Raw genomic sequence first — 72089 nt, 5'->3', positions numbered from 1 at the left:
TTGCCTTGAATTGTGAAACAACCCCCATTTCTATATATTCAAAAAATCCCAAATAATTCTCATAAATCTATTGGGTCATATCTCCCTCAGATATGACAAAACCTTTATTTGCCATGTTCAAAAATATTTCCCAAAAATTCCTTTTCTGATTCTGCCCTATTTGTCAAGTTATGAAGCAAGTACCCTTTTTATTTGCTTGATTGCTCTAAAAATTTGTGGGCACTCTTTCCTAGCCATATCATTGCCTCATGCCAAAATTCAACTCAATTTAGCTAGTAAATATTTCTTGGCAAATTTCCAAAGTTTCTGATCCAGAAGAAGATTTGTGAAGAAAGTGCTAGCTAGGAGTGTTCAAATGAGTTGAAACTTGCCATCATCTTAATATGCTCAAATTATGCCTCTCCACCAAATTTGAGCATCACTCCTTTAACCAAGTGACCATAGCATCAAATCTTTGTCTCTCGTTATTATATTGGATTGTGAAGCAACTATATTTTATGTTGCTCCATAAATTTTGAAATTTTATGAGGGCATTCTCCTAACTAGAAAACCTTGCTAAACCAATTTTGAGCTCATTTTATCCAGCCAAGTATTCCCACTAATTCTCCTAAGTTTCAGTCCAGTGGGATACTGTGTGAAGGAAGTGCCACTTTGGCTTATCAAGATAGCATGGAATTTATGCAGCATCTTCATAACCCTAAAATATTCATATCCTCCAAGTTTCAGCTCCATCCAAGCCAGTATGTCAGTGCCACATCAAGATCTCTATTCTCGACCAGATTAGCTAGTTCCAAAGCAATCCTATTAAATATTGGTCATGTGCTTCTCAAATTGCACAGGATCATAGTACTTCCTACCCTAAGCCTCCCAGACATGAGCTTTTTCTCTTATCCCTTCTCTGTTGACCACACTGATCAGCTCAAGTCTGCTGCAGGAAACTTCCATTGAAGTTTCCCATCTTTTGGTGATCTATCAGCTCAGTTGGACCCCTCTTTGGAAGGAATATCTCCTAGACATAGTGTTCCAGCCTCTATTGTCCTCTCAGTGCAAGTGCACGTGGTGACCAAGCCTGTGGCATGCAATAACCGTGCTCTATGCAATGGAGCCCTTGGTTTTGTCGATTCCTCCTCTCCCTCGAGCTCTAGTCATGTCTAGCAGCTCTGCCTCCTCGTCCCCTTCGTCCTGGAGCTCTCTTCCCCTCCGGATTCAGCCTTGCCGCGCCGCGACAAGTCCTGCCCTGTTCTGCCAGTGCCCGTCGTTGTCGTTTTCTTCCTCGAGCTCGCCTGAGCTGTCCCCTCCCCTCCTCGAAGCTGCTCGAGGCCGCTAAAGGCCAGCCACGTCGCCCTGGAACTCCAGTGCATGGCTAAGGACGCCTCGGTGGCCATCCTCATTGCCTCCCCATGGCCGGATATTTATAGCCCTCCCTGGAGCCCTTTGAGCTCAACAGGAGCCTCCTCTCTCTCTCTCTCTTCTACCCCTTCCCAGCCTCCTGCCCGAGCTCGAGGAAATCTCGTGTTCCTCAATGGTCTCCCTGGCCGCCGCTCCCCCTCGCCAAAATTCGCTCTCCTCCCGCCCCATTTCTTTGCCAGTCGCCACGGCCGACCTCCACCACCCCCAGCAAGCTCCGCCTGCCTCCACTTCCTCTCGGGATAGCCCAAAGCTTTCACTCGAACTCTCCACCGCCGCCCTTTCCGTTCACCTCGACCGGCCGCCTCAGGGCACCCCCGTCTCCGCCTCGACCACCCACGGGCACGGGGTGGATCGGTGCATCCATCCCCGTCGGCGCCCAGGACCGACGCTGCCTCCTATCGCCGGCACCGACGAGGCTGTCGCCTCTGCTTCTGTCGATCGGGACAAATGGGGGATGAGGAAGAAGGAGACGATAGGAGAGAGAAAGGGACCCGACAGGTGGGCCCCGACCCCACCTGTCGGTCAGAGGAGGCGCCGCCAGCTGGCTTAAGTGGAAACGCCTCGGGAGTAATTACGTTTTCGTCAAGGGAAAGCGTATTCTCTCTGAGTGCGCGAACAACTCAACTTTCAGGGACCCGGATGCAATTATTTATATTGCAGAATAGTACCTTGCACCAAAACCTCATATCTTTTTACCTGTAACTCCGATTCGAGTGATTCCAAATCCCACGTCTTTGTCTCGTCGAGTTTGACAAGATGGTAGCATTTCCACCATGTGATCACATAGTGGAAATGACCATGTTCCCCTTGCCGTAAACAGCCCCTCCTCCGAGAGAGAACTGCTTTCGGCAATTCCTTCCGCGAGCTTCTCGCCCTTCTTCCCGGTGGTTCCCTCATTCCAGGCAAGCCACAACTTTCATTTGCTTCATTGCATTACAATATCCTAGTCAAATTAACTATTTTAATAATAAATATATATATATGTTTATAGTCTGGAATGTGAGTATGCACTGTTGAATAAATTATTACTGAGATGAGTACGGGATCGTTAGTGTCTTACACACTAGTCGAAAACATGAGGTTGAGATTACTTTCTATGATTACTTTGTGAATATGGATTAACATTAGTGGCTTGAGCTTATTATTTACCAGATTACTATGACGTCGGAGCGTCAGCTATAACAGACATATTATTCGGGGTAAGATACCTAGTTGGTTGATCAGAGTCACCTGTCCACGCTCATGATTGCAAACACATCTTGCGGAAAAGGGACGTCCATGACTTGAGCTGATCGCCTGATCTTTCACCCGTACCTACAAAGAGGGACGGTTATGCACGCGTGCTACCTTGGCCCAGTAGGCGGTGATAACCCTGTGAGCCAATTGAGTTGTTTGGGGTACCCGTCCCCGTTTGGGACAGTTTTGTTTGGCCACAACGGTGGCAGGTGTCATGAGGACACAGAACCACCCAGGGCAGGACTCCGGGGGAGGATGATTGCCGGTGGTACGATGAAAGAGTCACGGGTCAGGCAAGTTTTGTTGGAGCAACACTAGTCCACCCGAATGGGATCACGAGGTCAGTGCTCCATAGTGTGGGTAAAGTGTGAAACCTCTACAGAGTGTCAAACCTATTCGAATAGCCGGTTCCACGGTATTGGACACACTAGTAGAAAACAGGGCTACCGTTCGGCCCTGGCCACCCCATTAGTCCCGGTTCTTCAAGAACCGGGACCAATGCGGGGTATTAAACCCGGTTCATGAGCCCAGGGGTCCGGCCGGGGCCTCGTGGACATTGGTCCCGGTTCGTGTGGAACCATTTGTCCCGATTCGAGCCACGAACCGGGACCAATGGTCCTCGCTGCTGGCCCACAACCTTTAGTCCCGGTTAATGCCACGAACCGAGACAAATAACTTGCCTACATATATACCCACCGCCGCGGCAGAGCACTCCACAGTGCTTTGTTTTTGTCGAGTCGACGAGGGGAGGGCATTTAGGTGCTCTAGTTCACCTCCTATGCACATGAGGTGTTCGATGAAATGCCCGAGACACACTAGTTAAGCTTTCTCCTCTCGAAGCTCGACCTCTGAGCTCCAGTTTCAACGAGACATGTCTAGATTTAGCGGTCCGTCATGCCCCGTCCCCGCCCCGTCTTCACCGTCGTCCATCGCCCACGCCGATCTCGTCGCCGACACCATCATGGTGAGCCTCTTGTTCTTATCTTCTTTCTGAAAGAAAAAAATTCTGACTTCAGATAGATGCTTGTCTAATTTTCTTACTTTTATTATTCCTTGTTATTATATAGTGCGATGGTTTTGGTATCGTCCCCCTTCGTCCCTCGTCCTGTCTATGATTCAGATGTGGTATATATTATCTTTAAATAACTATTTGGTTCATTTATTGTTTATGATAATTATGATGACCAACGTGACATATATTTTTAATCTAGGAGGTATGTGAACCGGAAATTCCAACCCACCAAGAAATACTTCTCGAGAAGTGAACTTTGGTTGAAAAAGAAAAAAAATACTTGAAGGAAAAAATTGAAAATAATTCAGGATAAGAATATGGAAATGGAGTTCCATGTTGCCGAGGTCATTGACGATCGCAAGACGAAGATCGATGCGATGCGGTTGAAGATGGATGCAATGCGCTTGAAGATGGATGAAATGCTCTTGAAGATTAGGAATATTAGAAAATATGCCATTGATAAAGAGGCTTGGTATCATTATGCTGTTGGGTCAATTGTTACCTTACTTGCGATTTTGATCGCGTTTGTTGTTGCATTTAAATGTTTTACATAGTTGTATATTGTTTTATGACAGAACTTTATGTACTTATTTTTCAATAATAACATTTGATCACTATTGTGCTTTGGTTTTAATGTGATGATGAACTTGTATTAATTTGGTCATTTCTCTATTCATTTTGTTCTGCAATGGTTTTCTGATATATACTTAATTACATAATAGAGATGAACCGCCAATGGATGTACGGTGACCGACGCACTTTGGAGTACATTACTAACCGGGACTAATGCCCGAGTCGAAAAGGGTTGTAAATTTATGATGTGGCTTTGAATGGTGCATTTTGAACACAGAAAAACTATGGAGTTCAAATAAGTTCAAAAAAATGAAATCCCTTTGTAACAAACGAGTTTCCGTATGAAACCCTGGTACTTCGAAAGAGATTGTCCGTTTTGTACACGAAGTGCATCCAGTTTTTGCCGTAACCCTCTCAACTTTCTCGCACATGCTATGTGGGTGAAATGATGATACCATGCCAACTTGGAACCTTTTCAGAGTTCATTTCAAATGCTTTTCAATTTCATGGTCTTATAGCTCATAATAATAAGTAAATGCATGAAAAATAACAAATGAAGTCAGAAAGGGTTGTAAATTGATGATGTGACTTTGAATGGTGCATTTTGAACACAGAAAAACTATGGAGTTCAAATAAGTTCAAAAAATGAAATCCCTTTGTAACAGACGAGTTTCTGTATGAAACCATGATACTTCGAAACAGATTGTCCGTTTTTTACACGAAGTGCACCCAGTTTCTGCCGTAACCCTCTCAACTTTATCGCACATGCTATGTGGATGAAATGATGATACCATGCCAACTTGGAACCTTTTCAGAGTTCATTTCAAATGCTTTTCAATTTCATGGTCTTATAGCTCATAATAATCACTAAATGCCTAAAAAATAACAAATAAAGTTAGAAAGCGTTGTAAATTGATGATGTAGCTTTGAATGGTGCATTTTAAACACACAAAAACTATGGAGTTCGAATATGTTAAAAAAATGAAATCCCTTTGTAACAGATTTGTTTCCGTATGAAATCCTGATACTTCGAAAGAGATTGTCCGTTTTGTACACGAAGTGCATCCAGTTTTTTGCCGTAACCCTCTAAGCTTTCTCGACCATGCTATGTGGGTGAAATGATGATACCATGCCAACTTGGAACCTTTTCAGAGTTCATTTCAAATCCTTTTCAATTTCATGGCCTTATAGCTCAAAATAATCAGTAAATGCATGAAAAATAACAGATGAAGTCATAAAGGGTTGTAAATTGATAATGTGGCTTTGAATGGTGCATTTTCAACACAGAAAAACTATGGAGTTCAAATAAGTTCAAAAAAATGAAATCCCTTTGTAACAGACGAGTTCCCGTATGAAACCCTAATACTTCGAAAGAGATTGTCCGTTTTGTACACGACGTGCATCCAGTTTTTGCCGTAACCCTCTCAACTTTCTCGCACATGCTATGTGGGTCAAATGATGATACCATGCCAACTTGGAACCTTTTCAGAGTTCATTTCAAATGCTTTTCAATTTCATGGTCTTATAGCTTAAAATAATAAGTAAATGCATGAAAAATAACAAATGAAGTTAGAAAGGGTTGTAAATTGATGATGTGGCTTTGAATGGTGCATTTTGAACACAGAAAAACTATGGAGTTCAAGTAAGTTCAAAAAATGAAATCCCTTTGTAACAGACGAGTTTCCGTATGAAACCCTAATACTTCGAAAGAGATTGTCCGTTTTGTACACGACGTGCATCCAGTTTTTGCCGTAACCCTCTCAACTTTCTCGCACATGCTATGTGGGTCAAATGATGATACCATGCCAACTTGGAACCTTTTCAGAGTTCATTTCAAATGCTTTTCAATTTCATGGTCTTATAGCTCAAAATAATAAGTAAATACATGAAAAATAACAAATGAAGTCAGAAAGGGTTGTCAATTGATGATGTGGCTTTGAATGGTGCATTTTGAACACAGAAAAACTATCGAGTTCAAATAAGTTCAAAAAAATGAAATTCCTTTGTAACAGACGAGTTTCCGTATGAAATCCTGATACTTCGAAAAAGATTGCCCGTTTTGTACACGAAGTGCATCCAGTTTTCGCCGTAACCCTCTCAACTTTCTCGACCATGCTATGTGGGTCAAATGATGATACCATCCCAACTAGGAACCTTTTCAGAGTTTGTTTCAAATGCTTTTCAATTTCATGGTCTTATAGCTCAAAATAATCAGTCAATACATGAAAAATAACAAATAAAGTCATAAAGGGTTGTAAATTGATGATGTGGCTTTGAATGGTGCATTTTGAACACAGAAAAACTATGGAGTTCAAATAAGTTCAAAAAAATGAAATCCCTTTGTAAGAGAAGAGTTTCCGTATGAAACCCTAATACTTCGAAAGAGATTGTCCGTTTTGTACACGAAGTGCATCTAGTTTTTGCCTTAACCCTCTCAACTTTGTCGCACATGCTATGTGGGTCAAATGATGATAACATGCCAACTAGGAACCTTTTCAGAGTTCATTTCAAATGCTTTTCAATTTCATGGTCTTATAGCTCAAAATAATAAGTAAATGCATGAAAAATAACAAATGAAGTCAGAAAGGGTTGTAAATTGATGATGTGGCTTTGAATGGTGCATTTTGAACACAGAAAAACTATGGAGTTCGAATAAGTTCAAAAAAATGAAATCCCTTTGTAACAAACGAGTTTCCGTATGAAACCGTGATACTTCGAAAGAGATTGTCCGTTTTGTACACGAAGTGCATCCAGTTTTTTTCCGTAACCCTCTCAACTTTGTCGCACATGCTATGTGGGTGAAATGATGATACCATGCCAACTTGGACCCTTTTCAGAGTTCATTTGAAATGCTTTTCAATTTCATGGTCTTATAGCTCATAATAATCAGTAAATGCATGAAAAATAACAAATGAAGTCAGAAAGGGTTGTAAATTGATGATGTGGCTTTGAATGGTGCATTTTGAACACATAAAAACTATGGAGTTCAAATAAGTTCAAAAAAATGAAATCCCTTTGTAACAGACGAGTTTCCGTATGAAACCCTCATACTTCGAAAGAGATTGTCCGTTTTGTACACGGAGTGCATCCAGTTTTTGCCATAACCCTCTCAACTTTCTTGCACATGCTATGTGGGTGAAATGATGATACCATGCCAACTTGGAACCTTTTCAGAGTTCATTTCAAATGCTTTTCAATTTCATGGTCTTATAGCTCATAATAATCAGTAAATGCGTGAAAAATAACAAATGAAGTCAGAAAGGGTTGTAAATTGATGTTGTAGCTTTGAATGGTGCATTTTGAACACAGAAAAACTATGGAGTTCAAATAAGTTAAAAAAATGAAATCCCTTTGTAACAGGCGTGTTTCCGTATGAAATCCTGATACTTCGAAACAGATTGTCCGTTTTGTACATGAAGTGCATCCAGTTTTTGCCGTAACCCTCTCAGCTTTCTCGACCATGCTATGTGGGTGAAATGATGATACCATGCCAACTTGGAACCTTTTCATAGTTCATTTCAAATGCTTTTCAATTTCATGGTCTTATAGCTCAAAATAATCAGTAAATACATGAAAAATAACAAATGAAGTCATAAAGGGTTGTAAATTGATGATGTGGCTTTGAATGGTGCATTTTGAACACAGAAAAACTATGGAGTTCAAATAAGTTCAAAAAAATGTAATCCCTTTGTAACAGACGAGTTTCCGTATGAAACCATCATACTTCGAAAGAGATTGTCTGTTTTGTACACGACGTGTATCCAGTTGTTGCCGTAACCCTCTCAACTTTCTCGCACATGCTATGTGGGTCAAATGATTATACCATGCCAACTTGGAACCTTTTCAGAGTTCATTTCAAATGCTTTTCAATTTCATGGTCTTATGGCTCAAAATAATAAGTAAATGCATGAAAAATAACAAATGAAGTTAGAAAGGGTTGTAAATTGATGATGTGGCTTTGAATGGTGCATTTTGAACACAGGAAAACTATGGAGTTCAAATAATTTCAAAAAATGAAATCCCTTTGTAACAGACGAGTTTCCGTATGAAACCCTGATACTTCGAAAGAGATTGTCCGTTTTGTACACGAAGTGCATCCAGTTTTTGCCGTAAGCCTCTCAACTTTCTCACACATGCTATCTGGGTGAAATGATGATACCATGCCAACTTGGAACCTTTTCAGAGTACATTTCAAATGCTTTTCAATTTAATGGTCTTATAGCTCATAATAATCAGTAAATGCATGAAAAATAAAAAATGAAGTCAGAAAGGGTTGTAAATTGATGATGTGGCTTTGAATGCTGCATTTTGAACACAGAAAAACTATGGAGTTCAAATAAGTTCAAAAAAATCTAATCCCTTTCCAACACACGAGTTTCCGTTTGAAACCCTCATACTTCGAAAGAGATTGTCCGTTTTGTACACGAAGTGCATCCAGTTTTTGCCGTAACCCTCTTAACTTTCTCGCACATGCTATGTGGGTGAAATGATGATACCATGCCAACTTGGAACCTTTTCAAAGTTCATTTGAAATGCTTTTCAATTTCATGGTCTTATAGCTCATAATAATCAGTAAATGCCTGAAAAATAACAAACGAAGTCAGAAAGGGTTGTAAATTGATGATGTGGCTTTGAATGGTGCATTTTGAACACAGAAAAACTATGGAGTTCAAATAAGTTCAAAAAAATGAAATCCCTTTGTAACAGACGAGTTTCCGTATGAAACGCTGATACTTCGAAAGAGATTGTCCGTTTTGTACACGAAGTGCATCCAGTTTTTGCCGTAACCCTCTCAACTTTCTCGACCATGCTATGTGGGTGAAATGATGATACCATGCCAACTTGGAACCTTTTCAGAGTTCATTTCAAATGCTTTTCAATTTCATGGTCTTATAGCTCCAAATAATAAGTAAATGCATGAAAAATAACAAATGAAGTTAGAAAGGGTTGTAAATTGATGATGTGGCTTTGAATGGTGCATTTTTAACACAGGAAAACTATGGAGTTCAAATAATTTCAAAAAATGAAATCCCTTTGTAACACACGAGTTTCCGTATGAAACCCTGATACTTCGAAAGAGATTGTCCGTTTTGTACACGAAGTGCATCCAGTTTTTGCCGTAAACCTCTCAACTTTCTCACACATGCTATCTGGGTGAAATGATGATACCATGCCAACTTGGAACCTTTTCAGAGTACATTTCAAATGCTTTTCAATTTAATGGTCTTATAGCTCATAATAATCAGTAAATGCATGAAAAATAACAAATGAAGTCAGAAAGGGTTGTAAATTGATGATGTGGCTTTGAATGCTGCATTTTGAACACAGAAAAACTATGGAGTTCAAATAAGTTCAAAAAAATGTAATCCCTTTGCAACACACGAGTTTCCGTTTGAAACCCTCATACTTCGAAAGAGATTGTCCGTTTTGTACACGAAGTGCTTCCAGTTTTTGCCGTAACCCTCTTAACTTTCTCGCACATGCTATGTGGGTGAAATGATGATACCATGCCAACTTGGAACCTTTTCAGAGTTCATTTGAAATGCTTTTCAATTTCATGGTCTTATAGCTCATAATAATCAGTAAATGCATGAAAAATAACAAACGAAGTCAGAAAGGGTTGTAAATTGATGATGTGGCTTTGAATGGTGCATTTTGAACACAGAAAAACTTTGGAGTTCAAATAAGTTCAAAAAAATGAAATCCCTTTGTAACAGACGAGTTTCCGTATGAAACCCTGATACTTCGAAAGAGATTGTCCGTTTTGTACACGAAGTGCATCCAGTTTTTGCCGTAACCCTCTCAACTTTCTCGACCATGCTATGTGGATGAAATGATGATACCATGCCAACTTGGAACCTTTTCAGAGTTCATTTCAAATGCTTTTCAATTTCATGGTCTTATAGCTCAAAATAATCAGTCAATGCATGAAAAATAACAAATGAAGTCATAAAGGGTTGTAAATTGATTATGTGGCTTTGAATTGTGCATTTTGAACACATAAAAACTATGGACTTCAAATAAGTTCAAAAATAATGAAATCCCTTTGTAACAGACGAGTTTCCGTATGAAACCCTAATACTTCGAAAGTCCGTTTTGTACACGAAGTGCATCCAGTTTTTGCCGTAACCCTCTCAACTTTCTCGCACATGCTATGTGGGTCAAATGATTATACCATGCCAACTTGGAACCTTTTCAGAGTTCATTTCAAATGCTTTTCAATTTCATGGTCTTATAGCTGAAAATAATAAGAAAATGCAAGAAAAATAACAAATGAAGTTAGAAAGGGTTGTAATTGATGATTTGGCTTTGAATGGTGCATTTTGAACACAAAAAAACTATGGAGTTCAAATAAGTTCAAATAAATGAAATCCCTTTGTAACAGACGAGTTTCCGTATGAAACCCTGATACTTCGAAAGAGATTGTCCGTTTTGTACACGAAGTGCATCTAGTTTTTGCCGTAACCCTCTCAACTTTCTCGCACATGCTATGTGGGTGAAATGATGATACCATGCCAACTTGGAACCTTTTCAGAGTTCATTTCAAATGCTTTTCAATTTCATGGTCTTATAGCTCAAAATAATCAGTCAATGCATTAAAAATAACAAATAAAGTTAGAAAGGGTTGTAAAAGGATGATGTGGCTTTGAATGGTGCATTTTGAACACAGAAAAACAATGGAGTTCAAATAAGTTCAATATAATGAAAACCCTTTGTAACAAACGAGTTTCCGTATGAAACCCTAATACTTCGAAAGAGATTGTCCGTTTTGTACACGAAGTGCATCCAGTTTTTGCCGTAACCCTCTCAACTTTCTCGACCATGCTATGTGGGTGAAATGATGATACCATGCCAACTTGGAACCTTTTCAGAGTTCATTTCAAATGCTTTTCATTTTCATGGTCTTATAGCTCAAAATAATCAATCAATGCATGAAAAATAACAAATGAAGTCATAAAGGGTTGTAAATTGATTATGTGGCTTTGAATGGTGCATTTTGAACATAGAAAAACTATGGACTTCAAATAAGTTCAAAAGAATGAAATCCCTTTGTAACAGACGAATTTCCGTATGAAACCCTAATACTTCGAAAGAGATTGTCCGTTTTGTACACGAAGTGCATCCAGTTTTTGCCGTGACCCTCTCAACTTTCTCGCACATGCTATGTGCGTCAAATGATTATACCATGCCAACTTGGAACCTTTTCAGAGTTCATTTCAAATGCTTTTCAATTTCATGGTCTTATAGCTGAAAATAATAAGTAAATGCATGAAAAATAACAAATGAAGTTAGAAAGGGTTGTAATTGATGATTTGGCTTTGAATGGTGCATTTTGAACACAAAAAAACTATGGAGTTCAAATAAGTTCAAATAAATGAAATCCCTTTGTAACAGACGAGTTTCCGTATGAAACCGTGATACTTCGAAAGAGATTGTCTGTTTTGTACACGAAGTGCATCTAGTTTTTGCCGTAACCCTCTCAACTTTCTCGCACATGCTATGTGGGTGAAATGATGATACCATGCCAACATGGAACCTTTTCAGAGTTCATTTCAAATGCTTTTCAATTTCATGGTCTTATAGCTCAAAATAATCAATCAATGCATTAAAAATAACAAATAAAGTTAGAAAGGGTTGTAAAAGGATGATGTGGCTTTTAATGGTGCATTTTGAACACAGAAAAACAATGGAGTTCAAATAAGTTCAAAATAATGAAAACCCTTTGTAACAAACGAGTTTCCGTATGAAACCTTGATACTTCGAAAGAGATTCTCCGTTTTGTACACGAAGTGCATCCAGTTTTTGCCATAACCCTCTCAACTTTCTCGCACATGCTATGTGGGTGAAATGATGATACCATGCCAACTTGGAACCTTTTCAGAGTTCATTTCAAATGATTTTCAATTTCATGGTCTTATAGCTCATAATAATCAGTAAATGCATGAAAAATAACAAATGAGGTGAGAAAGGGTTGTAAATTGATGATGTGGCTTTGAATGGTGCATTTTGAACACAGAAAAACTATGGAGTTCAAATAAGTTCAAAAAAATGAAATCCCTTTGTAAGAGACGAGTTTCCGTATGAAACCCTCATACTTCGAAAGAGATTGTCTATTTTGTAGACGAAGTGCATCCAGTTTTTTCCGTAACCCTCTCAACTTTCTCGCACATGCTATGTGGGTGCAATGATGATACCATGCCAACTTGGAACCTTTTCAGAGTTCATTTCAAATGCTTTTCAATATCATGGTCTTATAGCTCAAAATAATCAATAAATACATGAAAAATAACAAATGAAGTCATAAACGGTTGTAAATTGATGATGTGGCTTCGAATGGTGCATTTTGAACACAAAAAAACTATGGAGTTCAAATAGGTTCAAAAAAATGCAACCCCTTTGTAACAGACGAGTTTCCGTATGAAACCCTAATACTTCGAAAGAGATTGTCCGTTTTGTACACGAAGTGCATCCAGTTTTTGCCGTAACCCTCTCAACTTTCTCGCAAATGCTATGTGGGTCAAATGATGATACCATGCCAACTTGGAACCTTTTCAGAGTTCATTTCAAATGCTTTTCAATTTCATGGTCCTATAGCTCAAAATAATCAGTAAATGCATGAAAAATAACAAATGAAGTTAGAAAGGGTTATAAATTGATGATGTGGCTTTGAATGGTGCATTTTGAACACAAAAAAACTATGGAGTTCAAATAAGATCAAATAAATGAAATCCCTTTGTAACAGACGAATTTCCGTATGAAACACTGATACTTCGAAAGAGTGTCCGTTTTGTACACGAAGTGCATCCAGTTTTTGCCGTAACCCTCTCAACTTTCTCGCACATGCTATGTGGGTCAAATGATGATACCATGCCAACTTGGAACCTTTTCAGAGTTCATTTCGAATGCATTTCAATTTCATGGTCTTATAGCTCATAATAATCAGTAAATGCATGAAAAATAACAAATGAAGTCAGAAAGGGTTGTAAATTGATGATGTGGCTTTGAATGGTGCATTATAAACACAGAAAAACTATGGAGTTCAAATAAGTTCAAAAAAATGAAATCCCTTTGTAACAGAGGAGTTTCCGTATGAAACCCTAGTACTTCGAAAGAGATTGTCCGTTTTGTACACGAAGTGCATCCAGTTTTTGCCGTAACCCTCTCAACTTTCTCGCACATGCTATGTGGGTCAAATGATTATACCATGCCAACTTGGAACCTTTTCAGAGTTCATTTCAAATGCTTTTCAATTTCATGGTCTTATAGCTGAAAATAATAAGTAAATGCATGAAAAATAACAAATGAAGTTAGAAAGGGTTGTAATTGATGATTTGGCTTTGAATGGTGCATTTTGAACACAAAAAAACTATGGAGTTCAAATAAGTTCAAATAAATGAAATCCCTTTGTAACAGACGAGTTTCCTTATGAAACCCTGATACTTCGAAAGAGATTGTCCGTTTTGTACACGAAGTGCATCTAGTTTTTGCCGTAACCCTCTCAACTTTCTCGCACATGCTATGTGGGTGAAATGATGATACCATGCCAACTTGGAACCTTTTCAGAGTTCATTTGAAATGCTTTTCAATTTCATGGTCTTATAGCTCAAAATAATGAGTAAATGCATTAAAAATAACAAATAAAGTTAGAAAGGGTTGTAAATTGATGATGCGGCTTTGAATGGTGCATTTTGAACACAGAAAAACAATGGAGTGCAAATAAGTTCAAAATAATGAAATCCCTTTGTAACAGACAAGTTTCCGTATGAAACCGTGATACTCCGAAAGAGATTGTCCGTTTTGGACACGAAGTGCATCATATTTTTGCCGTAACCCTCTCAACTTTCTCGCACATGCTATGTGGGTGAAATGATGATACAATGCCAACTTGGAACCTTTTCAGAGTTCATTTGAAATGCTTTTCTATTTCATGGTCTTATAGCTCAAAATAATCAGTAAATGCATGAAAAATAACAAATGAAGTCAGAAAGGGTTGTAAATTGATGATGTGGCTTTGAATGGTGCATTTTGAACATAGAATAACTATGGAGTTCAAATAAGTTCAAAAAAATGAAATCCCTTTGTAACAGACGAGTTTTCGTATCAAACCCTGATACTTCGAAAGAGATTGTCCATTTTGTACACGAACTGCATCCAGTTTTTGCCATAACTCTCTCAACTTTCTCGCACATGCTATGTGGGTGAAATGATGATACCATGCCAACTTGGAACCTTTTCAGAGTTCATTTCAAATGCTTTTCAATTTCATGGTCTTATAGCTCAAAATAATCAGTAAATTCATGAAAAATAACAAATGAAGTCAGAAAGGGATGTAAATTGATGATGTGGCTTTGAATGGTGCATTTTGAACACAGAAAAACTTTGGAGTTCAAATAACTTCAAAAAATGAAATCCCTTTGTAACAGACGAGTTTCCGTATGAAACCCTGATACTTCGAAAGAGATTGTCCGTTTTGTACACGAAGTGCATCCAGTTGTTTCCGTAACCCTCTCAACTTTCTCGCACATGCTATGTGGGTGAAATGATGATACCATGCCAACTTGGAACCTTTTCAGAGTTCATTTCAAATGCTTTTCAATTTCATGGTCTTATAGCTGAAAATAATCATTAAATGTATGAAAAATAAAAAATGAAGTTGGAAAGGGTTGTAAATTGATGATGTAGCTTTGAATGGTGCATTTTGAACATAGAAAAACTATGGATTTCAAATAAGTTCAAAAAATGAAATCCCTTTGTAACCGACGAGTTTCCGGGACTAACTTGCACTTTGAATTTAAGTAGAAACAAAACAAAATAAACAACAGAAAAATAATCAGTAAATGCAACTAAAATTATCAAAGTATTTTCTGTTAAAAATCATTAAAAGCAAAAAGAATTTTCATAAAGAACTTTTTTTGTTAGAAACTTTAATGGCAAAAGGAATTATCATAAAATAAAATAAATAAGTAATTAGAAAAAAAAAGTTTTTTTTGTAAGGAGAAACAGAACAAAATAAGCTAACTAAAAAATAAACAAAACAAAAATAAAGCAAAAAACAAAACAAAATAATGGGAAAAAATTAATAAATAGATGTTCCTCTCCACGTTGCAGCCGCGACGAAGCTTATAAACATGCTCGGAAGCCCTTCGCTTGGCGAGGTGGGACTAAACATTCAGCAGCACCACGGTTGTGGCAGGCAACCGGTATCAATGCAAAAAAGAAATAAAATAAATAAAGCAAAAAATAAAACAAAAAAAACTGGGAAAAAATAAAAAAAATTGCCATCAACTAGGCCATCACGGCGTGAATACGACTAGAAATCCATCCATGGGTCAGGATTCAGGCCCGCGGTAGGCCCAGAAGACCATCAGGCAAAACATTATCAAGTAGGCCCGTAAGCGTGCAGTGGAGAGGAGCTCGAGAGGGGTGCGGCAGTGGGCTTATAAACTACTGTGCGCCCCTCTCAACTAACGAGGTGGAACTAAACTTTGGCCGCGACGCGGGCAGCACAGGGGCCTTCGGTACCGGTTCGTGGCACCAACCGGTACCAATGCCACCCTTTAGTCTCGTTTGGTGCCACCAACCGGGACCAAAGGCCGCCGCTTCCCGCTCTTTGGGCTGCTGACAAGTGACCTTTGGTCCCGGTTGGTGGCACCAACCGGGACAAAAGGGGGCATTGGTACCGGTTGGTGCCACGAACCGGTACCAATGGCTTTCCTATATAAGCCAGCAGTTGTGAAAATTTCGTCAGTTTCTTCGATTCCTCCGATGACGCCGCCAGGCTGCCCGAGCTCGCCGTCGTCGCCCTGCCCCCGACCACGCCGCCGTTGCCCGGCCCGACCACGCCGTCGTCGCCCCTGCCCCCGACCATGCCGCGCGCCCTCGCCGTGCCTCTACCGCGCCCCTACCCGCCCCGTCGACGCCGTCGCCGCCCTTTGCCCCGTCGATCGCCATCGCCCCTGCCCCGACCACGCCGCCATCGCCCCTGCCCCGACCACGCCGCCGTCGCCCCCTCTACACCGACGCCGGCACCGTGCCTCTCCTTGGTCAGGTCGGCGCCGCCCACCCTGTCCTCTCCTTTGTTCATATAAATGATGATTTGTATTTTGCATTTTTATAAAAATATATATATGTATGTATGTTCTCTGTGCATATAAAAGTTAGATTCTTAGTACATTTGGGTACATTTTAGGTTAGTTTTATCTATATATGTTCTCTGATTTAGTACATTTTAGGTTAGTTTCATTTTTAGAAAAGTTTTATATATTTAGGAAAAAAAGAAGAGAAGGAAGAAGGAAGAATAAAAAAAGTTTTATATATGCAAAAGTTACATTTTTAGAAAAGTATTATATATAGCTAGGAAGATAACAAAGAAGAAGAAAAATAATGAGAGGAGAAAAAGGAAAATAAGAAGAGGAAGAAAGGAGAAGAAGAGGAGAGGAAGAAGAGGAGAAATAAATAAGAAGAGGAAAAAGAAGAAAAAGAAGAGGAGACGAAGAAAGGAATAGAGGAGAAAGAAGAAAAGAAATAGAAATTTTCTATTTTTTTTCTTCTTTCTCCTCTATTACTTTCTTCTTCTCCTTTTTTTCTTCTTTTTTTTCTTCGATTGCTTCTCTTCTATTCCTTTATTCTTCTCCTCTTTTTATTTCTTCTTTTGTCTTCTTATTTTTTATCGGGTATGTCGTTGTCCATATACCCCCTCCCGATCGAACTTCAACACGAGGGGGGGTACCGATATACCCCCTCCCCGATAACATTATTTTCCCATGTATATATATGTCGCGTCGTTGTCGATATAACCCCCTCCCGGATAACTTCGACATGAGGGGCGGTTGATATATATATCCACTCTCGACCGTGATAACTTATACCACGGGAGCACCCCCCTCGGCCCTCTCGCTCGACCAAAACTCTCGAGGACACCCAAACCCTAGAGAAAAAATGTTGTTGGTCTCCTACCCCCTCCCACCGCGCCCCTACCCGACAAACTCTCTCGAGTCCACCCAAATTTACCATGTTAAAAGAGCGTTGTCGTCGAGGCCACCCCAAACCCTTGAAGCGTTGTGTCGAGGCCACCCCAAACCCTTGAAGCGTTGTCTAGGCCACCCCAAACCCTAGAGAAGTAGCGTCGAGGCCACTAACATGATTCCTTATTGTGATTAGCTAGCTAGTTCTATGTTTTCCACTAATATATATCCATCTGTACCATCTTTGAATAATAACTGGCATGTTGCAAATATTTGCAGAAACTATGGATCACTCCCGAGATGAAGAGGAAGAAGTGATGTTGGGGGAGATAATCGCACAAGGAAGTGATGTCATTGCGTCGTTTCTTAGAGACACCGATGGTCTGGAAGGACCGGGTGAAGAAGAGGGCTATGTTCATGATGATCTGGAAGGACCGGGTGAAGAAGAGGGCGTTCATTATGATCTGGAAGGACCGGGTGAAGAAGAGGGCGTTCATGACGGCTCCGTTGACCGAACCGAGTCCGGCCAGGTATATATATATTAGTTAAGCCCGTACTGACTAGTTAATTGATGCATTCACTGTTTTCATATGTACACATATTAATTAACTCTCGTCTTTCTTCTTTTTTCTCTAGCCCTCCGGATCGACCTCAACTTCGGTAAAGAAACGAGGCCCGAAGAAAAAGTTGCGCTCGGATGAAAGGTTTGAGATCACAGCAATCGCGCGCGATGGCAAGCCGATTAAACCCATCCGAACAAGGGATGCATTTCGTGCTCAGTGCGGGGTTCTTGTTAGGGACAAGATCCCGATCAGTATCCAGCAATGGTTAAAGCCAAAGAAGGAAGACCCTGAGGTGTCGACGTCTTATGTCTCCGATAAACAGAAAGAAGATCTTTAGACAACGCTTAAGGAAAATTTCACCCTACCGCCAGAGGAGGATCCAGAGAAGCCAGTTAAAGAGGAATTGATCAATTCTCATGCTCTTAAGAAGATTGCAGAACTATTCAGGAGGTGGAAGAATGAGGTGAAAACGTTTGTCGACAAAGAAGAGACACCAGAATTCACCGGCCGGTTTGAGAAGATCAGAGATCAATGGCCCGCATTTGTGGCCCATAAGACATCGGAAAAGAGTAAGAAGATGTCAGTGACAAACAAGAAAAATACTGCAAAGAAGAAGCATCACCATCGCACGGGGTCAGGTGGTTACCTCAAAGCCCGACCTTTGTGGGACAAGGCTGAGAATGACCTGATTGCTAAAGGGGTCGAACCAGAGACATTGGGATGGCCAGACCGTTGCCGGAGTTGGTTCTTCGGGGTTGGCGGAACCTTGGACCCTGTATCAGGGGATTGCGTTTGGACGGAAGAGCAACTGCGAATACCCGTCAGGAAGCTTCCGCACTATATCGCCGCAGCACAGGAAGGGGCGTTCATTCCAGACAGAGAGAATGACGAGTTCACAATGGCCCTCGGGAATCCTGAGCACCCTGGACGGACAGGAGGCACGCCACGCTCCTTCCATGGAAGGCTGGGTTTCCGGACGCACGGGGTTACAAAACCCAGGAGAGGAGGAAGAAAGCGGAGCATAGCCAACTGCACGCGCTGCACGAAAGGGTAGAAGGGCTAGAGGAACGAGAAGCAGATCGCAGCAAACGACCTGCCGAAGCTTCCCCTGAAGCTATCCCGCCATCTCAGCGGAGAAGCAGCGTGGCTACCACCGAGCAGACTCAGCAGCTGGAGCCTGTCTTCACGTGCTACCTCGTGGATGCTATCACAGAGTCTCAACATTGCTACCTTATGACGCAATGGATGACATTCAAAGTCAAGGCGGCTGTTGGCTCTGTTATGCCTAATGAATCTGGCTCAACCTACCACGGCCAGTCGATTCCAGGAGGATATGCTAGGGTGATGGTGGATCAAATAACGGAAGGATTTGAGGACCTTGAGCTTGACCACCCTACGGGTGAAGGGGAGATTCGGCTGGGTTCTTCTCTGAAGACTCCATGCGTATGGCGGAAGGAGCTCATCCACCTTCCGAACTATACGCCTCCGCCTCCTCCTCCTCCTCCGGCGAGTTAGGGCCCGCCTCCTCCTCCGCCTCCTCCAGCGAGTGATCAGGGCACTCAGCCTCCTTCTCCGACGCGTGATGGCACTCCGCCTCCTTCTCCACCTGCGCCGATGCGCCCGAGCAGCCAGCTGCCTCCTCCTTCTCCGCCTCGTCAACAAGGGCTGAAGAGACCCGCCGCCGCTCTGGCTCCTCCGGCGCATAGTCCTTCTCCTCCGCCTGGTAAGAAAGGAAAGACAGTTGCAGCTGCTCGGTCTGCTCCGACGTGTAGCAGTACAGCCAGAGGCAGGCAATACAAATCCGGTCCTTCTCTGAAGCCTCTAGAGAAGTTACCATACGAGAGGAGCCCGGAGGAATACGAGAAGATCGTGGAAGCCGAAGTGAAGAACTTCTTTGAAGGGGTGAAAGCAAAAAAACATCCACCTCCGGAGGAGAAGATAGATCCGGTAAAAGCAAAGCGTACTCTGGCTACCCTGAACAAACCACCAAAGTCTCCGACGAAAGGCAACTATGAGCGCATTATTACAAAGTCATTTATCGAAGCGCAGCGGTCGGGAAGTACTGTCAGTGATCAAAGGTTAGCAAAACGACGAGCTAGGAAAAAAGTTGACTAGCTCGGCGAACAAGCGAACCAATCGTCCCCCCCGCTCAAGGTGTCTAGCGATATCATCGCTAATCATCCGGGGATCTTGTTGCCCAGTACCAATCCTGCAGATTACCTGCCCGATGATGCACATTTTGATTTATTGGAGGTGGACGAACAAAAATACGTGTACGGGAAGCCTCTCGTCAAAGTTGGAAGATCTCTAACAACGATGATGCGAAGATTCCATGATTGGTACATGAAAACTTGCAAAGAGTCTGGGAGAGTAATATTTTGACGCTGGGAGTTAGAAAGGAGCATGACCTCGTTGGACTTGAACTGTTGATGGTTCCATTTGAGGAGTTCTTCCCGTTTTTCAATCTAAAGGCCCTCGATAAATTAATTATCACTTTCTACTGCCTGTAAGTAGTACTACTTATGTCATTAAGTCTCTATATATAGGTCAGCTCTTTCATTGCATGTATTTTTAATTATCCTGACTATATTATATGCAGATTGAAGATCGTCGAATTGAAGAAAAGACAAATCGGTGATATTGGGTTGATTAACACAAATCTTGTAGATGCATTTATTATTAAATCTCAGGCCAAAGATACCGAGGCCAACCTGCTACAATCGTTTGTATTGAATCAAAACAAAGCTATAATACTCTTCCCTTACGAATTCAAGTGAGTGTTACTGACTTGTGCATATTTGGTTTCCCTTATTAGTCAAGGTTATAGTAATGTAATTGATGAGTTATGCATGCATGCGCAGCTTCGATTATATTCTCCTAGAAATTAAGCTTGAGCAGGGACTAGTAACCGTCTTAGACTGGAGACGAAAAGATCCCAACGAGTATGTGGACATGACTGAAATTGCAGAGAAGTAAGTTAAATCGATCATTATCGCACCATATCGGCAACTTTGTTCATTTCCTGATATCAAGTAATTGTTTTCTTTGTCTGACAGGGTTTGGAAAAAATTCACCACAAAAACTCCGGGACTGCCGAAGAAGCTGCAATTAGACACCTGAAAGTAAGTACGATAGTAGCATGTTCCACGCATCTCCTAGTGATTCAAGCGCTAGTTTCATCAATACCATTTAGCATGCTTGCTAACTATCAGTTTGATTGACCTCTATTTCTTGTAAAGTGCTTGGGGCAGGAACCAGGGAATGATTACTGTGGATACTACATTTGCGAGTCCATCCGCCACATGATCTGTGAGCGGGGCTACTCTAACAAACAATATGACGTGCGTAAATAATAATATTCACAATTTTATTTTATTACCATAATTTGTGTTCACTTTCATTTATTCATACATATGTATTGACCCCCTTCTTCAAATTAGATAAATCGGATGCGGAATGAACTCCTACCAGCAGATCGTATGCGAGGAATTCAAGAGGAATTGGCGGCATTCTTTCTTGACCACGTGATCGCTAAAGATGGAAAATACCATGTGAACCCTAACGAGTTGAATTTTAATTAGGAGATTATATTGTGAGAGATAATTATATTGTATATATGTAGCCAGTAGCATCGGATAGATATACGAGAACTTGTTGTTCGACCAATCTCTCATAGAAGGAGAGGTGGTCGATATCACTTCTCTTTGTATGCATATGTTCATGACGATCTTCTGTTTCCTTCATTTGCTTACTAGCTAGTCTGTCTAGTCCTCTCTATACGTATAGTATGCAGCGTCGACCAAGCACAAAGATAAGAGAGGACACTTCTCTCTATTCATTAGCTAGCTAACACAATATATGAAACACCTAAATTAACCCCCAAAAACCCCCTAACCCCCCCCCTTTCAAAAAAAACCCATCACTTGAAATGCTCACGCGTGGATGCCTTTTGGTCCCGGTTGGTGTCACCAACCGGGACTAAAGGCCCCCCTGCCCGGGCTCACCGCGCCGGCCACGTGGAGGCCCATCTGTCTCGGTTCGTGTAAGAACCAGGACTAAAGGCCAAGGGCATTAGTAATGACCTTTTAGTCCCGGTTCCGAAACCGAGACAGAAGGCCCTTACGAACCGGGACAAAAGGCCCTTTTTCTACTAGTGACAGCCCGACCAGACCTCAGTAGGTGGTCAACTGTAACCATGATAGTAATGATAGAAGAACTCGTCTGAGTATGATAGCAGTTGGGCATCGTGCCGATGATAAGTCTTGGTATCCATCTTAAGGATACTCGCTAAAGAATCTTGGTAAGATCACACGAGTTGGTATCACCCGAGTACGATGTGAGTAGCCTTGTATAGTTAGTTGTCTACTACTCCTTTAGTAATATCAGATCTTTTCCTAATCTTGATTGCTATGATGTTGTCTTGCCTTAATGCTGATGTTTGTTGTGAGCTTGCGAGTGCATTCAAAGTACTCATCTCGCTTGTCATGCCAGTTTCCAGGTCATGCCTTGATTGCTTGCTTGTCGAGGATTCCGAGTGGCGAGCTAGGATGCGCGTTCCAGCCAGAGTCCCTGCGGAGTGGAGTTCATCACATCGGTCGTTATTCCACTGCTAGCGTAGGATTTACCGTAGGCATGTGTAGTATCGCCAAGGTGATGTAATCCATGTATCCTTGTAATCTTTTCCATAGTAACAAAGAGCTGATTAGTTCTATGCCAACGGTTTCATATTCCAGAAGATTTTGTCCTTGGGCTGGAATACGGGGCGTTTCGGTTTCCTCTGAGCCGGGGTGCCATGGAATTGTGAGTTTAGATCAGATTATTAATTGAAAGTAATTAAGTTTCCTATGAATTCTGTTATGCATGATTAATATAGATTCGTATTTCTCTCTCAGCTATATATTTGGTTAGACCAACTAGATGGATTTATCTTTAGTGAGAGTGGAGCATTGTAAAAGGTTAAATCTTGCGGTGCTCTATATGGCAGTGACAGAAGGGGAAAGGCACGTATTTTTATACTTGCCACTAAGGATAAAATGACGATGGCTAAACATATTGCTTGTCTTACTTTGTCTACATCATGTCATCTTGCTCCAAGCATTACTCTGTTTGTCATGAACTTAATACCTAGAGAGACAAGCATATAAACACACTCGAAGTGGAGTAGTAGTAGTAGATGCAGTTAGAACTCTTTCTACTTGATAATGGATGTGGTCCCTATATACAGATAATCATTGCCGGCAATAACATGTCATAACTGAAAGTGCGTTATATCGACTAGAGGGGGGTGAATAGGAGATTTTTAGAATTTCATCGCTGAGGAAATTCCTTTTGAGGAAATTCCTCATTGATGAATAACATCAAGGATCAGGAGTGCAAAGTAGTACTACAGCAGTTTTCTCTATGAGGAATACAAAAAACAGTTTGCACAGTACGTAGGCACAGAGTAAGCACGTGAGGATTAACTAGCGTGAAGAATTTGAGGTTGAGGAAATTCAGTGAAAATCTTCAGCAAATTCTTCAAACAGAGACAATGAAAATCTTCAACATACAATATTGAGGAATTGAAAGAGTTGAAGAAATAGAACCCGCATCACAGTGAAGACAGTGGTTGATGACCCAGTTCCAACTGTTATGACAGCCGTACGTCTGGTTTGGAGCGGCTTGGTATTGAAACCAAAAGACACACAGTCCCGGGACACACAGTCCCTACCGTATTCTCCTTGAGCTAAGGACACACAGTCCTCACCCAACACTCGTGGTAAGTCTTCAGGGCAGACTTCGAAACCCTCACAAACTTGGTCATCCGGCGATCCACAATTGACTGCTGGATTGCTCTAGACCATGACGCCTAACCGTCTGGAGGATGCACAGTCCTCAAAGGTAAAAGGCTTCAGTTCCACACAGGAACAAATTCTGCAGTGATTCTCAATCACTTGGTTTTTGGTTTGTGGTTTGGTGTTTGGGTTATTTTCTCACTGATGATTTACTCACGAAGACTCTGAGGAATTTGGGTTGCTCTAAATGACAAGTGTCAGTTTCTCGCGGAGTAGCCAACTAGCTAATGGTTGTGGGGGGCAATTTATAGCCTGGGAGCATCCCGACATGAGTTGACATAAATGCCCTTAAATATTATGATCGTTGGTGTGGATAAGTTCGGTGAGGTGGCGCAAATAGCGATAACGGTTGGGACTCTCAACTGTGAGAGTTCTCATGTGTCTCATATTCCTCACTTGAGGCTTTTGGTAGGATTAGGCTTGGGTTGAGCATCATGAGAAAATTCATTCCGTAGTGTTACCTTGACCCCCTTTAACAGTAAGGTGATCCTATGACTCAAGAATGAAGAAAATGAAACATAAAGAATAAATCTTCACGCTTCAAAGTCCTCGAACTGATTTTCTTCAGGACACACCGAATTCCTCATCTTCAATACCTTCATGAGGAATATCAATTTCATCGCAATTTCTTCGCGATCAAAGTCTTCAGCATAAGACCAATTTCTTCAGCCGAAGATATACATTTTTAGGGGTCGATATTCATCATATAACTCAAACTCCTCAGCGACTTATAGATAATGTGTACACTCATGAACACATTAGATACTTAACCTATAAGTCTTCAAACCACCAAAATCACTGAGGGCACTAGATGCACTTACAATCTCCCCCTTTCTGGTGGTTGATGACAGTTAGGTTAAGTTTTCAACGGGGATAAAAATAAGAAGTGTAAATACTCAGTTGAGGAATTAGAAAACAAGATACTGAGAGACTCCCCGTGAAAGTGTGCACACTTTGAGGAATTTGCATTCCACAGCAAATGCACATTGATGATTTATATCATGGAGATCTCCCCTTGTATCTTGTAAATCATGCATACATATGACATATAATATAAGGAATTTGAAAATGCATGATGAGAAACGGTATCTAACGAATTTCAGCATGCGTGCATTAATATTTTAAGGAATAAGCATGCGAAGAAAAATGTTCAAAAGCGTCAGAGTACCATCGGTCTTAAGTTACAACTCATTACATAAAACACTTCAGAAGAACCAAGAGTTTGTAACTTAATAAAGTTCATAAGCCCCAAAAAATTTCCCGCATGAAGACTAACTGAGATTTCTCCCCCTTTGTCATCAAGTAACGAAAAGGAACAAAACTGAGGACTACCGGCCCATGAAGAATTTCACTTTTGGCTGATGAAGAAGATGCAAGAGGATTATTGGCGACGGGCTTCCTCCTTGGGCCAGTGGCAGTGTCTTCTGGTTCTTCATGAGATTCTGTAGTGCAGAATGAATAAAAGGAACTGTCCTCAAGGTCTGGAACTAGAATTGGCTTGAATTTCTTCTTGGGAGGCCACGACCAGTCGAAGTCCTGAGTGAACTAAAATTCATCAAGTTCTTCTTGAGTATTCAAATGAGCCAGGGTGGCCCAGGTATGATCAAAAACCTCATGAACTGTTGGGGAACGTCGCATGGGAAACAAAATTTTCCTACGCGCACGAAGACCTATCAAGGTGATGTCCATCTACGAGAGGGGATGAGTGATCTACGTACCCTTGTAGATCGTACAGCAGAAGTGTTAGTGAACGCGGTTGATGTAGTGGAACGTCCTCACATCCCTCGATCCGCCCCGCGAACAATCCCGCGATCAGTCCCACGATCTAGTACCGAACGGACGGCACCTCCGCGTTCAGCACACGTACAGCTCGACGATGATCTCGGCCTTCTTGATCCAGCAAGAGAGACGGAGAGGTAGAAGAGTTCTCCGGCAGCGTGACGGCGCTCCGGAGGTTGGTGATGACCTTGTCTCAGCAGGGCTCCGCCCGAGCTCTGCAGAAATGCGATCTAGAGGAAAAACCGTGGAGGTATGTGGTCGGGCTGCCGTGGAAAAGTCGTCTCAAATCAGCCCTAAAACCTCCGTATATATAGGTGGGAGGGAGGGGACCTTGCCTTGGGGCTCAAGGAGCCCCAAGGGGGTCAGCCGAGTCCAAGGGGGAAGGCTCCCCCCCCCCAAACCGAGTTGGACTTGGTTTGGTGGGTGGGAGTCCTTCCTTCCCTTCCCACCTCCTCTTTTTTTTCTTTTCTCTTTGATTTTCTTTCCTAGGCGCATAGGGCCCTTTTGGGCTGTCCCACCAGCCCACTAAGGGCTGGTGTGCCACCCTCAAGGCCTATGGGCTTCCCCGGGGTGGGTCCCCCCCCCCCCCCGGTGAACTCTCGGAACCCATTCGTCATTCCCGGTACATTCCCGGTAACTCCGAAAACCTTCCGGTAATCAAATGAGGTCATCCTATATATCAATCTTCGTTTCCGGACCATTCCGGAAACCCTTGTGATGTCCGTGATCTCATCCGGGACTCCGAACAACATTCGGTAACCAACCATATAACTCAAATACGCATAAAACAACGTCGAACCTTAAATGTGCAGACCCTGCGGGTTCGAGAACTATCTAGACATGACCCGAGAGACTCCTCGGTCAATATCCAATAGCGGGACCTGGATGCCCATATTGGATCCTACATATTCTACGAAGATCTTATCGTTTGGACCTCAGTGCCAAGGATTCATATAATCCCGTATGTCATTCCCTTTGTCCTTCGGTATGTTATTTGCCCGAGATTCGATCGTCAGTATCCGCATACCTATTTCAATCTCGTTCACCGGCAAGTCTCTTTACTCATTTCGTAATACAAGATCCCGCAACTTTCACTAAGTCACATTGCTTGCAAGGCTTGTGTGTGATGTTGTATTACCGAGTGGGCCCCGAGATACCTCTCCGTCACACGGAGTGACAAATCCCAGTCTTGATCCATACTAACTCAACTAACACCTTCTGAGATACCTGTAGAGCATCTTTATAGTCACCCAGTTACGTTGCGACGTTTGATACACACAAGGCATTCCTCCGGTGTCAGTGAGTTATATGATCTCATGGTCATAGGAATAAATACTTGACACGCAGAAAATAGTAGCAACAAAATGACACGATCAACATGCTACGTCTATTAGTTTGGGTCTAGTCCATCACGTGATTCTCCTAATGACGTGATCCAGTTATCAAGCAACAACACTTTGTTCATAATCAGAAGACACTGACTATCTTTGATCAACTGGCTAGCCAACTAGAGGCTTGCTAGGGACGGTGTTTTGTCTATGTATCCACACATGTAAATGAGTCTTCATTCAATACAATTATAATAATACATGTAAATGAGTCTTCATTCAATACAATTATAGAATGCATGATGAGAAATGGTATCTAACGAATTTCAGCATGCGTGCATTAATATTTTGAGGAATAAGCATGCGAAGAAAAATGTTCAAAAGCGTCAGAGTACCATCGGGCTTAAGTTACAACTCATTACATAAAACACTTCAGAAGAACCAAGAGTTTGTAACTTAATAAAGTTCATAAGCCCCAAAAAATTTCCCGCGTGAAGACTAACTGAGATTTCTCCCCCTTTTTCATCAAGTAACGAAAAGTGACAAAACTTAGGACTACCGGCCCATGAAGAATTTCACTTTTGGCTGATGAAGAAGATGCAAGAGGATTATTGGCGACGGGCTTCCTCCTTGGGCCAGTGGCAGTGTCTTCTGGTTCTTCATCAGATTCTGTAGTGCAGAATGAAGAAAAGGAACTGTCCTCAAGGTCTGGAACTAGAATTGGCTTGAATTTCTTCTTGGGAGGCCACGACCAGTCGAAGTCCTGAGTGAACTAAAATTCATCAAGTTTTTATTGAGTATTCAAATGAGCCAGGGTGGCCCAGGTATGATCAAAAACCTCATGAACATAGTAGTGATTTTTCTTCACTGCATTCTGAGTCTCGTTGAGGGTTTTCACAATGGCACTGAATTGACGTTTGACCCATTTGTGATTGCGCTTGACCTTCTGATGAAGACTGAGGAGCAGTTCTCTGTTAGTCATTATCCTTGGGGCAATAGGGCTAGGCGGCTCCTGAGTTTCAGTGTCATCCCATGAAGAATATGCATCTGGTTCGCGAAACTGTCCATCAAGGGGCCGACTTCCTTCATCAATGATAGATTTTCCGTTTCCATCAACAGGCTCAAAAGTCTTCTTGTTGACTCTGATCGGAGGCAGATATCTAATGTGATTGTTGAAATCAGCATGATAGTTGATGCCTGACCTGCGTTTGATGAATCTCATGATCCATGGAGCGTAAATCTTTAAGTCGAAGGGTGACATGGCATTGTCAGCCAGAGTCGTCAAGAAGAAGTCGTGAAGGTTGATTAGTATGCCATGGATGATGTTGAAGAGGATATTCTTCATGATGCCGACAACATCTTCTTCATCATCGTGGCCCTTGATTGGAGCGATGAAACTGCACAGGATCCTGTAGACAGTCCTTGGTTCATACCTCAAGTCTTGAACCAGAAAGGTCGTTCTTGGAGGTTGACCATTGGACAAAGGCTTCATGAGGACTTCCATCAGTTTGTTGGGAAACTCCCGTTCATCATACATCATCGCAGCTTGTTCTAAGGGAATTGAAACTGGAAGCACTCACAGCAGCTCAGTGGCAGGAGCTCTGTAATGAGTGTGTTGAGTCATCCAGTCTAGCACCCAGGTGTTGATATCCTTAGGGTCTCCAGAGATGTGCAAAGTAGCATAAAACTGAAGAATGATATCACTGTTCCAATCACTAATATCAGTGCAGAGAGGCAGCAGTCCGGCTTCATGAAGAACAATGAGGACAGGGGCGAAGCAAGGAATTTCTTCCATCTCAACATGAGGAACATGCCTGTGCTGAAATACTTTGTTCCTCCCACAGAGCACAGAGGCATAGTAGTTGAGTCGAGTCCTTTTCCAAAACTTCCTGTGCCTGATGCGAAACTTGTCATATGGATTGTCGTCGATGAAATACATCTGTTCTTCATAGAACTCTTCCTTCTGAAACTTTGGCCTCTTTGAGAAACGCTGATTTTGCTTCGGTTGAAGATTATGCTCCTTTTCTTGAGGAGATACTATCATTGCAGTCTCAGTGTTGACCACAATAGTAGCAGTTTCAGTATTGGGTTCAGGAGCATTTTCTTCAGTCTGTTCCTCAGGTTGAGGATTTTTCTTCATGTTGAGGGTTTTCCTCGGGTTGAGGATTTTCCTCAGCTTGAGGAATTTACTTGGAGGAGAAAAAATCTTCAGCTATTGCAGCCGATCCTTGAGTAGGTTCATCTGACGTCTTGTGAGGAATGAAGGACTGGGGAATATCATCAATTTGAATTTCCTCATCCATGGTTTCTTCAGAATCAACATCTTTCATTTCCTCATCAATCGGAATTTCCTCATCTTCTTCAGGAATGACATAATCCATTCCGAAGGGAATAAGTGAATATGATGGAGCTACCTTCACAGGCACAACATCCACTAGAGCACTTTCATCAAGTGTCTTGAGGCGCTTGGCCTGTGATGATTCTCAGTTCTTTGAATCTTTTCTTTTCTTCGCTTCTTTCTCAGCAGCATTGGTTTTCTTCACGTACGATGTAGACGGAACCATCTTCTTCACCTTTGAGGATTTAGGTGAAGGAATTTTCTCTTCAGGGGTTGGTGCAGTATCAGTCCTGGCAGTTTCCTCAGCTGAAGCATTTTCTTCAGCTGGAGCAGATTCATCAGCTCGAATTTTGTACCTATGAACAGTGTATACGTGCGAGGAATTTGGAGAGGTCATATGCGTTCTCAGATTTGAAGAAACTGAAATTTTAAAAGTTGAGGAATTTGACCAGTGGGTTGAGGAATTTGGCTAAGCACTCTGATCTTGGGTTCCAGAGTTGTGCAGATTCGAAAATTTGCACAACTGAGGAATCACGTGAAGAATTTTAGTGGCTTAGTGAAATTCATCAAGTGTTTGAGGAATAGAGTGTGCGAAGCTGATAGACATTGAGGAAAAACAGATTTCTCAAATCTGAGGTAAAATAGTAGATCGAAAGGGACAATAAAATAGGATTTTAATGACCCTTTCTGGCGAGCACGAAGAACAGAGGAAGTAATAGTAAGATGCTCTTCGGTCCTAGTCCGTTGTGCCCTAACTTGGCGGCAGATGACGGCTACGAAAGCGGCGGATGTAGATGTTCCGCTTCCGGCGTGAGTTCGGCGACGGAGAGGTCAAGGCAGTGAATTGTTCCTCGCCGGCGACGAGATTTCTAGCGTGGTGCTAGGTTTGTGCTTGAGGCGGAGAGAAGGACGAGAGAACGAAGAGTTTTGACAGAGGGGGGTAAGGACGTATTTATAGCTCAGGTGAAAACTGTCCGGCCGAAACTTTCGGACTGAACTGCCCTTGCCTATTCGTCTCCGCATGACACGTGTAGTCTGAGTTTAAAGTGGTGGAGATCATGTTTATCTGATCGTGGGAAGTGGGGTTCAGTTACTATGTAACGATTTAAAAATTCATTTTGAAGATTTGAGGATTTCGTTGCAAAATCCTCAGTTGACAAAGACATTGTGAGGATTTTGAACAAAGTTTCAAGTAGAACGCATATGAAGAATTGAATAGACTAGGTTGAGTATAGCATATAGGAGAGTAGGGTCCGATCACATTCACTTAGATGAAATATCAAATTGAAGAAATAGCTATAAGTGAATGATGTTGAGGACTTTGAAATCACAGTATATATATATATATATATATATATATATATATATATATATATATATATATATATATATATATAGGCAAATGAAAATCATCAAGTGTTTTGAAGATTTTGAAGATTTTGAAAAACTTGAGGATTTTGGGACAGAGCGTCAGGTTGATGAATTTCAACTTTGAAGAAAAACATCTTGAAGATTTTCAAAGTTGGGTGGTGGCATGACCCACCGTATAAGAATGATGATTACAGGCACCGCGTACAATTATCATAGGGCCCTGAGAACGAGATTCTTCATTAATTTCCTCACACTAAGAGTGATATTCTTCATTGCTTGAAGAAAATTGATTCTTTGTGTGTTGCACATCTAAGTCATCAATTTTGCATAAGTGTTAAGATGTGTGCATGGTTTTACAAAACATTTGAAGACTCTATGATATTTAGCTCACAACTCAACTTGCAAAACCTTTTCTCATCCAAGGGCTTAGTGAAAATATCTGCTAGTTGATCTTCAGTCTTCACATGGTCCATGAGGATATTTCCCTTGAGGACATGGTCCCACAGAAAATGATGACGAATTTGGATGTGATTAGTCTTCGAGTGTTGTACTGGGGTGTATGCAATCTTGATTGCACTCTCATTGTCGTGGTAGAGAGGCACATTCTTCATGTTGATGTTGTAGTCCTTGAGGGTTTGCTTCATCCATAGCAATTAAGCACGGCATGATCCAGCAGCAATGTACTCAACTTCGGCAGTGGAGAGAGAAACGCAGTTCTGCTTCTTTGAGGACCAGCACACTAATGATCTTTCGAGGAAATGACAAGTGCTAGAAGTTGATTTGCGATCCACACGGTCACCGGCATAGTCAGAATCAGAATATCCCACGAGATGAAGATTAGAGCCATTGGGGTACCATAATCCTAGTGTTGATGTGTGAGCTACGATCGAAGAATATGTTTCACAACCTTATGGTGTGATTCCTTCGGTTTTGCTTGAAAACGAGCACACATGCAAACAGTAAGCATTATATCTGGCCTACATGCACATAAATACAGTAATTAGCCAATCATTGAGCGATCTACCTGCTGATCGAATTCTTTACCATTTTCGTCAGTGCAGAGGTGGCCGTTGGTAGGCATGGGAGTCTTGGCGCCTTTGCATTCATGCATGTCAAATTTCCTCAGAACATCCTTGAGGTATTTCTCCTGTGATATGAAGATGTGATTGCGTTGTTGACGAATTTGAAGACCTAAGAAGAATTTCAGCTCCCCCATCCCAGACATCTGATATTCTTCACTCATCATGTAAGCAAATTCATCACCTTAATGTTTGTTAGTACAACCAAATATGATGTCATCGACATATATTAGGCACACAAATAGTTCATTGTCATAGGACTTTGTGAAAAGATTTGGATCCAGTGAACCAGGTTTGAAGCCTTTATTCATGAGGAATACCTTCAATGTATCATACCACGCCTGAGGGGCTTGCTTGAGGCCATAGAGTGCCTTTTTGAGTCTGAAGACATTGTCTGGATTCTTTGGATCCTCAAAAACTGGGGGTTGAGCAACATATACTTCTTCCTCAAGCTTACCATTGAGGAATACACTTTTCACATCCATTTGATATAAGGTAATGTTATGATGATTAGCATAAGCAAGTAGAATTCGAATAGCTTCAATTCTAGCAACAGGTGCAAAAGTTTCATCGAAATCAATACCTTCAACCTGTGTGTAGCCTTGGGCTACAAGTCGTGCCTTATTCATCACCACTTGACCATCCTCATCTTGCTTGTTTCGGAAAATCCACTTGGTGTCGATGATATTGTGCTTGTGAGGATCTGGTCATTTGACGAGCTCCCACACGTCATTTAGCTTGAATTGAAGAAGTTCATCTTGCATGGCTTGAATCCACTCAGGTTCCATGAAAGCCTCAGCAACTTTTGAAGGTTCTGTGATAGACTCAAAAGAAGAATGCCCACAAAAGTTAACTAGGTGTGAAGCTTTCGAGAGAGTGAGAGGACCTGGCGCGTTGATGTCATCGAGGATTTTGTCAAGTTCTACTTCATTTGCAATCCTCGGATGAGCTGGTTGAGGATTTCGTCTGGGCTGAGAAATTTGTTCTAGAGAAATTTCCTCAGGAGCATCTTCTTGATTTTCATCAGTGCTCGGGGTGATTTCTTCAGAATTACCTCAGTAGGAACAATGTCTTCAGTTGCTTTGAGCTTGATTGCTTCCTCAGGGGACAATTTATCTAGATCATGAGGCAATTGCTCTCTTTACGAGCCATTAGTTTCATCGAACCGCACATCTACAGTTTCAACAACCTTGTTGTGATAGTTGTTGAAGACTTTGTAGGTGTGTGAGGATCTCTAATCCAACATTTTGCACCGAAGACTTTGAAATAACTTACATTGGGTTTCTTGTCAGTGAGGAGTCCATATGAAGTTTTCTTGAGGAATTTGTGAAGATATACCCTGTTGATGATATGGCAAACAGTGTTGATTGCTTCAGGCCAGAAACGACGAGGAGTCTGATATTCTTCAAGCATGGTTCATGCCATCTCAACCAGAGTCATGTTCTTTCTTTCGACGACGCCATTCTGTAGGATATCAGCAGGATTAAGCATCTTGTAGTCTGATCTTCCTTGAATCATCAGAACCAGTGTATCAAATGATGAATCCAAAGATCTTAACAGTTTCTTCACAACTTCATGGTCACTTGTCTCGAGCTCCCAGTGCTTGCAGTTCATTTGATATGTCAGTGAGGCGAACAAAGGTATCTTGGCAACTTTCATTGTCAAGCCTCTTGAAGCGATTGAAGAGATTGCGAAGAACATCAACACGAGAGTCACGTTGAGTTGATACTCTTTCATTGACTTTGGACAGCCTTTCCCAGATTAGTTTTGCTGAGGCCAAAGCACTCACTCTGGCATACTGACCTTTGCTCAGATGGACACAAATAATATTCTTCGCTTGAGAATCAAGTTGCTTGAATTTCTTCACATCAGCGACAGAGATAGTAGTAGTGATGGAGGGAACACCATGTTCCACAATATACGAGAGATCATTGTCAATAGCTTGTAGATGCATCTACATCTTGGCCTTCCAGAAGGAAAAGTCCTTTCCTTCGAAAGTAGGACATCCTGCAGTAACCTTGATCATGCGTGCAGTCGACATAACTAAAATTCCAGGTGGTTAAACCAAAATCACACAGAACAAGGGAGTGCCTTGCTCTCATACCAATTGAAAGTGCATTATATCGACTAGAGGGGGTGAATAGGAGATTTTTAGAATTTCATCGTTGAGGAAATTCTTTTTGAGGAAATTCCTCACTGATGAATAACTTGTAGCGGAAACAACAAGGATCAGGAGTGCAAAGTAGTACTACAACAGTTTTCTCTATGAGGAATATGAAAAACAGTTTGCACAGTACACAGACATAGAGTAAGCAGGTGAAGATTAACTAGCGTGAAGAATTTGGGGTTGAGGAAATTGAGAGAAAATATTCAACAAATTCTTCAAACAGAGACAATGAAAATCTTCAACATACAATATTGAGGAATTGAAAGAGTTGAAGAAATAGAACCCATATCACAGTGAAGACAGTGGTTGATGACCCAGTTCCAACTGTTGTGGCAGTCGTACGTCTGGTTTGGAGCGACTTGGTACTGAAACCAAAAGACACACAGTCCCTACCGTATTCTCCTTGAGCTAAGGACACACAATCCTCGCCCAACACTCGTGGCAAGTCTTCAGGGCAGACTTCCAAACCCTCACAAACTTGGTCACCCAGCGATCCACAATTGACTGCTGGATTGCTCTAGACCATGACGCCTAACCGTCTGAAGGATGCACAGTCCTCAAAGGTAAAAGGCTTCGGTTCCACACAGGAACAAATTCTTCAGTGATGCTCAATCACTTGGTTTTTGGTTTGTGGTTTGGTGTTTGGGGTATTTCCTCACTGATGATTTACTCTCGAAGACTCTGAGAAATTTGGGTTGCTCTATATGACAAGTGTCAGTTTCTCGCGGAGCAGCCAACCAGTTAATGATTGTGGGGGCGGCTATTTATAACCTAGGAGCATCCCAACAAGAGTTGACATAAATGCCCTTAAATATTATGATCGTTGGTGTGGATAAGTTCGGTGAGGTGGCGCAAATAGCGGTAACGGTCGGGACTCTCAACTGTGAGAGTTCTCACGTCTCTCATATTCCTCACTTGAGGCTTTTGGTAGGATTAGGCTTGGGTTGAGCATCATGAGGGAATTTATTCCGTAGTGCTACCTTGACCCCGTTTAACAGTATGCTGATCCTATGACTCAAGAGTGAAGAAAATGAAACAGAAAGAATAAATATTCACACTTCAAAGTCTTCGAACTGATTTTCTTCGGGACACACCGAATTCCTCATCTTCAATATCTTCATGAGGAATATCAATTTTATCGCAATTTCTTCGCGATCAAAGTCTTCAGCATACCAATTTCTTTAGCCGAAGATATACATTTTTAGGGGTCGATATTCATCGTATAACTCAAACACCTCAGCGACTTATAGATGCTGTGTACACTCATGAACACATAATGATACTTAACTGATAAGTCTTCAAACCACCAAAATCACTAAGGGCACTAGATGCACATACAATAACTATGTGCTATCCTTTCAATTGCCCAACAATAATTTGTCGACCCATTGTGTGTTATATTCGAGAGAGAAGTCACTAGCGAAATCTATGGCCCCGGGGTCTACTTAATCCTTTTGTCAAAAACCAAAATTACCTTGCTGCACTTTTAATTTTATTTATTTACTTTTGTTATTGATATTATTTATCTATCAGAATCAATTGTTGCAAGTAACAAGTTCAAGGTGTTTGACAACCCTCTTACCCGCGTTGGGTGCCAGTTTTGTTTTTGTGTGTGGGTGATGGCGACGAGGGTTTTCTTGCTTGATTTTCCTATTGGTTCCATAACATCGGTTCTTGAGGAGGGAAATACTTGTCTCTAATATACTGCTTCACCCTCCCTCTTCGAAAAAAAACCCCAACGCAGTTTACAAATAGCAGAAGTCATTATGGATATCTGATGTAATGCAAGGACACTGTTGTAGAACTTCCGTGTGAACCGGGGCTAGCATTAATCCCGCATTTCTAGTCTTGGTTTCTGAACCGGGCTAATGACCCAAACAAATCAGGTCTAAAGCTTCATTTTCTACTAGTGGAACATGTATAAGTGCTAGACGGATATATTATGAGGGATTTTTAGACAGCAACGTTAATCTAGCTGCATGGACCGAGCAATAACTTGGCTCAAAGAAGAGCCCACCAGAACCTCGCGCCGAATTGCTCGGACGCACCAATTATATGGCAGCCGCTTAATCATTCAGAGTTTCACTTGTTTTCTGTTCAACCCACGTGTGCGACGGTAATTTTCCGGCACCGTCGAGGTACTATAGAACCCCGGCCGGCCAGCACAGGACATGATCTGATGACCTAGAAGGCATCAACCTCGGGATCGATCATGCTCGTCGGCGTTTACAACGACGACGGTCAGGTCAATGATTTGCGTGGAGCGGATTGGTGGGTGCTGATGTTAGCGCTGATGGGATCAAAGAAGCAGAAAATGGATCGAATATGGCGCGTCATATGTTTAGCGCGGTGTTTTGGTCGTCAGGGACTCTTGCTAACTAGGACGTGATTAGGCGCGTGACAGGGATGTGTTGCCCGTGCGTGGCTTGATTTGTTTTACCTACTTATTTGGAGTTTTCTTGGTTTGATATTTTTTTCGCTTGTCAAAGGGGATTCTTGGTTTGATCTTTTCGTTTGTCAAAAGCAAGGGAGGCATCTATCTTCTACTCCCTTCATTTCTAAATATAAGTCTTTTTACATATTTCACTAAAGAACTATATACGAAGGAAAATAAATAAATCTACACTTTAAAGTGTGTCTATATACATTTCAATATAGTCCTTTATTAAACCTTTAAAAAAGATTTATATTTAGAAACGAAGGAAGTATCTACTTATTTGAAGTCATTGTTTAGTTCAGGTTTTGATTGAGCCATACATACGTGCCAACAAAGGGACTCCCTAACGTGTCAACCAAGTCCCAGTCTGATGGATGCATGTGTACGGGAGCACTGTCGTCCACATCCCACATGACCTTCATCAATACAGTTTTGCCCGTCTGATCGGCGACTGGCCGATCACTGTTGGGTGCACACAACTCTTGCTACACGCCTGGCATGCACTTCCTACTCAGCATTTTTGGTGCGGAGCGGATTAGTATGCAGAGTTGCATGGGTTAATATGCAAAGTTGCGCGGGAATAATCCGACGTTGGGTGCGTGCCGAGACTTCGCCGCCGTGCGTGCATGCAGCGCAGCACGTCGCAACGCCAACGACGTGAGACGTTGCAACACGCACAAGCCTCTACTCCCCTCCCTGGTCACATGTCCGCGCCACACGGCCTGATGGCCGTACTTTAGGCCGATTAATTAAACAACTAATAATTAGTTAACAATGTCATTGTCATGTGCATTATGTATATAGTATATTTGTCATTCAACTCGATGGATCCAATTGTTGGTGCTTCACCAACACACTGAAGCAACAGCTAGCTCGGAGTTCAGTCGATCGATCGCAGGCGTATGTTTGCCCACACACACAAGAAGGAATGGCACACACATCTCAGCGCATCTACAGTGTTCTAGGGCTGCAAAGTACGGAGTAGATATTAATCTACTTCCTTCGTTTGTAAATGTAGGATGGTTTAGCCGGACAATGTAATAATCCTAAATAGGCAATGTGCAGTGGCTATAGTATGTGCCGCTGCTTGGCGCCGAGTTTTACTGGATCGACTTGTATTTCCATTTTGTGTATGTCAGGGTATTTCGCACGTAGCAGAACTTGGGAGCCATCTACAGTGGTTGATACATAGGCTGGTCGATGCACGGATCTGTTCTTTCCTCTGTTTTGCTGGGTTTCTTGTGGGTTTTCAGTTTTCCATTTCTTTGTTTTCCCTTCTTTTGTTTCCTCGGGTTTTCTCCATTAGCTCTCAGGAGTGTGTTGTGCTCCGGCGTGGGCTGTGTGTACTTCACACAGATGCACAAGTGTGCTGTGCTCTCGGGTTGAGCATATGTGTGATATCATGTCGGGGCACATTGCGTTTCACCATGTGCGAGAAGCACAGGTTAATTTGCTTAGTTAGATTCACTTGGGAGCACGAGTTAGAATGATACTCCCTCCGTTGCTAAATATAGGTCTTTTAAATGATTTCACTAAGGAACTACATACAAAGCAAAATGAGTGAATCTACACTCTAAAGTATGTCTATATACATCCGTATGCAGTCCTTTAGAGGAATCTCTAAAAAGACTTATATTATGGAACGGAGGGAGTACATTTTTATCACATGGGACTGAGCTACTTTTTGAAGAACATATTCCGCCATCCTCAGGAGATATTTATTATTTAGCATTGGACCCTCTATAGCAGTTATCGAAGACGCATTGCCTCTAGAAACATCCAAAGTACTTCGAGTTGTAATTGTACGTTATAAAATAAAAATAAAAAACTCTATTTCAGAACTATGAGACAGTTCAAAGCACATGTTAGTTTACTTTGAAAGCACAACTTTCAGTCAAAAAATCCATCGAAACCTATTAGCGTGGGATAAAAAATCATCTAAAATTGAATTTATGAAAAGCACAAACAACACCTCACATCTCTCCTTTGCGTGTCAAAGAAATTCTACCAAAACTCCCACGTTGCGACAAGTGAAACACATGCGATGGATGCGCTACTTATCATCATCAGAGGATGTGAGAGTGGACGGGGCTTGGTTACCCCAAATGAATGATCCAATCCGTTCTCCCATATATGTGGCTCTCAACCCACGCCTCCCTTTTTTCTAAACGAAGCAAAAAATTGTTTATATCTGCTTAGACAAATTAGTTAAATACCTTTGGTTATGTTTCGCGTGGATAACTGTTTTGCCAAGTGTCTTGTACTGTTTCGAGTGTCCATCTTTGCAAAGTCTTTTTTACAAGGTACTTGGCAATGGTCCTACATTACCGAGTTTCGCATGGTTGCCGAGTGTTTTTCATGCGGCATTCGGTAAAGATGTTGTTGACTAAATACATTGTTGATCGAGTGCATGTGAAAACACGCTTAATGAAGAACTAACTATGGGTGTTGATGTAATTTCCGTTTCTTCTTATATTCCTTGTAAAATCATGATATATAATGGATAGATCAAAAAAAAATCCTAAAAGAGAGAAAGCAAAATACTCGGGGATCAATTATTCATGTACATTACTCCCTCCATTATCTTATACAAGGCCACAAATTCAAATTACAGGTACCAATGTAAAACTTAATGATTGCTTTGCAAGATAATTTTTCTTTTCATTGTTAACCGTGATCATTAATACATCACATGAATGCAAGGAAGAAATGAGAAAAAAAAAAGTTAAGTGTGATTATGACTACATGCAAGCAAGTATTAAATAAGTTGTTACTACAAAGAAGCATCATTAATTTTTACCTTGATTACTGTTAGTAACCTTAGGCTGGCCATAGTGGGGGTATCATAGCTAGTAACATAGTCTTGGGACTAGCAAACATGATGATGTGGTAAGTAATTAAAGAAGAGAGAGAGGGTTAGGGTAACATAAGTAGATACTGTATCATGTTAAATGCTATGCTACTATGTGTCATGCATGTCAATAAATGAGATCACCTATGATACTAGTTTATGATACTATGCACTATGAAGGTAGTATCATACAATACTAACATATGCATGATACTACTATATGTTACTCCTCACTATAAGCAGCCTAAGATTGTGCACCGCGATCAAGAGGAAGAGAAAAACGAGAGAAATTAATGTTAATTTGCTAATTAATACCATTACATGCAATGAATTGGCCACTGCATGTCGTGCAAGTTAGTCTCCAGTCATTAAAAGCATACACGCCTCATGTCTCTTATTGGTTGATTCATTTATTCATGTCAAAAAACAAGGAACGATGTGAAAGCTAATGCACCATGTCTAAGTGTTTTGGAATTATCTGATTTTCGTAAAATGACTTATAAACCGAAACGGAGGAAGTAGATGCAAATGTTTTTTTTATAGTGACGTTGTATAAACGAATGGAGGAAGTAGTGAGCAACATGTCGGTCATTAGCAGTCGAGAAAGGTGAACGGGTCGGAGCCCTTCATGCCCCCGTCGGCCAGCTAGCGGGCAGTAACACTAGTAGCAAGTGGAGCCGTTGTTTAATTAGGACGTAGTAGTACAACACGCTTCAATTGATCCCAGGAATATATTTGATTAGGTTTTTTTGTGCGTTGGATGCAAGTAGACTCAGTGACAACGTCCCGTGGCCTGGAAACGAATGCGAATGATTGGTTACACGCATGCACAAGACACGGTTTGATTCCTACGAGACACCAACAGGCGATCGAGGCCCCATGCTTGTTGGTCCATTTGAACTAATCATAAGCCCCCAGTTCAGAAGTAAGAAATGATCACATACGCTCCACATTGGTTGTCCATGAAATTGCACCAACAATTTATAAGAACAATCTTCATATGAAGAACCGAGTTCAATAGCTTGAAGCGGGCAAGGGCCGGGCTACAAGAAGGCTAAATGGGTTGCGGCCCGCGCAATATGAAGAAAAATCATTAAGGTGTGAGAGCAAGTTTGAACATATGAGAAAAATAATAATTGGGCTTTCATATAAGCTGGCCATCACACCTTGCCAATGTGTGGAACTACCACATGTCGCATGTTCGAACCATTCCATCGAGAAATCGAAACCTCTGTAATTTGGAAACCATTGAATAGATATGTACCCAAATGGAACCTGTGACCTCTGCAAGGAATTAGACCGGACTACAATCCACCTTGGCACGGTGACTGGGCGCTTTCAAAATCTTTAAAAGGTTTTGTTATATTTTGCTCGATAAACGCATATGTTACGGGGATCACAAATCGCAATTACAGGATGATTACATATATATGTTGCCGGCATGTACGATTAACAATCGAATAAGTAGAACAGTTTCAATGGGAATAATTATGATAGCAATCGAACTCACAATCAGATTTATGAAGCAACTCGATAGGGTTCCACATGATGTATGATAGCAATCAGGGGAAGGGAACTCAGAGCTCTCGGGTATCCGCGCACCCAATATGCGCCAAAAATTTTAGTAATTTGAAAAAAGTTCAATCTTTTTTGAAATCAAATATGGTTAAGTATTGTACTCGTATAGAAAGTTTGGACACGAAATGATTTCTAATGACATCAGGGCAAAAAAGACAAGTTTATGACAACAACATAGAGTGTATAGTAGTTGTATGTATCATTTTTTACCGAATCTTCGACCCACGATACAACGGAAAGTCATTCTCTGGCGAATCTTTTTATACGACTAAAATAATTGATGATGTTTGGTATCAAAAAAGATTTGGAATTTTTTTAACTTTTTTGAATTACTAATTTCTTTTAGATATAGAGTGCACGGGTATCAGGTTCTCCTTTGTATTTTCCAGCAATCAGGTAACTATGTACAAACTACAGATGCTTTCTAGTAGCATTTTGATATCACACCCTAATCAAGATTAATCAGCACTCCCTCTCGCTCACAGGCCATCATTATGCCTTGCACGCATCAACAACACACACACGACGATCCTCCTCCTCGAATCGTCGCCGCCTAATTAACCCAATCCTTAATCCAAGTTAATGAAGCAAACTAATCAATCCACGAGCTAGCACCAACCAAATTGATTAACCATCTATGGCTACCGCCAAGCAAACGGCCGGAGACGATCCTGTCCATCGGATGGATGGATGGATTTCAGATCTACCACATGTTGGAGAAGTCCATGGGTGGCTCACCCCGGCACAGCTCCTCCAGATCGACGTATGACCGCGACGACGGCATCATCGGGAATGATGTGTCCGCGGCACCGGCGAGCGCGCACGTGTCGAAGAAGCCGAGCGAAGGGCTCAGCAGCGCCGACGAAGACGCCACCTCCGGCTTGCAGTGCCTGCGGATCGCGGTCTGCTGGTCAACGCCCATGGCTCCCTGGTAGGGTGAGTACCCGGCGCCGCCGTGGTTGCCGTTGGCCGTCGTCGCCGGCATGAAGAAGTAGTTGGGGCTCTGCATCTGCTGCTGCGGCACCGGCGGCTCCGTCTTGATGGTCAGATGCTCCGTGTCCAGGTCGAACGGCAGGGCGGTGCTGGTGGTGGAGCTGGAAGCGCCGGCGAAGTCGTCGGCGCCAGACGCAGACGGAGAGTCCATGAGCATCGGTAGGTCGGCGTCGTCGAGCAGGCCGGCGTTGTTGAGCAATTCATCATAGTTGACGAAGCCATCGACATCGAGGAACGCGAGCGGGTCTTCCATGGCCCCGTTGGCCACCGGCGCCATCTGGGCCGGCGCATTCTTCGCCGCCGCCATGTCTTTGTTAAACACCCGGCAAACAGCCCAATCGTCCTGCACGCACGCAACAGGCAAGGTGAGCGGGAAAACAACACGAGAATCCCTAATAAGAAGCAAGAAACACATCTCGAGCGCGACATGTGAGCTCTGGCGGTCAGTTGGATCGATGGACACAATCAGACGGAGACTGAAAAACAAAATGATACAAGATTCTTGCGGTTGCCGTACCTTGGCGGTGGGGGGAAGGCGATGGGGCAGCTGGCCCTCGAGGCGGTACTCGTGCATCACCCACGGCGTCTTCCCGCCGCTGGGGGCGCGGCCGGTGTAGAAGACGAGCGTCTTCTTCATGCCGACAAGGACCTTGCCGCGATAGATCTCCTTGTCCTTCCCCGTCGCCTTCCAGTAGCCGCGCTCCGTGGCCCGGTTGGTGCGCGTCCCCGTCGGGTACTTCCGGCCCTTGTGCACGAAGAAGAACCAGTCCTTCTCCCCCATCTTCGCCAGGCCTGCGAAAAACACGAGAACCGGCCATGAGCGCGCTGCAAATCAGATCAAAGAACGACCCTCTTGTCGAGGAGTAGTACTGCACTCCACTCACCAGGGAGGTCCCACGGCTCGTTCTTGTTGAGGTCGACGTCGGTGATCGCTTGGCAGGAGAAGGATTCGTGGAGGACCTTGCGGGTGAGGTAGTCGGTGACCACCTCCTCGTCGGTGGGGTGGAACCGGAACCCCGGTGGAAGAGACAGCTGCGGCTCCTCCACCCCCAGATCCATCACCGCCGTCACGTCCGACATCGCTGCGCCCTGATCTCGGATCTACTAGCTTGCCTTGCTATGCTCAGGATGGAACGGGAGCTGAGGAGGAAGAAGAGCTAGATCTGATATGTGAGAGGTGATTTTGTCTGAACGCTTTGGGGTTTAGAAGAGGTGCGGGGTGGTTATATAGCGTCCGGCCGGAGTGGTGTACGGGGGAAGCCAACTTGACGCGCAGCAGCGTAAGCCCGGCTATTTTACTTCACTTATTTACTGCACCTCCAAACTTTAGCTACAATTTAATGGCTGTTAATTGCTTTGTAGTGATTCCAAGACAGTAAATTATGCTATTACCAAGCGGCTAAGCATGTCCAAACGAGTTGCTCATGATAGCATCCAGGATATCAGCTGCAATTATCAAGTGTTAATAGGTTGCTAACACGATTTCATGGGTGAAAGTGAAACTGACACAATCACGGCGCTTTCTCCGGTGAGAAAACGCCCTGCAATTTGAATACGTACGGTTGTGAATCGCAGAAGATAGCGCCGAAGTTATCAAAGATAACATCCGTTTTGATGCGGAGGCTGTCCCTAAATCCCTTTTTTCACGATTTTAATCGTTGGAAACCACCGTAATGACCTAGTACTTATCTTCTAACGATGCAATTTCCTTTTTTTTTCAAACGCGTAACACACATTTGTCCTTTGTACTTCCTCTGTTTAAATTTACATCGTATATTAGCCTTGATCTAAGTAAAACTTTATAAAGTTGAACCGAGTTAATTGGAAACCATCTAAACTTTTATAATAAAAATACGTATAATATAGAAATATTTTGAAAATGATTCTAATGGTATAGACTTGGTAGTGTGGATTATAATTCTTTTTTATAAACTTGGGAGTAAATAAAGCTGGTACACGAAGTAAATGAAAACGGATGGAGTAGTTTAAATGCCAATTCTATTTTACACACACGCACGCACACACATACACAACCGTTAGTTGTTAATGATTATCTTCACGTGGAGAAAATTTCAACGGCCGAGCCGTGCTGTTTCCCTGGTGGTGATGGTCGTTGGGTGGTTGGAACTTGGAAGTGATGGTGCCGCTGCTACGTAGTACCTGTCAGTTTCCCTGCTGTTTTTGTGTGTGACCAAGAGCGATCGAGCCGCCGATGATTCGTCCTTCTACAGTAGCCATGAAAGATACCAGTAACTACGAGGGTTAACGTCTAGCTAGCTTCTAGCGAAGCCGTCCATATCATATGCAGCCACACAAAATTCAGAAAAAATGGCCGACGAATTCTGGAGTGAAAGCATACAGGTCTGCGTTGTCGAAACGAGGGTTAAATCCCAAGTGTCAAGATCCTTTTCTCACCAGCTAGCCTATTCTAGTTCCTTGTCCTATATATCTCACTGACACGTACCACTGCTGAACAACGCACAAAATGGCACGTGAAAATGCACTATTTATATGCAGTGGGCAATCGCCGGGCCTAGCTGTTAAATCCGCGTACTTATCGACAAGGAAAAATTCTAAGGGGAGAAGAGTACAGTAAAATCCAAACTTATGGGAATTTGTTCGGGAAAGAAAATCCAAATGTTTGACTGTACAGAATAGTATATGCCATAAGTGGAAGAGCTACACACGTTTCACTGGGCGGGCTAAAACGAATTAGCTTAAGAAACACATCTGTAATTTTGCTCCCAGGACCCAACTTCAGCACCACTCTACACTCAAATCTTACTATTTAGCTGCGCGGGCCATAGCTTGATTTAGCTCAGCCGTAGCTCCGCCACCTTATACCATCATATATTCCAATTGCATTGTGCACACAGAAAATGCATTGGGAAACTGTTCTCTCTAACATGATTAGTCCGCAAGCCGTTTTTCGGTTCTCTCGACTTTAACATACGATGTTTTTTGTCATACCTATCTGTAATAAGTTTTTCTATAATTGAAAGATAACTCTATTTGATCCATATTTTTTTAAATGAGTCTAGATGCGGATGTATCTAACGGCAAAATGTGTCTAAATGCATCTTTGTGTAGACAAACCTAGAAATAATACAGATTGGAGGGAGTACTTCTGTCAGTTACCCGGGATAAATAAAAATGCGACCGGATACTTAGCCACTAAGCACGAGTATGTTATAAATAAGCTAAATCTGGACGCATATAGTGATTGGATCGGCCAGGATATGTACACTTATTTATGTATGCAAAGACTAATTCTTGAGTGCATTAAATGCACTTCGACTTAACATTCCTATCAATTTGATTGAGGTGTAGTGGGCGCTACGGAAAATATCCGGATATGACGCTGCGGAGGCGCGAAATGCTTATGTCAGGCGTTGGCGAATGCGTATGCTGCCGTGGTTGGTCCAATCACAACTCACAGGAGTGTCTGGAAAAAATATTGTAAAATTAATTCAGCAAATCAAGCCATATCTGTGAACTAGATACAGTTCAGGGTGGACACTGTCCGGGCCGGTCCGAGCCGGCGTTTGGACCGGCCCGAGCAGGCTGGCGGTCCTCTTTTCAGGGACCGCACCGGCAAGGCAAAAGCCCGGGCCGGACCGTCGAAGGCTGTAGGTCGTAATCCGAAGCTGAGACAGAGGAAATAGGTGCGGGCACTCATGTAGAGCTCGATATCGAGGTCGGGGAGGCCGGAGAAGCAGCGACGGCGACGGAATCGACGACGAACGGCGACGGCCGGAGCTGGAGATGGAGCAAGATCCCGACTGACTCGCGGCGAATCCCATCGATTTGTTACGGGGGGGAGGAGATCCGATGCTTGCGAAGCTCCTGGACATGGTGGTTCGTCCTGGAAAGGACAGTGGCCACGTCCTCCTGCATCTCGTGCTCTGGACGGCGGCGGCGGCATAGCACGTCTCCCCCGCCATGCCTGAGCCGCCACACCTCCAGCACGCCCCCGACACTCCTCCAGCACGCCCCCGTCATGCCTCGCCATGCCGCGGCCGTGCCCTCGCCATGCCGCCGGTGAGCTGTTCGGTCCGCTCGGTCGGACCGGGCTTTAAGCGGACCGGACCGAGAAAATTGCGGTCTTGTTTTGAGGGACCGGACCGGTCGGTTTTTGTGGTCGGACCTGGACCGAGCCGGCTCGGACCGAGCGGTCCACGAGCGGGCCACGAAGCCCGCTCGGTACGTCCAGGCTGAGATACAGTTGCCACCTATGCAGTTTCCTGGACATTTCTTCGCCTCTCCATGGCCTACCTGCCTTTCCTGGAGCTGAAATATTATCCCATATACGTAATGCATTCCTATCTTAACTATAAGTATTTAGGTACAAAGAAAGTAGATCGATAGTACGAAATAGAAAGGGTCATCTGAATTTTACATGTGAAGTCATTAGCTAGCGTGGCAAACAAAATGCAGCGGTTTCCTCGCACACAACAATTCAGAAACCAGTGGGTTGAGAGCAATACCTAAGAAGATAATGCGATACATGTATGCAATCGTCAACTGATGATCAGTAATTATCAAGCTATTTTGCGGCTAACACTTCCACAACTGCTCGTGGCTTCGTTGCTAGAAGCTGCACGACAGGGAATCTCGATCCACAAATACATGGTGTGGTGTTTGATGGACCTGATCACCGGTCAGAGTCACTGTCGCCGGCCACATCGTCAGTTTCCGGAAGCAGACAAGTCTTCCTTGTCATTCCTCGACAGCAACACTGTGCCTGCTGCCATATCTGAAGATCACGGATATGGATTGAAATGAAAGTTTGGTTGACATTAAATTCTCACAACGTGACATATAAAAACCCCACAGCATATGAGAGAGAGGGGAGAGAGATTCTCTTGTAATGTTTTACTCCAAAGCCGTCCAATTTTAAACGTGAGTACAATATTGCTGCGGTCTGCCATGATCGCAGGATGGATTTGCTTGCTTGGTCCCAAAGGGCAGAAACAAAATGCAAATGCATGGCAGACGAAAAACCCTTCTCGCCCAAGCATCTGCTACCGCTAACAAAAAAAATGCAGCTGCTGATCTACGTAGTAGTGATATCCTTTTTGCGTGATTCTTCTCTCCTTTTCTTGGAAAAAAGTAAAGATGATTTTGCCTGTCCTTTTTGCTCCTTTTGCACCGGCGCCGGCATTGTGTTATTTGTGCATGAAGGGTGCAATCCACTGCTAAGAAACAGCTCGGTTTGCTAGTGTATGCGGTACTGCTAGTATCCCGTAGGATATATTTTTGCTAGTGCCCTACGAAAAGCATTTTTGCTAGTGTAGAAAGGAGGAACGGTCGTAGCAGCGTTCCGTCGCGTGGCCGGTTACGTGGGTCCAGCTCAAGGCTGTGCGCCGCAGCGACGTTTGTGACCTCATTCCGTCGACACGCACGCGGCTTCCAGCTCACTCCAACGTGCTGCTGTTCCGGTGCCACCGCGGCCCTTGGATAAGGCATGTACCAATGTTAGTTTTTAGCACGGTTTTATACATATTTTGCTGATATATCATACTAGTTAATAAAGAAAAAGAATAGAGTTGTATCTGGTTGTAACGGAAAATATTATATATTATTATTATACATATGATATTAATATATGATACTATATCCGTAATGCATAGTATCATAGGATAGTTTATTTATTACAATGCATGATACATAGTAGCACAATATTTAATATGGTACGGTATCATGATATGATACGGTATCATGATATGATACGGTATCATGATATGATACTCAACCCTCTCATAAAAATTGCCTACTTGGCATGCATGATACTACCTATGATACTTCCATTACGATCAACCTTAGCTAAGATACAACCCTTTCACGTGGTCATAGGCAAAAAATGGTTCTAGCCCAATCATATGCATGCATTACCCCAAATTATTAAATGTAGATACAACTCATAAAAAACAATGCATTGACATTGTTGTATCTTAAATTTTTAATGCTTATACAATAACGTGATAAGAGACGATGCATTGACGCATGCCTAAGAAAACTTAGCCTAGTAGTAGTAGTCAAGGCACGGAAAGATGGGACACAAAACTGTTAGAAAAAACAAAAACTAGAAAGATTAACATGTATAAAAACACATTTGAGAAGTGATTTCGATCGAAAGAATTTAACTTTGGGAAACGTTTGGGGTCGGCACGTCGGCCGAACGCTTTGGCGGACCGAGTGCGTGTCATAGGATTAAGGCTAATCCTATCGTGTCGTTGGCCGCGTCAGCGAATTTTTTGCTACAACCGGTGTCTATTTTCGTTAAACCCATCCACTAAAAAAAGTTGCATCCACGTTCGTCAGAGTTGCAATCCGAATTCGTCGATTTTTTTTGCTACAACCGCTGTCTATTTTTGCTACAACCGGTGTCGATTGTTGCTACAACCGTCCACTAAAAAAGGTGCATCCACGTTCGTCAGAGTTGCAGTCCTAGTTCGCCCGATGAAAGGATCGATATGGTTGACTAGAGGGGGGCTGAATAGGCAACGACCACTTTTTAATTTATCTTAGCAAGTTAGAGTTAGCAACATAAAGGTTCTCTAAAATGACAACAAGGAAATGAACCTATATGATGCTACCAACTAAAAGTACTAAGGCAAGCAAGAGATAGTCAATAACACAAGCATACACAATGTAAAGGTTAGAGATAACCGCAAGTGGAACCAATGAAGACGAGGATGTGTTACTGAAGTTCCTTCCCTTTGACACGAAGTACGTCTCCGTTGGAGCGGTGTGGAGGCACAATGCTCCCCAATAAGCCACTAGGGCCACCGTATTCTCCTCACGCCCTCACACAATGCAAGGTACCGTGATTCCACTATAGGTGCCCTTGAAGGCGGCGACCGAACCTTTACAAACAAGGTTGGGGCAAACTCCACACAAAGCTTGGAGGCTCCCAACAAGACCACGGAGCTTCACCACAATGGAATGTGGCTCCGAGGTGACCTCAACCGTTTAGGGTGCTCAAACACCCAAGAGTAACAAGATCCGCAAGGGATTATTGGGGGGAATCAATTTTCTCTTGGTGGAAGTGTAGATCTAGGCCTTCTCAACCAATCCCTAGGAAATCAACAAGTTTGATTGGCTAGGGAGAAAGAGAGAGGGCACTTTTGAGCTTAGGGAGCAACAATGGAGCTTGGGAGGGTCAAAGGTAGGGTTCTTGAGCAAGAAGAACCCTTTTATATAGTGGGGGGGGGATCCAACCGTTTTCCCACTCGCAGCACGAGCCCAGCGGTACTACCGCTGTCTGCAGCGGTACTACCGCTGGCTGCAGCGGTACTACCGTTGATCCCATGGTAGTGCAAAGACACTACCGGGCCTACCACCGCCAAGAAAGTCTTCGCAAAAATTCCGACGAAGTACAGCCGCAAGGAAGGCGGTACTAAAGTCCTGGAGTGGTACTACCGCTGACCAGGGGCGGTACTACCGCCAGCTCTAGCGGTACTACCGCTGGGGCCAGCGGTACTACAGCTAGGGGACCTTTTTGCAAGATGAGATAAACAAGAGATGGGAACAGCTCCAAAGTTGCCGGGAAAGGGGATGGAGATAAAGTGTGTGCGTGCAAAATTGATTCCACCCAAACCTTTCCAGTACGGATCCCCTCTTAATAGTATGGTGTTCTTATGACTGAAAGACCAAGAGAATCGTAGAGGACACCGTGCTTCTGTTCCACGGAGGGAGCCGAATCGTCTTGTGCCGTTGACATGTATTATATGAAAGCTTAATGCACACGATTAGTCCTTTAAGATATTGTCATCAATCACCAAAATTACTTAGGCATAAATATGTCCTAACAATCTCCCCCTTTTTGGTGGATTGATGACAATACCGGATTTGCACAGTAGAAAGCATGTGAGCATAAAGATAAATAATAGAGATAATTGAACAGCATATGACTCACAGCATATGATAAAAATAAGTCTCACAATAAGACCAAGTCTCACATCACACAAAGCAAAGATAGCAAATACGATCAAACCAAGTTCAAAGCAAACACGATAAAGATAAGCAGAGCAGCGCAAATCGCAAATCCAGCTCCTAGACTCTCTCCCCTTTGGCACAAGACACCAAAAAGGGGGCACACCTAACGACAAAGGTGGTCACTCCACATCCTCATCATCCCCATCATCCCCAGATGCGTCTGTGGCATCCGGATCCTGCTCGTCCTGCTCCTCCTCAATGTCCTCCTCAGAGGCCTCCTCCTCAGCATCAGACCCAGTCCACTGATAACCTTGAGCCCTCATCCAATCAGACTCTGGAGTGATGTCGTCCTCTGAGCCGCTTGAGATAGCCACATCAAGGGTCCTTAAGACATGCTTGTGCCTCTGACGGTTCTCCTTCTGGGCCACATGAGACTGATATTATCCCTTGGCTGCATACAAAAGAGAGTCTTCATTTGATCCTTCAGTTTCACTGCCCAAGATGGCATAGCAGAAGAGTGGGTCTGTGAAGCAGGTCCTCCTCCAGCAGCAGTCTCTGTGTCCGTGTCCATGTGATGAGAAGAAGTTGATGAGTTAGCCCATTTCTTTGATACGGAGCTTGATAGGATCATGCACAAAATAGTCAGCCTGAATAGGGAAGGGATCTACCAGATAGACATCGTGCCACCTCTTCTGAATATAGGCAAACAAGTAGGGCCCGTAGATGGGAACCTTGCGGTTCATGATGCAGTTCCAGAGCTCATTGAACATCACATGGGAAATATCGAGAGGCGCAATATCCTTAGTCCTAGCCTCCTCACACAGCAGAAGCATCTCAGCTAGATGACCATGCACCTCGTCCTTGTTGCCAATACGAGGAAATAGAGAGTTGCGGAAGACCCGATGCATGATATCCAGATGCGTGGGGAGCACACCTTTATTGATGTAATGTTGTTGTAGTCTGTCCTTGGGGGTGGCAGTAGATGAAGAAGGAGCATGAGGACGCATCCCAAGAACAGTTTCGGCCCCCTGAAAGTCGACTTTGAGAAACTGCATGAACTCTGTCCAGGAACCAGTTATCTTCTGAGTACCAGTCATCCATGTCATGGTGCGCACGTCATCAGGTGCAAAGTGAACAGTGACATAGAACTGGGCCACAACATCTGGATCAAAGTCTTGTCTGAAGGTGATGATCTCTGTAAGGCCAAGCTTTTCAAACAAGGAGAGAACCTCGCCAAAGTAGTCTGGATTCCGCCGAAGGTGAGCAAGGTCAATCCACTATACCGGGACAAATATCTTCTTGAAGGGCTTGATGATGTCACGATAGATCATGCAGTGATCCTGTGACCAAACATGCTCGATGTTCTTAATCTGAGCCTTGTCTTCAACATAGGGATTGTGGGTGCGGAATGCCAGAAAATCCCTAGGGGGCATAGTGCGAACGTTGATCCCTTTGTTCTTGGTAGCATTCTTCTTGAAGGACCTCTTCTTAGGAGTCAGACTGGAAGTGACGGAACCCTCTGGAGCCTCTGAAGTGCGAAACTGCTTAGGTTGGGTGTTACGTGCGGGATTCGAGCGGCGAGCACCACCTGTGACACACAAGACACACACACCAAAAAGAGCGTCAGGAGAAGTCAAGGCAATGGTCAAAAGAATCATAAGAAGAAACACACATTGCCAAACACAAAGAAAAAGAAATGAAAATAAGAAAAAAAATCCTCCTGGCGGTAGTACCGCTGGGGTCCTAGCGGTAGTACCGCGAGGCTGGCGGTACTACCGCTAGGGAGTTGACTTTCAGATCTGAATATATAGAAACCCACAAAAACTACTAGATTTGATTCAAGAGATCCACGACTAATAAATAAACTCACTACAAGAATCACCATAGCCCTAACACATGGGGACCTCGAGATCATCTAGATGGAGACACTCCTAGTCAAAGGGATTCAAGTTTTAGATCAAATCCATAAGAGGTATGATAAGAACTACTCGATCTAAAACATGGAGAACTAGGACATGTCAAAATAATTGCAATGAATCATAAATCCTAAACTCCTCTAAGATATCTCCTTCGTTCCATCCACAAACTAAGCACAAATCATAGTCATGGATCCAAATCACCAAGCTCCTAACCCTAGAACAAGAAAACACCAACCAAGAGAAGAAGGGGAGGAGCTTTCCTGGCGTCCATGGCACTTGACGGAGGAAGGAGAAGAGGAGCAAACCCTCCAACTCGAGGGAGAGAAGGGCTCCGCAGAGAGAGATCCAAACGAGGGGATTTTGGAGTAGAGGAAGGGAGAGCCACGAGGAAGAAGAAATAGGGAAAGAAAAAACGGGCTCCCCCTCCTTTATATAGTCCAAGGGGCACGGGCCCAGCGGTAGTACCGTTGTCCTAGCGGTAGTAACGCTCACCCTAGCGGTAGTACCGCTGGGGTACTAGCGGTAGTACCGCTCCCCCCTGGCGGTAGTACCGCTGGGGTCCTATATAGCGGTAGTACCGCTGTCCTAGCAGTAGTACCGCTCCCCCTTGAGACAGCCCTAAAAAGCCCTAGTCAAGTCGTGATAGGCTGGGGTCCTGGCGGTAGTACCGCCAAACCTGGCGGTAGTACCGCTGGGTCCTGGCGGTAGTACCGCTACCCCTGGCGGTAGTACCGCTCAAGAAGGCACAACGAGACATAGGAACTTGTGGAAATGAAGTGGGCAATGACTAGTCAGTAAAAAAAATAACACCAGCAAGATATACGGACTAGTCATTTTGTAACCTTTCTTCCATACGAGAGAAAGGTGGGGGCGGTGGCCGAGGCCACCTATGTTTGAGACAAAAGGTATGACACCGCGAAGAATTATCCTTGGGTTCATGACCAACGCTCATCTTTGAAGCACAAGTGCCATTGAATAATGGCCAAAGTGAAAGACTTGATCGATTTATGCATAATGGGGGGAGGAAAAGTTCATTGAGAGAACAACACTCCCCCTATGTCCATGCCTACACTTAGAACTGGATGTCATGCACAGTGAGGTGCAAAGTGCCTAGTTTCAATCCACATTACTTGAATCAATGATATTTAGCTCATGCCTTAACTCCCGGAACCTTACTTCATCTAGGGGCTTAGTGAAAATATCTGCAAGTTGCTCTTCAGTGTTGATGAAGTGAACCTCAATATCACCTTGCTTGATATGTTCACGAATGAAGTGATGGCGAATATCAATGTGCTTGGTCTTGTTATGTTGCACCGGGTTGAGGGAAATCTTGATAGCACTTTGATTGTCACATAGAAGAGTCACTTTGTCACAAGTGACACCGTGATCCTTTAAAGTTTGCCTCATCCATAGCAACTGTGCACAACAACTTGCAGCTGCCACATACTCAGCTTCGGTGGAAGATAGTGAGACACAATTCTGCTTCTTTGAAGACCAACTTACCAGTGAACGACCAAGGAATTGGCATCCTCCAGAAGTTGACTTCCTCTCCACACAGTCTCCTGCCCAATCTGAGTCAGAATAGCCCACTAGGTTGAAGTTTGCTCCTTTGGGATACCATAGACCAAAGTTTGGGGTATGAGCCAAATATCGAAAGATTCGCTTTACAGCCATGAAATGACTCTCTTTTGGTGCAGATTGAAACCGTGCACAAATCCCTACACTCAACATAATATCCGGTCTAGATGCACAAAGGTAAAGAAGGGATCAAATCATGGAGCGATATACCTTTTGATCCACTGCTTTACCATTGGGATCACTGTCAAGCTTGCATCTTGTTGGCATGCGAAACTTGACCGGCTTGACATCCTCTAGCTCGAACCTCTTGAGCATGTCTTGAGTGTACTTGGCTTGTTTGATGAAGGTCCCTTCTAAGCTTTGTTTAATCTCGAATTCGAGGAAGAACTTCAACTCACCCATCATAGACATCTCAAATTTCTCGGTCATTAGTGCAGCAAATTCTTCATTGAAAGATTCGTTAGGGGAACCAAAAATGATATCATCAACATATAGTTGGCATATGAACAAATCCCCTTTGACCCTCTTAGTAAAAAGAGTGGGATCTATCTTCCCAATTTCAAACCCACGATCTTGTAAGAACTCAGTAAGGTACTCATACCACGCACGTGGGGCTTGTTTAAGGCCATAGAGTGCCTTATTAAGTTTGTACACGTGATTGGGGAGCTTGGGATGTTCGAACCCTGGGGGTTGTTTGACATAGACCAACTCATTTAAAGGACCATTAAGAAAAACACTTTTCACATCCATTTGTTGTAATCTGAAATTATGATGAGAAGCAAATGCAAGCAACATGCGAATAGATTCTAGACGAGCAACCCGGGCAAAGGTTTCACCGTAGTCAATATCCTCGACTTGGGAGTAGCCTTGAGCCACCAATCTTGCCTTGTTTCGAATCACAATCCCATTGGCATCTTGCTTGTTTTTTAAGATCCATTTGGTCCCGATGACATTATGTTCCTCCTTTGGTCTTGGCACTAAATTCCAGACTTGATTACGCTCGAAGTTGTTGAGTTCTTCATGCATGGCCATAAGCCAATCCTCATCATCGAGCACTTCCTGTACCTGTTGAGGTTCACAATACGAAACAAACGTGTGATGCTCACAATAATTCCAAATTTGTTGACGAGTGGATACTCCCCTTTTCAAACTGCCAAGCACATTCTTCATAAGATGTGACTTGACTCTTAGCTTGTTCGAAATCTTGGCTGCGCGAGGCTCCTAGAGTTCTGCATTGGATAACTGGGGAGCATCGACTTGATTACTTTGCTTGCCCTTGCGTTTTGAACCTCCCTTGGCACCAGTAGCTCTCTTGGGCGCTGCAGATGGGAATTGAGAGACAGTATCCTGATCAACTTGATTTTCGACTTGAGCAGGTTCACTGGTTTGTCCTTGTTCTTGTGGTTGCTCTTGATCTTGATCTTGTGCTTCTATTTGGTCTGGATCTTGTAGTTTCACTTGACCTTGATCTTGAGCAGGTTCGGAACCTTGGGTAAGCGCTTGCACATCACGGACACATCACCATCTTTGAGCAATTGATCTTGTCCTTTAGCTTGTTCAACTGGTTGAGGGTCTTCTCTTTGTTCATCGGAAGCATGTGGGGCTTGTGAGGATGATTGCTCCACTTGAGTAGAGCATTGTCCTTCTCCTTCGGCTACAAGGGGTTCCTCAATGGGGAGTATTTGACCAATCCCCATTCTTCTTATGTCTTGGGGAGGAATTTCATCACCTACATCACAAATACCACTTTGCTCCACTTGGGAGCCATTATTTTCATCAAACTCCACGTTACACGTCTCCTCAATGAGCCCGGTGGACTTGTTGAGGACACGGTAAGCATGAGAGTTTGTAGCATAACCAACAAAGATGCCCTCTTGTGCTCTAGAATCAAATTTAGCTAAACGTTCACCTTTCTTGAGAATGAAACACTTACAACCGAATAACCGGAAGTACTTGAGATTGGGTTTGTTTCCGGTGAGAAACTCATATGGGGTCTTGTTCAAGCCTTTGTGGATATAGAGCCGATTGGACGCATGACATGCTGTGTTGATGGCTTCGGCCCAAAAGTTATATGGAGATTTGAATTCTGCCATCATTGTTCTTGCAACATCCATCAAGGTCCGGTTCTTCCTTTCTGCCACACCATTTTGTTGAGGGGTATATGGTGCTGAATATTGATGTTTCATTCCCTCATCACCTAGGAACTCATCCAAGGTGTAGTTCTTGAACTCGATGCCGTTGTCACTTGTAATCATCAAAATCTTTCCTTCATGTTGACGTTGAGCTTCATTAGCAAAGTTGATGACAGTTTGTTGAGTCTCACTCTTCCTCTTGAAGAAATATACCCAGGTGTATCTAGAGTAGTCATCAACAATCACCAAGCAGTACTTTCTACCCCCAAGACTATCAAATGATGGAGGACCAATGAGATCCATATGAAGGAGCTCCAACGGCCTCTTAGTGTAAATGAGAGTCGTTGGACGATGAGCAGTTTCATGAATCTTTCCTTCAATGCAGGCACTGCAAGCACGATCTCTGTCAAAACTCAAATTCATTAGTCCACGAATATGGTCCCCTTTGAGGAGACTTTGGAAAGATCTCATATTGACATGAGCTAGTCGGCGATGCCAAAGCCAGCCCACATCAACTTTAGCCATTAGAAAGTCGCAGTCTTAGTGGGTCGCTTTGAAAAGTTCACCACATAGAGACCATTTTCGACATATCCAACATAGGCTACTTTAAGAGTCTTGCTCCACAAAAGTACCACAATATCAAGATTAAAGAATGTGGAAAAACCCATAATTGCAAGTTGACGAATCGAAAGTAAATTGTAAGCAAGGGACTCAACAAGCATGACCTTCTCAATAGATAACTCTTGAGAGATGACCACCTTACCAAATCCCAATACCTTTGACGATGATGCATCGGGGAATTGGACATGGGTGGGCATAGATGGAGAAGGATGCACATCCACCACTAAGTCCTTGCTTCCGGTCATATGATTTGTTGCTCCATTATCGAGCAACCATGACACCCCACCGGAAGCAAACTCCTGCAATAGATCAAGGCTTGGTTTTAGGTACCCGTTTTTGAATGGGTCCTTTAATGTTAGAGACAAGGGTCTTAGGAACCCAAATAGCCCATTCAATGGACTCATAGTAAGAACCAACAAATTTGGCATAAACATGCCCATCACCAGCACGACATAAAACATAGGAAGGATTGAGTTTGCCGGCTGTGTTGGTGGGAATGGTTTTGCCCTTCCTGACGCTACCATTGTCCACCTTGTTCCTGTTCACCTCCTAAGTCCCTTCGCCCTCTTTGACAAAGATGTCCATGAGGGTAGGGGATCGTTTGTTCCTATTCTTCCTTTTTCTTTTTGACTTGGATGTAAGTCCAAGTCCCTCCTTTCCTACCACACCCTTTTGATTGCTCAAGAGGTCGTTCAGGTTCTTCTCGCCTTGGATGCATGACACAAGGACCTTCTCAAGTTTCTCCTTCAACTTGGCATTTTCCTCCACAAGATTTACATGCTCACAACAAGGGTTAGTTGTACAAGCATTATCAATTAAAACGAAAGGAGGACACGTAGATATTTCCTTGGTAAGCTTTGCTTGGAGTTGATCATGAGACTCTTTCACGGAGAAATGAGCACCTTTCAAGACCTTGTGAGCCTTGTCAAGTGTGTCAAACTCCACTTTGATTTTCTCATGGCCAACCCCAAGAGCATCCTTTTCAGACTTAAGCATACGAGTAAGAACAGTAGCATGATCTAGTTTCTTTTGCACTTTAGCGCAGTCATCGTTGTATGACTCCTCAAGAGCCAAACGAAGAGTGCTCTCCTTTTCAAGTGCAATAGATAGTTCAACAATCTCATCGGCATAGTCACGACTATGTCCTTGAAGCTCGGAGATGGTCTCCTCATGAGACTCGATGAGGTCATTAGCCTCACCCAGTTGTTCCAAGAGAGCAACAAAGTGCTTCTTGGGTTCTCCCTTGATCGTGCACAGAAATTTGTCAAGAACATGCTCATTAAGTTCCACAACATCACTATCATCAACACAATTCAACAATGAAGGAGCAGTAGTGATGTTGGTCTTAATGATGGGGGTTACCTGATCGATACCTTTGGCCATGAGGCATTTGGCGATGTGGTTATCGTTGGGGGCATTGAAGAGAGACACATTCTTGGGAGAAGGGGTGGCAATGGCGACAGTTGCTGTTGCCACCATATCGTCATCGTCATCATGATCGGAGGGGTACTCTTCAAGTGCCACCATACCCTTTGGGTGGGGTTTCTTCACAAAGTTGTTCTTGTTTGGAAAAGACTTGGTTTTGTCTTTGAGAATGAGCTTGCCCCTGTTGTCTTCCCTCTTCTCATAGGGACATTCTGCCACGAAGTGACTCACATTACCATAGTTATAGCATGTCCTCACTTGTTGCTTGGATTTGAACCCACTTGAGTTGTTCTTGGTGAAGTTGGGTCTTGAGTTCCTCTTGTTGCCCCAGAATTGCCTTGACGCAAGAGCCATGTGCTCGTGATAAGCATACTTAGTATCTTCAGGGCAGCTCTCCTCTTCCTCATCCTCTTCTTCTTCTTCAGAAGCAGCTTTTGCCTTTAAAGCAAGGTTGGGTGAAGCTGTCTTTGAACAAACTGGAGCAAGTGCATTGTCAACTGTCTTGTTCATGATTGACATTGCAATGAATTCATCCAACACCTCACTCGAAGACAAGGAGTGGAAATCTGGTCGTTGGCGAATAACTGATGACATGGCTTTGTTGAAAGGCATGATGGCCTTGAGAAACTTGCGCTTGACCCATGTATCATCCACATCCTTGGTCCCATGATCCTTGAGAGCCACGGCAATAGCAGTCACCCTTCGATAGAGATCACGAGGGTCCTCATCTTCCTTCATCACAAACTCATCGGCCTTATCAAGTACCACTTCATAGTTGGACCGTTGAATGCTTGAGCTTCCCTTGTACAACACCATAATGTGCTCCCAACAGTCCTTAGCCAAAGTGAAGGGGCGCAAGTGAGGAAGATCTTCAGGAGGTACTACGGACTGGAGAATAAACAATGTGGAGTGATTATATTGATTGTCCACTTCTTCTCTTGGAGTGAGGTTGCTTGGGTCATGGGGATAGTAGCCTTGCTCGATGCTTCTCCATAGATTTGTTGAGATGTGATTCAAATGAGACTTGATAGAAAATACCCAGTTAGCAAAATCACCATTTACAAGCTTAGGAGGAGGACCAACAGGGTTAAGACGCGGTGTGGGAACAAGTCCTCCATAGACCATGAGAGGTGGAACTAAGGCATAAGTTCCAGTCCCATCATTTTCGAGAGGAGGAGAAGGTTGCATACCTTTAGCCGTTTCCTTAGAGGAATTGGCCTCCGAATCTGTGTTGGTGGGTTTAACCACCAACGCCGGTTCGGGAGAACCTTTAATTCCCTCAATTAACTCATTAAGCATGCTCTTGACTTCAAGCATGCTCTTGACTTCGTTGGTCAAGGACGTCTTGAGGGCAACCATAGCCGTATTCAAGTCGTCCCTTGTGACCTAAGTCAAGGCCATGGCCTCAGGTTGCCCACGGGGAACTCCCTCATCATCTTCCATACTCTTCGGGTGGTGAAACCCTTAATAAAGATACGTGGCTCTGATACCAATTGAAAGGATGGATATGGTTGACTAGAGGGGGGTGAATAGGAAACGACCACTTTTTAGTTTATCTTAGCAAGTTAGGGTTAGCAACATAAAGGTTCTCTAAAATGACAACAAGGCAATGAACATATATGATGCTACCAACTAAAAGTACTAAGGCAAGCAAGAGATAGTCAACAACACAAGCATACACAATGTAAAGGTTAGAGATAACCGCAAGTGGAACCAATGAAGACGAGGATGTGTTACCGAAGTTCCTTCCCTTTGACAGGAAGTACGTCTCCGTTGGAGCGGTGTGGAGGCACAATGCTCCCCAATAAGCCACTAGGGCCACCGTATTCTCCTCACGCCCTCACACAATGCAAGGTACCGTGATTCCACTATAGGTGCCCTTGAAGGCAGCGACCGAACCTTTACAAACAAGGTTGGGGCAAACTGCACACAAAGCTTGGAGGCTCCCAACAAGACCACGGAGCTTCACCACAATGGAATGTGGCTCCGAGGTGACCTCAACCATCTAGGGGGCTCAAACACCCAAGAGTAACAAGATCCGCAAGGGATTATTGGGGGGAATCAATTTTCTCTTGGTGGAAGTGTAGATCTAGGCCTTCTCAACCAATCCCTAGGAAATCAACAAGTTTGATTGGCTAGGGAGAGAGATCGGGCACTTTTGAGCTTAGGGAGCAACAATGGAGCTTGGGAGGGTCAAAGGTAGGGTTCTTGAGCAAGAAGAATCCTTTATATAGTGGGGGGGGGGAATCCAACCGTTTTCCCACTTACAACACGAGCCCAACGGTACTACCACTGTCTGCAGCGGTACTACCGCTACCACTCCAGCGGTACTACCGCTGGCTGCAGCGGTACTACCGCTGATCCCATGGTAGTGCAAAGACACTACCAGGCCTACCACCGCCAAGAAAGTCTTCGCAAAAATTCCGACGAAGTACAGCCAGAAGGAAGGCGGTACTAAAGTCCTGGAGTGGTACTACCGCTGACCAGGGGCGGTATTATCGCCAGCTCTAGCGGTACGACCGCTGGGGCCAGTGGTACTACCGCCAGACCTAGCGGTACTACCGCTAGGGGACCTTTTTGCAAGATGAGATAAACAAGAGATGGGAACAACTCCAAAGTTGTCGGGAAAGGGGATCGAGATAAAGTGTATGCGTGCAAAATTGATTCCATCCAAACCTTTCCACTACGGATCCCCTCTTAATAGTACGGTGTTCCTACGACTCAAAGACCAAGAGAATCGTAGAGGACACCGTGCTTCTGTTCCACGGAGGGAGCTGAACCATCTTGTGCCGTTGACATGTATTATCTGAAAGCTTAATGCACATGATTAGTCCTTTAAGATACTGTCATCAATAACCAAAATTACTTAGGCATAAATATGCCCTAACACCCGATTTTTTTCCTACAACCGATGTTGATTTTTGCTACAATCTGCATCTCGTTTTGCTACAACCACGCTGGATTTTTGTTACAACGCATCACCGGTGTCGATTTCTTGCTACAGCGACGTACGCTTTTTGCGACAATCCACATTTTGTTTTGCTACCATGCACATTCAGCGTCGTTATTTTGCTACAACCACGGTGATATTTTGCTACAACCACGTTTTTGCTGCATTTGTGGCCAAAATCTCAATTCCTATATATAATTCTTTACCTCCGGACCATTCCGGAGATCCTCGTGACATCCGGGATCTCATCTGTGACTCCGGACAACCTTCGGTAACCACGTACACTATTTCCCTATAACCCTAGCATCATCAAACCTTAAGTGTGTAGACCCTACGGGTTCGGGAGACGTGCAGACATGATCGAGACATCTCTCCGGCCAATAACCAACAGTCGGGTCTGGATATCCATGTTGGTTCCCACATGTTCCACGATGATCTCATCGGGTGAACCACGATGTCAAGGATTCAATCAATCCCGTATGCAATTCCCTTTGTCTATCAGTATGATACTTGCCCGAGATTCGATCGTCGGTATCCCTATACCTTGTTCAATCTCGTTGCCGACAAGTCTCTTTACTCGCTCCGTAGCACATCATCCCATGACTAACTCCCTAGTCACACTGAGCTCATTATGATGATGTTCTACCGAGTGGGCCCAGAGATACCTCTCCGTCACATGGAGTGACAAATCCTAGTCTCGATTCGTACCAACTCAATAGACACTTTCGGAGATACCCGTAGTGCATCTTTATAGTCACCCAATTACGTTGTGACGTTTGATACACCCAAAGCACTTCTACTATATCCGGGATTTGCACAATCTCACGATCCAAGGAAATGATACTTGATATTAGAAAAGCTTTAGCAGACGAACAGCACGATCTAGTGCTATGCTTAGGATTGGGTCTTGTCCATCACATCATTCTCCCAATCATGCGATCCCGTTATCAACGACATCCAATGTCCATGATTAGGAAACCATGATCATCTTTTGATCAACGAGCTAGCCAACTAGAGGCTTACTAGGGACATATTGTGATCTATATATTCACACATGTATTACTGTTTCTGGTTAATACAATTATAGCATGAACAATAGACAATTATCATGAACAAGGAAATATAATAATAACTGCTTTATTATTGCCTCTAGGGTATATTTCCAACAGTCTCCCACTTGCACTAGAGTCAATAATCTAGTTACATTGTGATCAATCGGACACCCATACCATTCTGGTGTTGATCATGGTTTTCTCGTGGAAGAGGTTTAGTCAACGGGTATGCAATATTCAGATCTGTATGTACTTTACAAATATCTATTTCTCCTTTGTGTACGTAGTCCCGGATGGAGTTGTAGCGGCATTTGATGTGCTTGGTCTTCTTGTGAAATCTGGGCTCCTTGGCTATGGCAATAGCTCCAGTGTTGTCACAGAAGAGTTTCATCGGGCCTGATGGACTTGTAATCACTCCAAAGTCGGTGATGAACTCCTTCATCCAAATCCCTTCTTGAGTTGCTTCTGAAGCAGCTATGTACTCCGCTTCACATGTAGATGATGCAACGACGTCTTGCTTGCAGCTGCACCAGCTGACTGTCCCACCATTCAAAACATACGCGTATCCGGTTTGTGACTCGGAGTCATCCGGATCTGTGTCGAAGCTAGCATCGGCGTAACCCTTTAAGACGAGCTCTTCGTCACCTCCATAAACGAGAAACATCTCCTTAGTCCTTTTCAGGTACTTAAGGACATTCTTGACCGATGTCCAGTGTTCCATACCGGGATCACTTTGGTACCTCCCTACCAAACTTATGGCAAGGTTCACATCAGGTCTGGTACATAGCATGGTATACATAAGAGAACCTACGGCTGAAGCGTAGGGGGTGGTACTCATCTTCTCTTTTTCTTCTGTCATGGTCGGGCATTGAGTCTTACTCAATCTCTTACCTTGCAATACACGCAAGAACCCATCTTTGACTTATCCATATTGAACTTCTTCAATATCTTGTCAAGGTATGTACTTTGTGAAAGACCTATGAGGCGTCTTGATCTATATCTATAGATCTTGATGCCTAATATGTATGCAGCTTCTCCAAGGTCCTTCATTGAAAAACTTTTGTTCAAGTAGGCCTTTATTCTCTCCAACAACCCTATGTCATTTCCCATCAACAATATGTCATCCACATATAAAACAAGAAACGCTACAGAGCTCCCACTCACTTTCTTGAAAATACAGGCTTCTTCATAGACCTGTATAAACCCAGACGCTTTAATCACCTCATTAAAGCGAATGTTCCAACTCCGAGATGCTTGCACCAGCCCATAGATGGAGCGCTGGAGCTTGCATACTGTGTTAGCACTCTTAGGATTGACAAAACCTTCTGGTTGCATCATATACAACTCTTCCTTAAGATATCCATTAAGGAATGATGTTTTGACGTCCATTTGCCAAATTTCATAATCATAAAATGCGGCAATTGCTAACATGATTCAGACTAACTTCAGCTTCGCTATGGGAGAGAAAGTCTCATCGTAGTCAATTCCTTGAATTTTTCGAAAACCCTTTGCGGCAAGTCGAGCTTTATAGACGGTCACATTACCGTCCGCGTCAGTCTTCTTCTTAAAGATCCATTTATTCTATATGGCTCGCCGATCATCGGGCAAGTCCACCAAAGTCCATACTTTGTTCTCATACATGGATCCTATCTCGGATTTCATGGCCTCAAGCCATTTGTTGGAATCCGTGCCCGCCATCGCTTCTTCATAGTTCGAAGGTTCACTGTTGTCTAACAACATGATTTCCATGACAGGGTTGTCGTACCACTCTGGTGCGGAGCATGCCCTTGTCGACCTTCGAGGTTCAATAGCAACTTGATCCGAAGTGTCATGATCATCATCATTAACTTCATCTCTAGCCGGTGCAGGCGCCTCAGAAACATTTTCTTGTGTTGCGCTTCTCTCCGATTCGAGAGGAGGTACGATTACCTCATCAAGTTCTATTTTCCTCCCACTTACTTCTTTCGAGAGAAACTCTTTATCTAGAAAGGATCCGTTCTTGGCAACAAAGACTTTGCCTTCAGATCTAAGGTAGAAGGTATACCCAATAGTTTCCTTAGGGTATTCTACGAAGACGCATTTCTTCGCTTTGGGTTCGAGCTTTTCTGGTTGAAGTTTCTTCACATAAGTATCACAGCCCCAAACTTTCTGAAACGACAGCTTAGGTTTCTTTCCAAAGCATAATTCATACGGTGTCGTCTCAGCGGATTTAGACGGTGCCCTATTTAAAGTGAATGCTGCGGTTTCCAATGCATATCCCCAAAATGAGAGCGGTAAGTCTGTAAGAGACATCATAGATCGCACCATATCTAATAAAGTGTGATTACGACGTTCAGACACACCGTTACGCTGTGGTGTGCCGGGCAGCGTGAGTTGTGAAACAATTCCACATTTCCGTAGGTGTGTGCCAAATTCATGACTCAAATATTCTCCTCCGCGATCAGATCGTAGAAACTTTATTTTCTTGTCGCGTTGATTTTCCACCTCACTTTGAAAGTCCTTGAACTTTCCAAAGGTTTCAGATTTGTGCTTCATTAAATAAACATATCCATATCTACTTAAATCATCAGTGAAGGTGAGAACATAACGATAGCCACCGCAAGCTTCAACGCTCATTGGACCGCATACATCGGTATGTATTATTTCCAACAAGTTGGTTGCTCGCTCCATTATTCCAGAGAATGGAGTCTTGGTCATCTTGCCCATGAGGCACGGTTCGCATGTGTCAAATGTTTCAAAATCAAGAGACTCCAAAAGTCCATCAGTATGGAGTTTCTTCATGCGCTTGACACCGACATGACTAAGGCGGCGGTGCCACAAGTATGTGGGACTATCATTATCAACCTTACATCTTTTGTTACTCACACTATGAATATGTGTAACCATCACGATCTAGATTCATCAAGAATAAACTATTGACTAGCGGGACATGACCATAGAACATATCACTTATATAAATAGAACAACCATTATTCTCTGACTTAAATGAGTAGCCATCTCGCATTAAGCAAGATCCCGATACAATGTTCATGCTCAAAGCTGGTACTAAATAACAATTATTAAGGTTTAAAATTAATCACGAAGGTACATGTAGAGGTAGCGTGCTGACGGCGATCACATCGACCTTGGAACCATTCCCGACGCGCATCGTCTCCTCATCCTTAGCCAGCCTTCATTTATTCCGTAGTTCCTGCTTAGAGTTGCAAATGTGAGCAACAACACCGGTATCAAATACCCAAGAGCTACTACGAGCGCTGGTAAGGTACACATGAACAACATGTATATCATATATACCTTTGATGTTGCTGGCTTTCTTATTCGCTAAGTATTTGGGGAAGTTATCCTTGGAGTGACCGGTTCCCATGCAATAGTAGCACTCAGTCTCAGGCTTGGGTCCATTCTTTTTCTTCTTCCCGGCAACTGGTTTACCGGGTTGGCAACAACTTTGCCATCTTTCTTGAAGTTCTTCTTACCCTTGCCTTTCTTGAAACTACTGGTCTTATTGACCATCAACACTTGATGCTCTTTCTTGATTTCTACCTCTGCAGATTTCAGCATCGAGTACAACTCGAGAATGGTCTTCTCCATCTCTTGCATGTTGTAGTTCATTACAAAGCTTTTATAGCTAGGTGGAAGCGACTAGAGGATTCTGTCAATGACGGCATCATCCGGAAGTTCGACTCCAGGCTGAGTCAGATGACCGTGCAACCCAGACATTCTGAGTATATGCTCACTGACATAACTGTTCTCCTCCATCTTACAACTAAAGAACCTGTCCGAGACTTCATATCACTCGACCCGAGCATGACGCTGAAAACTAGTTTCAGCTCCTGGAGCATCTCATATGCTCCGTGTTGCTCAAAACGCTTTTGGAGCTTCGGTTCTAAACTGTATAGCATGCCGCACTGAACCAGAGAGTAGTCATCACTCTGCGACTGCCAGGCGTTCTGAACGTCCTGGGCTGCCGGGGCAGCGGGAGGATCACCTAGCGCCGCATCAAGGACATAAGCCTTCTTGGCCGCAATAAGGATGAGCTTTAAGTTACGGACCCAATCCGCATAGTTGTTGCCATCATCTTTCAGCTTTGTTTTCTCTAGGGACGCGTTGAAATTCAGGTTGACAGGTGCGTTGGCCATTGGATCTACAATATTTGTAAAGACAACTTTTAGACTAAGTTCATGATAATCAAGTTCATCTAATCAAATTATGTAATGAACTCCCACTTAAATTGACATCCCTCTAGTCATCTAAGTGTTACATGATCCATGTCGACTAGCCCGTGTCCGATCATCACGTGAGACAGACTAGTCATCAATGGTGAGCATCCCCATGCTGATCGTATCCTCCATACGACTCATATTCGACCTTTCGGTCTCCCGTATTCGAGGCCATGTCTGTACATGCTAGGCTCGTCGAGTCAACCTAAGTGTTTTGCATGTGTAAACTGGCTTACACCCTTTGTATGCGAACGTTAGAATCTATCACACCCGATCATCACGTGGTGCTTCGAGACAACGATCCTTCGCAATGGTCCACACTTAGGGAAATACTTTGTCGAAATTTTACAAGGGATCATCTTATTAAGCTACCGTCGTTCTAAGCAATAAGATGAAAAACATGATAAACATCACATGCAATCATATAGCGACATGATATGGCCATTATCATTCTTGCTCCTTTGATCTCCATCTTCGGGGCATCACATGATCATCATCATCACCGGCGTGACACCATGATCTCCATCATCATGATGTCCATCATTGTGTCTCCGTGAAGTTGTCACGCCAACTATTACTTCTACTACTATAGCTAACCATTGGCAATGAAGTAAAGTAATAAACACATGGCGTTGCATCTCATACAATAAATTAAGACAACTCCTATGGTTCCTGCCGGTTGTCGTAATCATCGACATGCAAGTCGTGAATCCTATTGCAATAACATGATCAATATCATACATCACACATCACATCCTTTGGCCATATCACATCACATAGCAAACCCTGCAAAAATAAGTTAGACGTCCTCTAATTGTTGTTGCAAGTTTTACGTGGTTGATTTGGGTTTCTAGCAAGAACGCCTTCTTACCTACGTGACAGCCACAACGTTGATATGCCAAAGCTATTTACCCTTCATAAGGACCCTTTTCATCCAATCCAATCCGACTAGAGTGGGAGAGACAGATACCCACTAGCCACCTTATGCACCATGTGCATGTCTGGCGGTGGAACCAGTCTCACGTAAGCGTACGTGTAAAGTCGGTCCGGGCCGCTTTATCCCACAATACCGCCGGAAAACATAAGACTAGTAACGGTAAGCAATTGACAAAATCAGCACCCACAACTTTTATGTTCTACTCGTGCATAGAATCTACGCATTGAACCTTGGCTGTGATGCCATTGTTGGGAAACGTAGTAAATTCAAAATTTTCCTACGCCATACAAGGATCTATCTTTGGAGAGAACAGCAACGAGCAAGAGGGAAGAGCATCTTCATACCTTTGAAGATCGCTAAGAGGAAGCGTTACTAGAACGCGGTTGATGGAGTCATACTCGCAGCAGTTCAGATCGAGGTATGATTCTGATGAACGTGCTGAATCACGACACCTCCGCGTTCAACACACGTGCAGCCCGGTGATGTCTCCAACACCTTGAACCAGCAAGGAGGGAGGAGAGGTTGAGGAAGATCTCTGGCAGCACGGCGGCATGGTGACGGTGGAGCTACGTGGAACTCCGGCAGGGCTTCGCCAAGCACCACGGAGTACGAGGAAGAAGAGAGGTAGGGCTGCACCGAGAGAGAGAGGTTTGTCCGTCTCAAAACAGCCCCAACTCATGGGTATATATAGGAGTAGAGGGAGGAGGGGGTGCCACCTCTAGGGTTCCCACCCTAGGGGTGGCGGCAGCCCCATCTGGAGCAAGGAGGTGGCGACCAGGGCAGGGAGAGGGAGGGGTGGCACGCCAGGTGGGCCAGGGCCCCCTCCTGCGCTAGGGTGCCCCCTTCCCTCCTTTGCCACGCCTTGGGCTGGGTGGGAGGCGCACCAGCCCACCAAGGGGCTGGTTACCTCCCACACTTGGCCCATGTAGCCTCCCGGGGCTGGTGGTCCCTCCCGATGGACCCCCGGAACCCTTCCGGTGGTCCCGGTACGTTACCGTTGACGCCCGAAACATTTCCGGTGTCCAAAATCTCACTTCCTATATATAATTCTTTACCTCCGGACCATTCCGGAGCTCCTCGTGACGTCCGAGATATCATCCGAGACTCCGAACAACCTTCGGTAACCACATACATTATTTCCCTATAACCTTAAGTGTGTAGACCCTACGGGTTCGGGAGACGTGCAAACATGACCGAGATATCTCTCCGGACAATAACCAACAACGGGGTCTGTATATCCATGTTTGTTCGCACACGTTCCACGATGATCTCATCGGATGAACCACGATGTCAAGGATTCAATCAATCCCATATGCAATTCCCTTTGTCTATCGGTATGATAGTTGCCCGAGATTCGATCGTCGTTATCCCTACACCTTGTTCAATCTCGTTGCCTGCAAGTCTCCTTAGTCGTTCTGTAGCACATCATCCCGTGACTAACTCCCTAGTCACATTGAGCTCATTATGATGATGTTATACCGAGTGGGCCCAGAGATACCTCTCCGTCACACGGAGTGACAAATCCCGGTCTCGATTCGTACCAACTCAACAGACACTTTCGGAGATACCCGTAGTGCATCTATATAGTCATCCAGTTACGTTGTGACGTTTGATACACCCAAAGAACTTCTACGATATCCGGGAGTTGCGCAATCTCATGGTCCAAGGAAATGATACTTGACATTAGAAAAGCTTTAGCACACGAACAACACGATCTAGTGCTATGCTTAGGATTGGGTCTTGTCCATCACATCATTCTCCCAATGATGTGATCCCGTTATCAATGACATCCAATGTCCATGATCAGGAAACCATGATCATCTGTTGATCAATGAGCTAGCCAACTAGAGGCTTACTAGGGACATATTGTGATCTATATATTCACACATGTATTACTATTTCCGCTTAATACAATTATAGCATGAACAATAGACAATTATCATGAACAAGGAAATATAATAATAAATACTTTATTATTGCCTCCAGGGCATATTTCCAACATATACAAGGCATCCGGGCCGGATGGTTTTACCGGCACCATTTAAAAAAAAGAAAAACATTGGGTATAGACGATGTTAGAGAAGCCATTCATCTATTCTGAAACCTCAATGTTCGTCCAACTTCTTTCTTTTCGCAAATAAGCAAAGATTGTGTATCATTGCATTGACAGGAGAGGTGAAAATTATAGTATTTGATTACAAGAGCCATGCGTACAGAGGCCAATGCGGGCCCAAAGAACAGGAGCAGTGAGAGGTAGGGCTTGCTCGTCCCCAATACATCAAAAGAGTTATGTCTCTCAGAAATCATGATTGCCAAGCCGTTGGCGCTGGCACTAGCCCATACACGCGCGTATTCTTGGATGCACTGCAATAGTCTCGCGCTGGATGGCTGAAGGTGATCGAAGATACAACCATTCCTATGCTTCCAGATCGCTCATGTAATGAGTGCGATGATGGAGTTGAGCCCTTTTTGGAGGGCAGCGGGGGATGTGGAGCATGCGGTGGTACACCATTCCGCGAACGGTGTGTCCGGGCTCGGGATCCTAGCAGTCGAGCGACACCATGAGAGGACTTCGTGCCATACCTATCGCGAGAACGGGCAGGCAGCAAAGAGGTGATGTATGTCTTTGGTAGCCTGGTTGCAGAGTGCACACATGTCGTTGTGTGGTAGCCCATGTCGAGCGAGACAGTCCGCCGTCCAACAACGATCCTGCAAGGCAAGCCCCATGAATACCTTGATGCGTAGGGGGGGGGACAGATATTCCAAGTTAACTTCCAAGATGCGTCAAGCATATAGCCGTGGAAGAGGGCCACGTAACAGGATTTGGCCGAGTAGACGCCAGACTCCGTCCACCTCCGGCGCAGTTCGTCAGGTCCAGCCTTAAGTGTTCTATGCCGCATCATGCGCCAGAGTTCAATGTGCTGCACAAGGGCTGCGGGGCCCAGGGCGCCAGCAATGTCGCGCACCCAAGTGCGTCCAGGTAGCCGCTCTGCCACCATCCAGTCTCGGCGGTTGCATTTAGGGACCAACGCGTAGACAAGCGGTGGAAGCTCTGAGATGGCCTTGCCATCAAGCGAGGGGTTTTTTTTAAAGGAGGTGTCTTAACTCCGTAAATATTATATCCTTGCCAAAGAAAGAGGAGGGCTTTTAAAAAAGGAGGATTACTCCTGGCCTCTACAGCAGAATGATGCATGCAACCTTAATGTAAAACAAAGGAACATAAATATGAAGTTCCATACAAGGTCGCAAAATGAACAGTAATGAGGCAAAAAGTGCAACACCAGCATAAATAAGATCAAAGATCAGATGCCTAAACAACTATCCTATTGTTGGACCATTATCCAAACCGGTTTTAAGTATCCCGTGCTATTGTCTCTCAACGGTTCACCTACAAAACATATGCCCCTTGGCTTCTGCAAGCCCGAGTGACAATCACATATGGATCCAACCAGTTGTTCTGTATATAACTTGCAAAAAACTTATGACAGATTATTTGCTAAAAATTACACCATTCGGTTATTCCATATAGACTAAACTAATGCATATACCCCTACTCAAATATGCGTCGCTATTTTAGGCTATATCCCATTTAGCCACGTTTCAAATAATATGGCTATACAATTAAGGGGGCTGACATTGAACGTGACTTGTCATGTACGCCTGAGTAATCTGGAAAGTGGGCATTTGAGAAGATGTTGGATAGTTTCATGTTGATCGCAAAAACAGCATAGCTTACTATCCTTTCAATTATGTTTTGTCAAGTTGTCCTGAGTCAAAATAACTTTCTTGTGCACAAAGCACATAAATACCTTTATTCTTAAAGGCACCATAATCTTTCTGATATGAAGCGGCTTTGGGTTTGGACTATAGTTGATCAAATTTGAATACATAGATTTCACTCAGAAAACCCACGATGCTGAGAGTTTTCACTGAATTTTATCTCGTCGTCATATAGCTTAACCTCCATCAACCTTCACACAAGATGTCTCTAGCTATTCCATCTGTCCCCCACCAAGGACCTCCGGAATGGAATGTTTAAGGGAGTAGAACTTAGAATTATACTTACGGAAACTTCTTTATACTGTACAATGTTGTATAAGGTAGGATATTGTATAGCCAGTGGTGTATCTACTATCCACACATCCTTTCAGAATCTAGTAGTTTTGCCGCTCCCTACAATGAATTTGGTCATGTTAAAAAGGCCACCTTCGTCCGCATTATTCCCTTCGAGAATGGTGAATTGTTTGGTTGCGTTGTGACCTGTGCAAGGGTTCTGGATTGCAAGTACTTGTTATGTGATAATTGTAACCACATACCCTCCTCCTCGAAAGATATATTATACAAAAATTTGCTAACCGGGTACTTGTTCTTGTCCTCAAGGTTCTAAATTCCTAAACCTTATGGGTCTTTAGGCCGACATATTATATCCCACTTGACCAACATGTACTTGGATTTAGTCTCATCGCTCTGCCAGGAAAACACGATGGACAAAAGTCTTGTCTTTAGCGTACCCCACGGGCACTTCAAAGAAAGACAGTAGGAACATCAGCATACTTGTAAGAACGAAATTTATGAGAGTGAGGTGATCCCCATAAGATATTTGCTTGCTCTTCTAGCAGCTCAGCTTCTTTTTAAATCGATCATGAATGCACTTACATTCCTTGTTAGTTAGTTTTTGATGGTGAATGGGGATGCCAATAAACGATAAGGATCCCAACTCACACCAAGAGATTTGTGTGTATTTTTCATGTTCCTCCTTGGGACCTCAAAACAGAACAATTCGCTCTTGGCGTGTCACGAGGCTCCAACGGTGGCCGGTTACCACTTACAGAGCAAAGGATGGTGGTGGGCGGGATACTGAAGGACGGGAGCGGTGCGGCCAGAGTTGCATGCCGGGAGGGATAGGACGACGACGTCCTCGACACTGCGTCGAGGGCGAGACGCGTTGCGGAAGATGATCCACCATGATGTCCTGCTTGAGCAGTGACTGCCTCAACACTATGTGGAGGACGTCCACCTCCACATCGATGGCCGAGTTATCCAATTCTCCATCGAAACCGACGCTACTTCCCGACCATCGAATCAGTTCAGAGGGGATCGTAAGTGCAGTGGACGGAGAGAGAAGTGAAGTCGAGTTCAGATTGACCGATGTGTAGGATTTTTTTAGAGAAAATGTCTAGGATTTTCTAGAAAGATTTATTTGTGAGGCACGGGTGGGGCAAGGTAGGACAAGCCGACATGATGGAAACATCGAGATGCCTCCGGACCGTTCTACATTTGGGCTGGATACGAGGGGCGTCAGCACAACTCCGACATTTGAGGCATGTTTAAGGCGGCCGGCTGAATCATTTTTTTGCAAACAGTTAGTGACTGTAGTGTTTGTTCGGACGTTTAGGGACGGCTTGGAGTCGCTGATTGTGGATGCTCTTATGGATCGGATAAAAGAACATACTCAGCCACGAGACAGACTTTCGCCCCGCTTTATAGATAAAGCAACACCCAAACAAGTACACGACCGAACGATACAAGGTGATGAGGTAGCCCTCTTATAAAGCCGATCCTGAGATAATCAATAGGGCACCGGGAGAATTAGACACACCCCATGCTATGACCTAGAAAACCTAAGCTCCACGACAACGCCCTCAAGAGAGAAAACGGCGGAGAGTGTCGCCGTTGCCGACTCCACACCGGACAGAGCTTTTCACCCGGAGCCATGACATAGAGGGAAGAACGCGACACCCATGCGTGTCATCGTCGTCTGTGCGAAGGCACTAAGCTTTTGATTGGCAACTTACCCATGTCA

At 43.6% G+C, this 72089-nt stretch overlaps 1 protein-coding gene across 1 annotated transcript; it reads right to left on the bottom strand.

Annotated features, from left to right (window-relative positions):
- Positions 1 to 40870: 40870 nt before the first annotated feature.
- On the bottom strand, positions 40871 to 42712 carry LOC123429434 (NAC domain-containing protein 92-like). The gene is made up of 3 exons (XM_045113470.1): positions 42399 to 42712; positions 42032 to 42306; positions 40871 to 41857 (listed from the first exon to the last, which is right to left on the bottom strand). Exons 1-3 carry the CDS (start codon positions 42592 to 42594, stop codon positions 41225 to 41227), a joined length of 1104 nt encoding a protein of 367 aa, XP_044969405.1. The 5' UTR covers positions 42595 to 42712; the 3' UTR covers positions 40871 to 41224.
- Between the last annotated feature and the right edge of the window lie 29377 nt (positions 42713 to 72089).

The sequence above is a fragment of the Hordeum vulgare genome, chromosome 2H (assembly GCF_904849725.1).
Source record: "Hordeum vulgare subsp. vulgare chromosome 2H, MorexV3_pseudomolecules_assembly, whole genome shotgun sequence".
Classification (NCBI taxonomy): Eukaryota; Viridiplantae; Streptophyta; class Magnoliopsida; order Poales; family Poaceae; genus Hordeum; species Hordeum vulgare.
The sequence above is the reverse complement of the archived record's forward strand: the minus strand, read 5'-3'. Positions and strand labels throughout refer to the sequence as shown.

What these genes read in the sequence shown, in the direction of transcription:
- LOC123429434 (XM_045113470.1), bottom strand. Translation starts at nt 42,594, where the DNA reads ATGTCGGACGTGACGGCGGTGATGGATCTGGGGGTGGAGGAGCCGCAG. An exon ending in CGAGCCGTGGGACCTCCCTG is followed by an intron (nt 42,307 to 42,398) that starts GTGAGTGGAGTG and finishes TGTTTTTCGCAG; the next exon opens with GCCTGGCGAAGATGGGGGAG. An exon ending in GCCTTCCCCCCACCGCCAAG is followed by an intron (nt 41,858 to 42,031) that starts GTACGGCAACCG and finishes GCGTGCGTGCAG; the next exon opens with GACGATTGGGCTGTTTGCCG.